General features: G+C 39.7%; 1 protein-coding gene across 1 annotated transcript; it reads right to left on the reverse strand.

Annotated features, from left to right (window-relative positions):
- Nucleotides 1-8,190: 8,190 nt before the first annotated feature.
- Nucleotides 8,191-32,872, reverse strand: oprd1a (opioid receptor, delta 1a). The gene is made up of 3 exons (XM_085148742.1): nucleotides 32,097-32,872; nucleotides 14,553-14,908; nucleotides 8,191-10,287 (listed from the first exon to the last, which is right to left on the reverse strand). Exons 1-3 carry the CDS (start codon nucleotides 32,345-32,347, stop codon nucleotides 9,758-9,760), a joined length of 1,137 nt encoding a protein of 378 aa, XP_085004868.1. The 5' UTR covers nucleotides 32,348-32,872; the 3' UTR covers nucleotides 8,191-9,757.
- Between the last annotated feature and the right edge of the window lie 39,217 nt (nucleotides 32,873-72,089).

Below are 72,089 nucleotides of genomic sequence, written 5' to 3' on the forward strand. Positions count from 1 at the left end.
TGGCCCATGCGATACACCCCATGGCAAAGGGGGACCAAGGATGAGACCGAACCCAACCTAACACAAAAGCTCCTGTTAGAGATATGATTTTATCCACAAAAGGCCAAGCCGGAAATTCCCACACAATGCTGTAGTCAAGAGATCCATGATCCACGCGTCAAATGCAGCAGTCAGATCCAACAAAACAAGCAATACATGTTTACCACAGTATGTCGCTAAAAAAATGTTGTTCATAACCTTTATGAGAGCTGTCTCTGTGCTTTAAAACAGCTTAAGCTGGACTAAACAGCTTCTGAAAATTGAAACTTAGATAGTCCATCAGCTGAGTGTGAACTATTTTCTTTCTCAGAACGCAGAATTTATGGTGTTATACAAAACACAAGGATTATGTGAATTAACAGCAATGAGTTGACTGTTCTTGGCAGTCTTTTGTGGCAGTGTTTGTGAAACATCCATCCATTTCTTTTGCTGTTCCTGTGTGTAAACCAATGCCAGCTGTATGCCACATCAAATCTTTTTCTATTTTATTGTATATTTTTTGTTGTTGTTTTTTCTTCTTCTACTGCATTGATTTTAATGTCTCTTACGGTAACATCTTGAATAAAAAAGTCCTTATCAAACATTTGTGTGCGTGTTTTTTTAAAGCATGCACCATCGAGCTGATGGGTGGTGTCTTGGGAAAATCTCAGCTTGTGATTTATGTTACAGAAACAGAGATATAAACAGAGACTAAGCATAAGGCTTAGATGTGATAATATAGATTTTTTCCCCCAAGGTCCTTAAACTTGTCAAACAGCCTAACATACTGGTAGATAAAGGCAACCATTATGTGAAAATGATAAATCTGCAGATGCAATATCTGGAAAACAGAAAGTTGAATATGTGAATAAAATTAACAAGGTAATGTAAAAAGACAGATAACTGATACACTGTCTATTTATTTCAGCTCTTTCAACTAGAAATAGTTGCAATAAAGTGTCCTTTCACTTTTCTGAGTGGCTTTGGTGTACTTATTAGATGACAATTGATAAATATACACTAATTATGTATAACTGTATAACCTGCAGTGGCCTTTTCTCTGAGAGTAAATAAACAGACTGGTTCCTATATAGCACTTATCTACTCTATCTCAGCATTCAAAGTGCTTTACACAACTTGCCTCATTCACACAAGCACTTTTTTTTCTATACTCTTTTATATATGGAGTGTATCTAACATTTACACACATTCATGCTCCGATCGATGCATCAGAGAGCAACTTGGGCTTAGTATCTTGCTACCACCAGCCTTCCAATCAGTAGGTGATCTGCTCCACCCGCCTACAACGAATTTTTAATACTGTTTGTACTTGTGTGTGTAGATTTAGCATTTTTGGTTTGGGAATAAATGTTACTGTTGATGTTACTATTTAATATGACTGTTAGGCACTTGGTCTTGGGCTGGATGTCCATAGTGCAGATTATTGACAGAAACAGTGTGGCCTCCCTGGGGGTGGGTCCCCTCTTCCACATTTCCTTTATAGTTCAGCACTCTGGGTTGTGAAGCTGATGTGTAATGTATTTTTTATTCCGCTTTGTTAGGGCCCTAAGATACTGTTAAGTCCATCCCAGCCTCTCTCACTTTTCATTTGTTGATATTGATTTCAAAACACCATTAGGTCACTGACAGCCTTGTTTTTTTTTAATTTCATTACTGTATTATTTCCATTAAAAGTATATTTCATCACTGAAACCACCCGTCTTGGTGTATTGGTATATTTTCAAACTTATGTAGCCTTTAATTTAGGCCTGTAGGTGGATCAAAGTGCGGGACTTGAGACAACGCTTAAACTTAACAGAAATCTCTTTAAAACATTTTAAGATAAGATAAGATAACTCTTTATTGTCATTGCACAGTCATACATAATACAGTAGTACAATGAAATTGGAAAACTGTCCTAACACGACACGATATGACACATCACAACGCAACACAAACAACACAACACAGTATAATAACTTAGTAATAAAAAAGAAGAATAAGTGTATTTGTATTGCACACTGTTATTATTGCAGTATATTATTATTTACTATGAAACCCAGGTAACTCTGGAGCCAGAAACTTACTAATGTATATGTCAAGGACATGCCACAAAACACACAGGGAACACAACTATGTGGGGATGTTTGACGACTACATGTCAAAGAACAAAGAAAATCCAGGATTGAAATACACACGAGTTAATAAGGATGAAGGGAGATACTTGGGAATACTGCTAAACTAATGACACAAGGCTAAACAAAACCGAACAGAATGCATAACAGACGATGACACTGCAGCAACAGATACAGAGACGGAGACTAGACAACACACAGGGAAGGCAGGGAAACACAAGGTTGGCTAAGAAAAATAACAAGAGAAAAAACCCAAATACCCCAACATGAACTGGAAATAGACATTTAATAAAACTCGAGGACTAGATTACCATTAAAAACCTACCAGCACATAACCAAAACATAATTACAACAACACTGAAAAATCTGTTAAAAAATCTTTTAAGCAAAACTTCATACCCAGGAACCATGACAGTTTAAATATGCCTTAGTATTCAATCAATATATTTCCTCTGGATGAGATTCACTACAGCAAAAAAAAAAAAAAAGACAAAAAAAAGACAAAAACAGAAAAGAAATAAGATACTCGGAGCGTCACATTTGAAAGACAGACCAGGAATTTGTTGATTTTGTAGTGAATGAAGAAAAATAAATAAAAGAAAAAATATAATGTGTTCTTCCAACATGAACCGGGGCGTGGCTCAGGGTCAGGTTAACGAGTCAGCACAGAGGGCTGACATCATGGGTGTCCCCTATAGCCATCAAGCTCTCCTGTATTTATAACTGGATACATTTTAAGATTGGTTTAAGAATGGAAAGAAAATATAATATATTGAATTTACATTTGCAAATCTGTTGCTCAAGCTACACTCCTGATACATTTGATCATCATGCACTAGGCCAGGCCATTTGGCTTCAACATTTGTGATTAAATCTGCTGCATCACAAACAAGTTTAGCAGTACAGACAATAAGATAAATTAGATGCACATTTAATTCAATTCAATTCAATTCAATTTTATTTATATAGCGTCAAATCACAACAAAAGTCACCTCAAGGCGCTTCATAGATACAGAGAAAAACCCAACAAACATATGACCCCCTATGAGCAAGCACTTTGGCGACAGTCTCTCACACTGTATGTTGCAAGTTAATTGTGCTTTTCACACCGACTGGCTTAAAAAGGATGGACACACCATGTCCAACCAGGCTCAACAGTCTGAGCACTCTGCCTTCTATTGTAGTTTTGGAAGCGCCATCAGGATAATAGGGTACTTTGAGGCCGCCTTTTTGAGATACAATGAGGATAGATCATTCAGGATTTTGGATGAGGACAGGGCTTTGAAATTAAATTCTGGGGGCCAATATAGAGTAGCCAATATATTAAAGTTGTGATCCTTTTTTTCCCTCACTCTCATCTCGTTATACCCCACCCATCAGTTTTACACTTTTTAGTGGAAAACTATGCATACTTCACATATCTTTAGTCTTGTCCCTTCATATTGTACCAATTTAAAACTCACCTTTACACTACAATGAGGGACAAGGTATGTGAGGTAGCGAATCTTCGATATCTCAAGTGAAAATTTCACAGTGTACACAGCCTTATATTAGCTTACAGAATTGCTACTACGCTGTTGACTTTGAGGTTTTATATTGATAAAATAAATATTACTGTTGGTAAAATGAGTCATTTATTACTCTTCCTAATTCAAAGGAAACTATTATAAATCTCTAAACATAACCATTACAAATATAAATGATGATCTAGTTGAGTTAGAGTGTATATTGTAGAGAAAAGATCCTTTATGTCCTCATGGACACACTTTTTAAAAAGGTCCCAGTTTATTAAAATGATTATTATTTAAATAATAATTACTTATTTTAGCTGCCTAATATATTTCTCTCCAAACACAGTTACAGTGGTAATCTTAAATAAACAGGATTGTTCATCAAGTTAAGGAGTCTTTATTCTGACAGTAGAATGGCAGAAGGCTATCCTTATGTCAGAATACTCTTGTTGAACTCTTTTGAATACTTGCGTCGGGGATTTGAGCCGTCCCCTTGCTTGTTAAAGTGGTCAGCCCTTGGCTAATCAGCAGGGAGGTGTCTCTGTTGTTGTGGGTAATTGATGAGTGGCTGCTACAGAAGGAAAAAGTCATCATTAAATTGAAACTCTTCAGCTCTTTCCCTAGAGTGTTCTTTGGCTGAGGTGACTGTCAGTCTCCATGGCAACTGCAAGGCGCTGACATGTATTTGCAAAGTTGGATGTTTAATTTCCTGCTGGCGGTGAGCAGCACACTCTTGGACTCAGAAGAGCCTTGGGTCATCTCTTGCGTGTTTATCCATGCACCCGTGGAAATGCACTTTGCCACGACTGACCAAAGAGAAGCACTCTTAGCTGTTAACCTCAATCATGTTCATGCAAGATGGATTGTTCCATTATGAAACAAATCAGTTTAAAGGAAATATTATGCCCTCTCTTTTCCTCATTACCAGGAAACCAAAACTAAAAAAACACAAAAGCTCACAAAGTTCACTGAAAGCTTTATTTTGTTTTCTTCACTTTTGCCTACAATTGAAGTTACGCTAGAAACACAGTAGCTGCAAGATAAATGTTTTAAACAACATTTGCACCAAAAAGCCAAGGAATATATTAACACTGCAAAAGAAGCAGTATAGTGTTAAATATGATTAGCCTTGCATTTGATATTGCAGTCAGTGGTTATCAACAGATTAGCATATAACACAGATCTACATCTATTAAATTCACAAAGGCTGCTTTAATATTCTGTTTACAGTGTTAAGCTGTAGTGTATCAATGTCAAAAGTGTCAAAGTAGCTAACAATACTGATACAATGTAAGTGACAGAAAATGTATAAAACCTGACAGATGAGTAAGAAATGAATCAGATGAACTTTTCTGAACAATAAATTAGTAATAGCATTTACTAATATTTCACATCTTACAAGGCTCCCTATTGATTATCTTCTGTATCAGGAGTGAACTGCTAATGCATTTAATTATGAGTTATTATTCATCTCTGGCTCTCTTCCACAGCGCATCTTTTATCCTGTCTTCCTCTCATCTCCCTCTCCCTCATCCTGCTTCTGCCAGAGGTTTCTTCCTGTTAAAAGGGAGTTTTTCTTTCCCACTGTTGCCAAATGCTTGCTCAAACGACGTTGTTTATTGTTTTTACAATATAAAGCGGCTTTAGGCTACTGTTGTTGTGATTTGGTGAATTGAATTGATCATTGCAATTTAACCAGTTAAGCTGGAATTATTAAATTGCTCATGATAAATTACTATGACAACATAGATCGTACTACCGAACGTCACAGAAATATCCGTGAAGCAGTGATCATCATCGTGTATTTATGTATATATGTCTGTATCTCCTTAACACGGTGCCAATCTGACCGAATCTTTGCATGGACTTTATCACACATACTGCGATCAATAACAGCAATATAATTTTACAAAAGATTGAAGATTAAATGGTGATTTAGATTGCATGTGTTATGTTAATTTCATATTCCAACAGTGAAAGCAAACTGTCACATTCTCAGTTTGCGTTAGTTTCATGTCACAACACTGTATGTAACTTAATGATTACTGAAATTTGTATTTGCAAGGGAATTTTGTTCAAGAATCAAACTTTTTTTTTTAAATGTTGGAGATGTGGAAATATCCACATGTAATGGGCATTTCCACGCAGTTTCCGTATAATACCAAAGTAAACCAATGGATCAAAGACACTGTTTTCTGTGGTTAAAGTTCTGAAAGTTGATTAATCAATGTAAAAATACTCTTAGTGTCGTCTTTTTTGCTGATTTTAATCAGTAGCCCAGCAGGTTATATGAGAATAACTTAGAGGCAGGGATCGTTTACCCTTTTGTCATCTTTGAAATTAAATCTTGCGTCTTATTTGGCCACACAGCTTTTCTGTATTCAAATTTACATTTGGGAATACCAAATTCCACATACCAAAGAAGCTGCGTACCCAACCCTATTTCATCTAACACAGGACACACTTCTGTGTAATTCCTCTCTGGAGAATTTAGTCTTCCTTTTGACTATTAACAGGATATTGTTTCAGTGCCTTCCATTAAAAAAAAAGACTCATAATATTCTGAAATCATAGCCCGGCACGACCTATCATGTTCAAATTTTGGAGTCCTGAGGCTCCAGGAGGCGTGGTTTAGGACAGAAATGTTTCTTTTTGTGCCAAAATAAGGATTTAATGTTTCTGACTTAATCTTCCAAAAATAAAAGTAGTATTTATTCTGAAAGGCAACAAATAATAAATATTGCTTTGCACCTAAAATAGACTAAGTTGATTGGTTTACAGGGCTAATGGCAAAGAGATTAATGGGTTAGCAAGCCGTGTGGAGCTTGAGGTCAGTGTTTTCTGTGTTACAATGTTCCTATTATTCACAGCATATATAGCTATACAATTCCAGCTGTAGCAATATGGTTTATATTTCTAACTTCTTGTATATATGCAGCTAAAACCCCTGAATGAAACCCTGCTGTTCCTCTTATTTTGCACATATTCTTCGTTTGTTATTTATTCCTGTTGCGTCACTACTTATATGTCCTGCGCAGTTGGTGTGGAGCACCCACAGTGTCATTGTACATGTACAATGACAATTCTATTCTATTCAAGATACAAACTGTGTCGTATTGTCAGTTGGTGATGCAAAAACTCTACAAAGGTTTTTATCCTTGGTTCTAATCTGCTACTGTTTGCAACTTGACTTATATTTGGACTTGGGTTGCATTGTGCTGTTATATTTTGTATACTAATTAAGGAGTTTTATCACCATTTTGTCATCATTATTTAATAATGTCTCTTACTGGAGTAAGTTGGGACTTTGTGCAGAAAAACAGTCACATGTTCTGTGATGGCCCCTTCACATAGAAAGTGGTATGCACTGCAGTGACTGCTGGTTGAGCGAATGACCCCAAATTTGCTCAGTAGACACAGGTCTCTGCGAATACCACGTCATTTTTTGCGACTGTGTATGCTTATGTGTACTATATGCTCCCAGTCTCTGTCATTCCACAATTCTACTGGTTTGCCCGTGACACGCCCCTTTTTATGAGAGTGTGCACAGAACCTGAAGGTTGGCTTATCGAAGAAAGTTGATAGCCGCTTTTGTGATAGCCGGTATTTTAAGCTTTTAAGGCTTTTTTTTCTTCAGGTCAGCTATGACAAAAAAAGCCTGGCTCTATGCCTTCATGGTTTATCAACGTGGTCAGATGTTCAGCTCAACTGCCTGAGCAACATCTCCCTGGTAAAGCTTGAAGCCTCCACATCCATTAAAGCAATATTAGATGACTAGAATGGAAAAATAAAGATGGTGGTAGTATATTACTTATTTTTCAGGTTTGGACTCACACAGAGAAAATAAAATTCCTTTTGTAGCTCTCTGTATCCAGCTATGGAAAGTATCTGAGTGTAAAAGAATGAGAAAGCCTCATAAGCAGGGCTAATCCTGGTTGTACAGTGTAAATCATGCACATACATTTTACTTATTCATACCCTGAATTCACGCTTTGCTTTTTGTAGTAATTGCTGATTTAGTCAAAACAGAAATTTACACACTCTTGTCATCCTTTGGGATAGCTACGTCTGTACATTCCAGCCAGATATAGTTTGACTTTGCAAAGATAACAGCAGCTCAGATGTATTCTGCACACCTGACAGATTTGGCACTTAGAGCTAAGCAGAGCAGGTATATACACCACATTACACTTTATATCACACATTATCACTGAAAGAAAACATACACTACAAAAAGTATCAATATCCTGCTGCAAACAGATTTTTTGTTTGTTTGTTTTTCTCTTCTGACCATATCTCTGTGGGGAAGTCCACAGCCAGTCCAATTGCTGAATCTGTAAACGGAACACAAACTCATATCCAAACAAACTGTAAACACTTATTTTGCTTCTCTTTCTTCTTTGCTTTTTTTTTCTTAAATATTTCTGAGCCACATAGATCAAAAGCAAGGTGATGAAACATCAAGAATTATCAAATGTCAATATAAGCAACACGTAAAGGAAAAATACAGAACCACAGACGTACCCTGTGGTCATTTTATCTGTGACTGAAGCCAAATGTGTTGTAATGTAAAAGCTAAACATTATATACAAATTTACATTTTTAATTCATTTTCTACCATCTTTTCATTCACAGTCTGCTCCGATGTGTTTTTACTGCTACATTAACCTCATTTAGTCAACTATGCATTTCAACACTCACCAACGTCACCGTGACTGTCTCGGAAATATTTCCACATGAGAGCAAATTCATACAAACTCTGGATTATTATCTCTAACACAACTCTTTGTGTATGCAAAGCTGAAATGATCATTGCCTTCACACTGACGGAGTTTGATTCATGTCGAGTCCCGTCATAGCACATAAATCACCACGAATGATTTAGCTCTGGCTAATGCCATCTTACTTGTCTTAAATGTGTTACAGATATTCAGTGTAACAGTTTTCTAATTTAAAAATGATCAATAATCTTAATAACCCTTGGAGCAGTTAGCTTGACATCAGGATGGAAGTCTAGAAAATGAGATAAAGCCAGTCTCAGTCTGAACAATAGACCAATACAATGAGTGAAGTGTTGTAGCTGCCGACAGTGTTCTTCCAGTGGCAGGTGTATCCACCTTTAGTGATTCTGCTCAGAGGCTTTCTGTGCGCTTGACACCACTACAGAAAGTCAAGTAGGTAAGCAGAAAAGAAGCCCATGGAAATCCAAACACAAGTGGTTTGATGCTATTCTGTCTTTTTCTAAGAACAAACCCCATAGAGTGGGCTCCATTCTGATTCTACATCTGTTATGACAGACCTTTTTCAAATCCACTGAGTCCAAAATTGTCTTTCAGCACAGGCAACGTGTTATACCCAAAGGGTGGTTGAATCACACGGAATACCAAACAAGAATTCCCTGCTTCTCCATGTAGAGAGTTGCTGCCATTGTGCAACAAACTACACTGTAATTCATCATCTAGCTGTCGGTGGGCAAAAGTTGTGTGATTCTCCTTTGTAAGGCTCACTTATTATGAGACGATGTTAAATGTACAAATGGAAAGAGTTAGTTTTTTAATCCACATCAGATGTCTCTGATGAAATAGCAAAGTCGGATTTGAAAAGGCCATCGTTTTAAACTTTTGGCTTTTTGTACTTCAGTCATTCTCTGCTCGATTATAGTACCAAGATAAATGCCATATGAATGACACTTTTTGAGACAGACTCCTTCAGGGATTTCTTTGCCCTTTTTGTGCCATCAGAAAGTTCAGCTTTCGATCCCTAAATTATGAACTGTTTCATTATCTTGATAAAACATTTTAGGCCATCAATATCATTCTACTCTCAGTGCCTCCGTAAGGCATCACTTTGAGGGGGGACAGTAAGAACTTTAATAGAAATATAAGATCAGAGTGAAACTTGTTTTCCATTACCTTTAATTATTCATTTGAATGTCTCGTTTGACAGCCAAATTAGAGAGAATAAGATATGACTGTGTCAACTCTTCCTTTGAAACTCTTAAAACTCTGTTGTGGAGATCTGGGTGACTTCTGATTGGAGATCTTGCTGGATCCTCCTTGAACGAGAGCAATGGGGGACCCGGTCCATGCCTAGTCATGCCGGCTTCTTTCCTGCTTCTGTTGGAGCACAGATGGACACTGGCTCCCTGGTGGTGTTGTGGCCTCTGGTCAGACTGTTTTGCTCCACACGGGTCCGACAGGGGAGGCAGAAATCCCTGAAGCATCGCTTGAAATTTTCATCCAGAAATGCATAGAGGACAGGATTGAGGCTGCTGTTGGTATACCCCAAAGCAATGCACAGATGCCAGCTAGCTATCACAAAGGGATTCCTGCTGTCAATTTCTATCATGGTCTTCACAATGATGAATATGTGAATGGGGGTCCAGCAGATGATAAAGGCCGCCACCACCACCAGGACCATGCGGGTAATGCGGCGCATGTTGCGGTCTTTCTCCTTGGAGCCTGAGAGCAGACGAACACTCCTCAGACGCAGGATCATCAGACCATAGCATATGGTGATGACCATCACAGGGACCACAAAAGCAAAGATGAAGACGCAGATCTTTGTCACCGTGTCCCAATACCAGTCAGGCTCAGGAAACTTTAACATGCAAGTGGTTTTACCTGAAAAAAAAAAAAGAACAGTTACATTTTGATGGCGAATAGACAAAATAGGGCTGATGTTAATTAACATCTGTGAAAGATCTGAGCAAAAACCACAGGATTCAAATCCAAAAAACTGCAGTGAAGGCTGTGGTACAAGATCAAGAACCTTTCGTGTGTAGTGCAGACTTTTAAATTCAGCACATTTTCAGACAGTTTGTCATGGAAGGTTTCATAATGTTGCACTCAGCTGTTCACACAATAAGAGATAAAAAGTCCCCTAAAGTGTTGAAGAAGAGAGAATAAAGCAAAAGCTAATAACTTTTCAAAAGTTATAGAAGCACATGTAGTGACATGTAATTTACGTGTAAAATAAATAGGCGAATAAACTGGGGGTATGTGGAGGTCTTTTCTATCCTTACTGGTCACCTATAGCATATTAGAATATGGGGCACATACTTATATATTCATACAATGCTTTATTTTGTGGTCCAGTGGCTGAGAATTTGAATATTTATTTCTTCAGACTTTACATGAAATAGTCTGATAAACTGAAATACTGGACTTCTGGTTTTCATTAGCTATAAGAGAATAATCAAAATTTAAATAGATAAAAAGCTTAATTTTATATTTTGATGATACTGTTTTTTAATTTAGTGTACAGTATCCATGCACACTCCTTAAAATATATTAGTTAACATGAACAATATTAACTTTTGATGTGAAAGTATCTGACCCTTCTTATATTATTATTATTTTGTTCATTGAATGTTTTGCTTGAAAAGTAATTGATTTGAATCTGTAAAATTTTATACTTTGCTACTAAAATTATTCATCAGAATATTTAATAAATTGATCCCGTAATTTTTTTTTAGCAGTGCGTTATAAATACATGCCTCATAAGGATCTAAAAAGACGAGCATTCACAGTAACGATGAACAAATACATGATCATAACCAGTGAACATGAATGATTTCAATTCATTTTCTATTATAACTTCTGTACCTGAGCGTACCTGGATTTTACTTGTGTGGGCAACTCAAACTTATCATCCCAGTACAGACCTGCATCACTGAATTTATACACACTTTTTTATGCATGTGCACCCAGTAATTTTTATAGTTTGTCTTTTCAGCCATCACATTGAATATACTACTGTACAATTCCTTCACTCTTTATATTTGAATTTTTTGAAAGATTAGTCACTACTTGCACATTTCACGTTTCCTTACTGTTAGGCTGATCACTGCACTTTTGCATCCCCGGAGAGGGAACAGGACTGAACATATCGATCGACTGACTGATTGAGCTGAACTCTCTGTTCTCTCAGCCTCATGTTCACATTCTGCAGCATCTTCCTCTTTTTTTTTCTTTTAACCCGTTTTTCTCTGAACAGAATAGAACATTGCACACACGAGGAAGACTGTGGCCAAACACTCCTTATGTTTCTGCTCCACTGTTCAACAGTGTTTCAGTTTCTCCCTGGAGCAGGATGGAAAATAATCTGAAAAGGAGTTTATTTGTAGTCTTGCAATCAGCGACCCTGCAAAGAGCCCCCATCTTTGAGAAATCTAATAGGTAATATCTGAAAACATTGACTGATAATAACATATTGTTTTTAGCTGTAAGAGGGTGGCAGACTTTTGCAATCTTTCAAAAGTTTTCTGGCATGGTAGTCTTCAGTTGATCTTTGTCAAGAGCGGTGTATAGAATAAGTTTTAAGTCAGGATCAACCAAATTTAAGCCTAGACTCAACTATTTCCAGTTTTATTCATTGGCATGCATGTGAATGGATATGGCTATGGCTGTTTGCTGCTATTAAGAACTGTTGTTTTTATTTTCATGTCTGATTTGTAGCAACACTGAATCAAAATAAAACAAAGGGGAATTTAAATTATATTAATTATGAAAATCAATAAAGCTGTACCGTCAACACCTTCACGGTCTAGCAGTCTAATTATGTAATAACAAAGTGAAAGCAAAGAAAGGCATTTCTTTGAAAATGAGAGCAAAGCTCACGTTGCTAGGTTTTTTGTGAAGATTCAACTACTTTTAAATGATCTCGCCTCTCGCGACGCTGACCATGGTAAACACAAACTGTACATCCAATGGCAGCGCTAGACATTTCCTCCTAATCAGAGACAAAATCTCCCAATCAACTCCTCACTGCTGTGTACGCTCAGCTGCTTGCAAAGCGTCTGCTCAATTTAAACCTTTTAAATGACACGAGACGCCGTCTTCAGCGTTAGAAGCTGTACAGGAATGTCCAAGTGAAAGGAAGGTTTAAGCTGAAATGGCTTTTTTGTTACAGCTGGTGCATTTGTTACAATGTTTGTCTTTGTGCCGCACTAATAGCTATGTGTTGACTGTCTGCTGTATGGTTTGAAGGATCAGCAGTGACTTTATATGACTTTAGCACACAACAAGGTGAGCCTTGAGCTGCTAACTCTGTAGCTACAGACAGCGAGAAACCCAATAACATATACAGGAGCCTAAATAAAATAAGATGTGGACCCAAGGATAAAGTTTGGATTTGCTGTAACTCTGTTTTACCCCTCTGAGTCTTTCACAGAAACATAAGCTAGGGTGCAGAGATACAGCAGTTTCTCCAAACTGTCTGATAAAAAGATTTGTTGTTTTTGCCTCATTATCACTCTATTGCACATCATAGTGGGACATGAGTGGGACCTCATAATGGCCAACAGCTATACTCTAACAATACAACTGATTAAGCTGTAATTTTATGTACTGATTTTCAGGCAGCTCGTTGCAAGACTGAGTGTTAGATGAGTGAGGAAGCTTCTCCTCCACCAACATTTTTTATTGACTTTATAGGGCTATAAAATGTGTTATGCTTCATCCCTGATTGTCCTTTTTGGAACTGAGGACAATCTTTGGCAAAGCAGAGACTGATCTTCAGAGAATTCACAGACATTATCCTATTGTCTCAGACATTTATCTCAGTTGTTCTCCCACCCTCACGTTAACATTTATCGAGTGGAAAAAAGTTAGCGTTGATCCTCCACCTTCACTGTTTATATTAAGCTAACATAGCTGTGTCGCTAGCGATCACGTAGCACATCGTTATATATCAGCTAGCCAAACTAAAGTAACCCTACAAAGTCACTGCTGTTTACTTTCCTGTCTTCATTTATGTCGGAAGTGATAGCAGAGCTGTACGTCTTAATTTGTTTTAGAAATTTCTCAGTCAGGCTATATTATATTTAGATGGAAACTAGTGACCTAACTCCTTGCTAACTTCTAACTCCGTTAAGTTTGATAAATTCTGTTTTCATGGATGCCTGGATGTTTAACTTAATTGTTACATCTGGTAGAGCAGCCACAATAATTATTTTATTACAGATGAAAGAATTTAAACAGTTTTTAACTCTCAGTGATGCCGCAGTGATCGTTTGGCTTATGGACCTGCAGCGGAGTTTGGGCCCAGACACGGCTAATGACGTCACACTTAAAACACCTTAAACTACCTTAAACTTATCACTTCAATGCATCCTGTCAGACACAACTTCTCAGCTGTCACTGCTAAATGATTGTTAGATGACTTTTTAAATTTTTAATTGCCTTGGGCAGCAGATATGTGATTTTTTGAAACACACTGTGAAGTCTCTAGTAGGATTACACAACTGAGGATCACACACTTTGCTAAATAAAGGGCACACTACCTCTTATACCGGCAACTATATTTCGGCAATAGTATTTCAGCGATACACAGTTGTTGTTTTTTCTACATTATGTTCCTTCAAAGATGTGCTAAAGGTTATCAGAGAAGGCTGTGACTTCATTACCAAATACATTTATTTGGAAAATTGAATAATCCTCATGCAATCTTAGACTTACTTTGTGGCACCAAACAAAAGAAGACATCTGGAAAAGCAGTTCACAAGGACCTACCCTCAACTACAGACTCTGTCTCCTGGAACATATTACCTTAGGTTTCATTAGACAGTTTTTGTATCAAGTAGTGTAGATGCTTCAGAGGCTCTTCTCCTTGCTCTTAGAATACACAATGAACAGTTCAGAGTATTGATTCAGAATCAGTTGCCGCTGTTGTTGCATTTCCTTGTGTACAGTTTCATTTCCGACTAAAGGACCACAAGGTTTGCCTGATAGATAAATTATTCAAATGAATGCAGAATTACCTTTGATCTCCACCACTTCGACCAGCACTCAGTAACCATACATATTCAGCCTTATTTTTGAAACAATATAAATTAATTCAGAAATCATCTTAAAATATTACCAAGAACATGCACTCGCAGTCTTACCATTGTCTGCCACTTTGGTCACAGCCATGATCATGACAGGCACACCAATTGCCGAGGACAGGACCCAGATGAGTATGTTGATCAACTTGGCCTTGACAGGCGTCCGAAACTCCAGCGCCCTGACTGGGTGGCACACGGCGATGTAGCGATCTACACTCATCATTGTGAGGGTGAAGATACTTGTGAACATGTTGTAGTAGTCGATGGCAATAATGAGCTTGCAGAGGACATCCCCAAATGGCCAGGTTTTCATGAGGTATTTGGCGCTCTGGAAGGGCAGCGTGCTGGTGGCCAAGGCATCGGCAAGAGCAAGATTGAAGATGTAGATATTTGTGGCAGTGTTCATCTTGGTGTATCTGGTTGTGGTCACAAAGTAGACAGAAGGTGTAGTAAAAGTTAAAAAGAAACTGATATTTTTTAATGATTTTTTTCCCCAGTCAAAAACAGGTTATTTCAGATCATCTCACAGTTGCCTCCCTGGTCCAGTCTACTTGCAGCTGCAGTTGAACTGAAAATCATATAGTTATTTGGGTATAATGTATTAGCTTATTGGAGAGAAAAATATGTAGAGAATAGATGACATAAAGGCCATGAATTGACATTTGAATAGAAAAGAAATTGTCATTTGTGTTACTGGTGCATTTTTGTCCTTTCTTAATAAAAATAAAAATAAAAATAATAATGTATACTTTATTCATCCTCGTGGGGAAATTACTTTCTCTGCATTTGACCCATTCACTCAGTGAAGCAGTGGGCAGCCACTAAGCAGGCGCCCGGGGAGCAGTGTGTAGGGACGGTACCTTGCTCAGGGGTACCTCAGGGTAGCCGTTCAGTGGATTTGAACACCCAAACTTCCGATCATGGGGCGACCATTCTACCAACTGAGCTTCATCAGGGAAAATGGATATTTCAATTATTCTCTTACCTACTTTAGATCCATTTTACCTCTAGTCATTTTCATATATTATAGAAATAATTAGATATAATTCCATGTTGGAATTGATTACAAACAAAGGCTTAGTTTCATTTATGACTGCACTGCCTTGCTAATTTCCAGATTACCAAATCCCAAAAATAAACTACAAGTTAATTGCTTTTATCCTCAGATCCAAAGTTACATTAAGAACTAAAACCAAGGATTCAAAGCCGACACTAGAACAGCAACTCATTCAAACTCCATAAACCCAAAACAGTCACTGCAACACAAACACAACAAGTAACAAGTGTCTGGAATATTAATGACATTTTATTCACACTGGCTTGCTCATAGTGCAAAAGAGATTCAAGTCACATGCTTCATTTGTAGCTCATTTCCAGCATATTTTCTTCGTAGTCTATAATTTTAACAAGAAAAAAAATGTTGCTTTTTTCCCCCATTTCTATCTTTAACTTTTTAACATTGGAGATATTGACATTTCATTTTATAGCAGAAAAAGATAACAATATTATTGTAAAGCCTAAACCATACTCAAGCAGAACATCAGCTAGTGGAAGCCAACCTCATTTGTACCTGTCCATGATTCTATAGTGGAATCACTGTGGCTTTTTATTTGTCTTGATATGTAAAAAATGTAAAAAAAAAAAAGTATGACAGGCTAAGTCATAAAAGGTTAACTAGAGACAATGCATCTCAGGACATGTTGGAGTCGTTTAAGTACTTTCTGCAGGGAGTAATTATTGTATTACTTTTTCAAAAGCTTATAGGTAATATGTAACAGATTACTTAATACATTACCGCAACACTGTTATTTCGGCATGAGGGGAAACCTCATGCAGAAATAATTGTGTAGGAAATGCAGATCAATAGTGCAAAATATACTGTAGATACATTTAATGTGGGTTTCGCTATTTGCACTATTTACAAGCTCCTACAGCTTGTAAATAGACTGCAAACTGCCCTTGTGAGCCACTGTAGAGCCAAAGGAGTAGATAAGTCATCATACTTTCAAATGTTTTGGTGAGTCTTTTTTCAAGCCACAACATGTAGTGAGATCTCAATAAATTATAGGGGTTTGTATCCAATAACTCAATCACAGTCGTTTATATTTTAAAATCTAATTCTAATGAGTTAATAGATCTTTTTTCTGTGTCATTTTAGATACACTAACAACCATGGCTGAATCACTTTGATACTGGAAAAACTGATCAGGAAGGCTGGGTCTGTGGTCGGCATGAAGCTGGACACTCTGGTGTCAGTGGCAGAGAAAAGGACACTAAAGAAACTGCTGGACATTATGGACAATGCTGGGCATCCTCTGCACACGGCCATAAACAACCAGAAGAGTCTGTTCAGTGACAGCTTGCTTCTCCCAAAGACAAGAACCAACAGACTTAAAAACTCCTTTGTCCCACACGCCATCAGACTGTTTAACTCCTCTCTGGAGGGGAGAGGGAGGGGAAACAGGAGGACAAAGGAGGGGGGAACAACTAAGCTGTAGTGCCTCTTCACTTCACTGTGCAATCACCTTTTGTGCAATACTTTTTGTTAATAATCAGCGGTGCAATAGACTCCATACTTGAAATGTGCAATTCACTTGTATTTTTATTTTTATTCCTATTTATTCTATTTATCCCCTTTGTATATTTTATCGATATATGTATACAGTGGGGCAAAAAAGTATTTAGTCAGCCACCGATTGTGCAAGTTCCCCCACTTAAAATGATGACAGAGGTCAGTAATTTGCACCAGAGGTACACTTCAACTGTGAGAGACAGAATGTGAAAAAAAACCCCATGAATTCACATGGTAGGATTTGTAAAGAATTTATTCGTAAATCAGGGTGGAAAATAAGTATTTGGTCACCTCAAACAAGGAAAATCCCTGGCTCTCACAGACCTGTAACGTCTTCTGTAAGAAGCTTTTCTGTCCCCCACTCGTTACCTGTATGAATGGCACCTGTTTGACCTCATCATCTGTATAAAAGACACCTGTCCACAGCCTCAACCAGTCAGACTCCAAACTCCGCCATGGCCAAGACCAAAGAGCTTTCGAAGGACACCAGGAAAAGAATTGTAGACCTGCACCAGACTGGGAAGAGTGAATCTACAATAGGCAAGCAGCTTGGTGTGAAAAAATCAACTGTGGGAGCAATCATCAGAAAATGGAAGACATACAAGACCACTGATAATCTCCCTCGATCTGGGGCTCCACGCAAGATCTCATCCCGTGGGGTCAAAATGATCATGAGAATGGTGAGCAAAGATCCCAGAACCACACGGGGGGACCTGGTGAATGACCTGCAGAGAGCTGGGACCAAAGTAACAAAGGTCACCATCAGTAACACACTACAACGGCAGGGAATCAAATCCCGCAGTGCCAGACGTGTTCCGCTGCTGAAGCCAGTGCATGTCCAGGCCCGTCTGAAGTTTGCCAGAGAGCACATGGATGATACAGCAGAGGATTGGGAGAATGTCATGTGGTCAGATGAAACCAAAGTAGAACTTTTTGGTATAAACTCAACTCGTCGTGTTTGGAGGAAGAAGAATACTGAGTTGCATCCCAAGAACACCATACCTAATGTGAAGCATGGGGGTGGAAACATCATGCTATGGGGCTGTTTTTCTGCCAAGGGGACAGGACGACTGATCCGTGTTAAGGACAGAATGAATGGGGCCAAGTATCGTGAGATTTTGAGCCAAAACCTCCTTCCATCAGTGAGAACTTTGAAGATGAAACGAGGCTGGGTCTTCCAACATGACAATGATCCAAAACACACCGCCCGGGCAACAAAGGAGTGGCTCCGTAAGAAGCATTTGAAAGTCCTGGAGTGGCCTAGCCAGTCTCCAGACCTCAACCCCATAGAAAATCTGTGGCGGGAGTTGAAAGTCCGTGTTGCTCGGCGACAGCCCCAAAACATCACTGCTCTTGAGAAGATCTGCATGGAGGAATGGGCCAAAATACCAGCTACTGTGTGTGCAAACCTGGTAAAGACCTATAGTAAACGTTTGACCTCTGTTATTGCCAACAAAGGTTATGTTACAAAGTATTGAGTTGTATTTTTGTTATTGACCAAATACTTATTTTCCACCCTGATTTACGAATAAATTCTTTACAAATCCTACCATGTGAATTCATGGATTTTTTTTCACATTCTGTCTCTCACCGTTGAAGTGTACCTCTGGTGCAAATTACTAACCTCTGTCATCATTTTAAGTGGGGGAACTTGCACAATCGGTGGCTGACTAAATACTTTTTTGCCCCACTGTATATATATATATATATACATATATATACATATACATATATATACATATACATATACATACATATACACATACACACACACATATATATACACTGTATGTGTATATATATGTGTGTGTGTGTGTGTATATGTATATATGTATATATGTATATATGTATACGTATACATATACATATATACGTATACATACATATACATACACATACATACATATACACACACATACATATACACACACATACATACACACACACACACACACACACACACACACACACACACACACACATACATACATACATACATACATATATATATATATATATATATATATATATATATATAATAAAGTTTTATCTTATCTTATCTCTTATCTTATACTAAAAAAAATCTACTTTAATTTCTTTTTTTTTTTCATTAACTGGATCTAGATTATAGATTATAGATTATGAGATAAATCATAATTAGGCTATGTCATTTTTTTCAAGTTGTAGAACAGTTGCAGCGTGTCATATTAGGTTAGGCCTTAAGAGTTAAATCATCTTTGGGAGTTTTTCCACTACAAGTATATTAATGAAAGAACTTTGTAGTCTGATAGAAAAGTTTTCTTAAAGTAATAAATTAGTCTAAAGCGAATGTCGGCTTAATCAGGAATTTATAATTACAACTGCTGTCAAAACGTCTCAACAGCTGCTCTATTATTATTCACTCTCAGCATCAGCTTTAGTCTCTAAATAACATCAACGTTTCATTTCAATCTGTGTTTCTTTTTTTCAGCTGAAGGTAAAACTGACACAGACCATTAACAAATTAGTAATTATTTATAAGAGCAACGGGCTTTATCATAATTCATAAAAGGAAAACTACTGGTGTAATTAATTAGAGGCTGCATTTAATTCTTGTGTTCCATGTCAAAGAACCTGCTAGTTTTTTCTTATCTTTTACACCTCTTACTAATTATGGAGGGAAAATTGCCATCAAATATGAAATGTTAATCATTCAGGAGGCTACGCAGAGACTGATTAACCAGCAGTAGCACACAGAAGATTTTGCAGAAATTACCTATTCAATTCAATTCAATTTTATTTATATAGTGCCAAATCACAACAAATGTCGCCTCAAGGCGCTTCATAGATACAGAGAAAAGCCCAACAATCATATGACCCCCTATGAGCAAGCACTTTGGCGACAGTGGGAAGGAAAAACTCCCTTTTAACAGGAAGAAACCTCCGGCAGAACCAGGCTCAGGGAGGGGCGGCCATCTGCTGCGACCGGTTGGGGTGAGAGAAGGAAGACAGGATAAAGACATGCTGTGGAAGAGAGACAGAGATTAATAACAGATACGATTCAATACAGAGAGGTCTGTTAACACATAGTGAGTGAGAAAGGTGACTGGAAAGGAAAAACTCAATGCATCATGGGAATCCCCCGGCAGCCTACATCTATTGCAGCATAACTAAGGGAGGATTCAGGGTCACCTGGTCCAGCCCTAACTATATGCTTTAGCAAAAAGGAAGGTTTTAAGCCTAATCTTAAAAGTAGAGATAGTGTCTGTCTCCTGAATCCAAACTGGAAGCTGGTTCCACAGAAGAGGGGCCTGAAAACTGAAGGCTCTCCCTCCCATTCTACTTTTAAATACTCTAGGAACAACAAGTAGGCCTGCAGAGCGGGAGCGAAGTGCTCTAATAGGGTGATATGGTACTACAAGGTCATTAAGATAAGATGGGGCCTGATTATTTAAGACCTTGTATGTGAGGAGCAGGATTTTGAATTCAATTCTGGATTTAACAGGAAGCCAATGAAGGGAAGCCAAAACAGGAGAAATATGCTCTCTCCTTCTAGTCCCTGTCAGTACTCTTGCTGCAGCATTTTGGATTAACTGAAGGCTTTTCAGTGAGTTTTTTGGACATCCTGATAATAATGAATTGCAGTAGTCTAGCCTGGAAGTAATAAATGCATGAACTAGTTTTTCAGCGTCACTCTGAGACAGGATATTTCTAATTTTAGAGATGTTGCGCAAATGGAAGAACGCAGTCTTACATATTTGTTTAATATGTGCGTTGAAGGACATATCCTGGTCAAAAATGACTCCAAGGTTCCTCACAGTGTTACTGGAGGCCAAGGTAATGCCATCCAGAGTAAGAATCTGGTTAGATACCATATTTCTAAGCTTTTCAGCGCCGAGTACAATGACCTCAGTTTTATCTGAGTTAAGAAGCAGAAAGTTAGTGGCCATCCAAGTCTTTATGTCTTTAAGACATTCCTGCAGTTTAACTAATTGGTGTGTGTTATCTGGCTTCATGGACAGATAGAGCTGGGTGTCATCTGCATAGCAGTGAAAATGTATGCTATGTCTTCTAATGATGCTGCCTAGGGGAAGCATGTATAATGTAAACAGAATTGGTCCTAGCACCGAACCCTGTGGAACTCCATAATTAACCTCAGTGTGTGAAGAGGACTCTCCATTTACATGCACAAATTGGAGTCTATTAGATAGATATGATACAAACCACTGCAGTGCAATACCTGTAATACCTACAGCATGTTCTAATCGCTCTAATAGAATATTATGGTCAACAGTATCAAATGCTGCACTAAGGTCAAGAAGGACAAGCACAGACATTACCTACAGTAATTCAGGGCAGCAACACAGAAAAGTCAAACTTATGATAGAGTTAGTTTTGAATTTCAAAAGGACAATGGTGGAATGGAAAGGCCAGAAATATAATGCATCCAAATGACTTTGCACACATCAGAGACATATTGAACACTGTCGGAGTGTCTGAAAAAACAGTTAGCCGTGAGGTACCATCAGTTAGAGCTATAGCATTCTTCTTCCCTGAATGTCTAATCATTCTGCAAACTTTCTAAAATGATATAACTGCACCTTGTCATCTATTTTTTTTCCTGCTGCACCAATTTAATTCTCCTTCCTCATTCCTGCTTCTATCATCCCTCTTTCTCTTTCTTTTTCTTTGCCCATGAACAGTCAACCAAACACTTATCCGTAGACTCTGCCAATTACTCTCAGAAGAACTGAAGAAGCTTCTCGGATGAGAAGTGAAACATCTTCAAGGAACCTTAAAGAAGTACAGACGCTTGTACTTGCACACCCACTTTGATATGACATGAGGAAATAGTGGAAATGACACGGTAGTAAGATTGTTCAAATTTGAGTATATAAATCAGCTTTTGGCTGTAGACTATTTCGCTGACATTTTAGTCCCTCAAACCATTTAATACAACAAGCCTCATTCACTCATTCATACAAGCAGCTCATCTATACTTAAGTGCTTTTTATCTAGCAGTCGCACACACATTCCTACTCCGATCGATGCGGTCAGAGAACAACTTGGGGTTAGTTGACCCAAGGATATTTGGCATGCAGACTAGAGCAACCAGGGATTGAAACACCAACCTTCTGATTAAGAGATGCCCTGCTCTAGCTCCTGAGGTACAGCCACTGCCAAGCTGTGTCAGATCCATGCTAGTATGCCCTAGCTTGGCTGGATTGTAAGAAAAAAAAAAGGTCACGAAGAAGGGAAAAGCGCCTGCATGGAAGGCTCTGTTTTAGTATTATTGCTTTGGTCTGGACTGCACAGTATGCATGCTCTCAGCAGGCAACAAGCAAAAGACACATTGACATACAACATTAATTTTACACCAGACACTGACAGGTTGTTATGCAGAAGTATTTTTCTGATAGGCACTAATTCAAGTGATCCTGAGGTTCAGTCACAGTCAGCTTTCAGCATATAAAGGTGACAGGCGGAAAATCTTGTTCCTGCAGTTTAATCACATTTTTGTTTGTTTTCTTGTTTTGGGTTAAAACCATGGGCATCATGCTAAGTGGCTGTCACAGCAATCCAATCATTTCCTGAAAAAAGAAGTCTCAGAGCAGTGGGCTGCAGCGGGGGTCCCTGACCTTCATTTCTAAGCAAACGATGATGCACACTGAGAGTGTCTTAGTAATGCTAGCCATCCTTTTTCCTGGGCTCTGATGGTAATTTCTGCTTGTGCACCTTGTCAGTGATCCCATACCATTAATCAAATACTGACAGCTCAGCAGCATATAAATCCCAACAAACCAGGAAGGATGTGGAAACACAACAGAGTCAGACACTGATATAAATTAAATATCTTTTTTTGGATCATGAAGAATCCATTGCACACAGCCTTATACTTTTAACCATTAAAGAAAGACATGTTATGAAGTAATTATCATGATTTCTTGGGCTTCTAATTTCTTTTTTTCCCACTTTTTTAAGATCTTTATACCATTTTTGCCTCAATATATCATTCTTTCCCTCATGCTTAGAAATGTATGATGATGACATCCCTACAATCATGTACCTGTACAGGTGCCTATACTATGACTCAGTTTCAACATACCCTGGATATATTTACCTAATCTGCCTTCATTTATCTTAATATCAGCAAACAGGCTAAGTGGCATATGAAGGTTGTAATTAATTTAAAAATCAACCCAGGAATTCCCAATCTGGGTACAAGCGTATTCATATGAAATTGGTGGGACTGGCAGCATCTGAACAGTCACAAGCATGGGTAGGTCTGCTTGCAGCAGAGCAAGCGATTTCAGCACGGTGTGTTGCTATTTGATTTCTTTTAGCCTATTTCACTTTCTCAGAACAGGTGCTGTTCAAGTAATTTTTTATTCAACAGCTTTGGCAATAATCAGGCCTTGGTGTGGGTAGTGAAATTGAGTTCAGCTTTAATAAAAAGATGTGGTTAGTCACATTTAATTCATGATTTAACAAGGTGGAAGGACAATTACTTTTTATTACTTTAGGGCCAAGTTGATTCGGATAGGTTTCTTTTTTAAAAATAAATAAAACCCTTAAAAACTTTGTGTTTACTTTGTATTTACTACTTGTTTCTGCACTGTATTGTGATGCGTAGAACACTAAAATTGTACAGTTGTGGCCAGCCAACAGAAAAATAAGAAAAAAAGAAAATCAAGGAGTACAGTACAATTTTCTATATTCCTTACTGATGTACATCAGGGGATGACAAAGACTTGCTAGCCAGTAAAAAACTGTGGAGCCTTGTACTATCTGTGCACTGATATCCTGGCAATCTTCCAGGGATGTTGACACTATTTTGTGGAGGACTGGTTGTTCAGTACATCCCATACCTCTTTAATTTGGAACAGAACCTGCTCCAGTGCTCCTTAGGCCTGCAGCGTAAGTCACCATGGCAGTGCACCTTGGTACGATGTGAACCACCTTCACATCGTACCAAGGTACAACCTAAATCATATGAATGATGTCAACTGAAAGCACAACAGAACTAAGAAATTATAGTACCATTAATTAAATTACAAAAAATGCTTAGAAAATTCTTAAAGGAAAACACAAGATTGTTTATTACCATTTGCGTTACAGCACACTGTTGTCACCGTTTGTGTTCTACCACAGGGTAAAAGTAAATATTCCGCATACACCTACTTTTTTATTTAGTATTGAGGATGCCCACTTCTTGAGCCCCTCTGGTTTGCATTGTTCAGCAGTGCAGCAGTGCACTCAGGGAAAGCTTTTTTGTATTAGGCCAACTAGTGGGCTGCCTAAGGAGTCACCAGCTCAAGGGTTACCACAGGGATAGAATAAATATTAAGCAATTAATTTTATCTGCTCTTCAAAGTCTGCTGCTTGTGTTCACTGCACACTGTTATAAAAACTCTCATTTCCAGTGCGCTCCATTGCCAGATGGAAGCAGTGCACAACCGGTATGTGGGCTACTCTTGCCGGTCCATCAGCCAGTCGCAGAGAAGAGCAAAGTCAGAGCACTTTCAGAGGTGTTTTTTTTTTTTACACTTCTCTCATTCCTGGTGCTCTCAGCCTTTATTCTGACCCACTTGTCAACCAGTCAACATTAACACTGACACTTGTCATTTGGTTCTGGTGACACACAGTCAGGATATTTAAAGACTGTGTGGGAGCCCATATGGGACGGGTGAAAACCCCTCTACCCCCTCTGTCCACAACACAAATCATGTACATGGAGACACATCTGTGTGATGATAAATTAAGAATTTGAGAATCACATATGAGTAAGCAGACTAATGAAAATATTAGAAGATTAGGATAACGTTACCTATGCTGCTATAAAATAATGATGCAGATAATACTGAAAGCCTGGGAGGATGAACAAGAATTGCGAAAAAGTAAAGATCATATTACTGATGTTCTGAGGAGCACATCCATTTTTGATACTGACAGCTTATGATCTAGAAATGTAGATATTTCCCCTAAAGTAAATGCAAAAGGCACAGTTTATGTTCTTAAATTGCTGGAGGAGAAAAGAGCTGTGGAGGAGGTTAATAAAAAAAATTTGTCATTCCAGGAAATTATGTTTGCTGTCTACTGAGTTCTACTCACTTTCCTGTGAGATTATTTTAAAAAAAACTAAAGGTTTATTTTAAATTTACCTACAGCTGAGTCTGTGAGATTTCTTAAAGCAAGTAAATTGCAACCCACAGATGTGGTGTTCATTATTTCTGAGCGACAAGACCTATCAGAACCAAACCTTAACTCTCTGTCTGCACTTTTCTTCACCTCAGACAGGTGAGGATACCGTGAGAGTTTTATAGTGAAAGGATCTGATACTCAGTAGCTGTCCAAAAGTTGAGATTTGAGCTCCATCACAGCTCAGACCTCAAACTTGGGACTAGTGCTGTCAGTGTTAATCTCGTTAAAATGACGAAACGCCATAACCGCATTAACGCGGCAAATCTTTGTTAGCGAGTTAGCGTGCGTGAGACTGGATGGCGCTAACGTGTTAACGAGCTAACCGCGCTAACGAGCTAACCGAGCCAACCGCGCTAACGCGTTGACCCCGTGCAGGCCCGCGCACGCCAACTCGCGAAACGGAGATTTGTGTTAATGCAGTTATGTCACTTTAACGAGATTAACACTGGTAGCACTACTTGGGACATTTTTATTTTATTGTTATTAAAGCTTTAATTATTCATCTATATATTATTTTATCGTCATTTTGTCCAAGTACATTAGCAAAAACTGAAATATGGCACCCAGTTGTATAGTAACAATCAAACCATCTCAGTTGCTGAGAAGATTATAATTAAAACACCAAGGGTTAAACATTATTTTATGAACAACACAAACTCTGGATTTGGGCTCATAATTATTAAAGAAGTAATAAAATGATTATGCTTGTATGTTCCTCATTAGGCACCCATTCATGTGAGAGTGAATGAATAGTGGCATTGTAAAGCGCTTTGGGTGCCTTGAAAAGTGCTATATAAATCCAATCCATTATTATTATTATTCAATCTTATGGCCCAAAATAACTCCTCGTGTATTTATGCTTGGATAGATACAAATAATGAGTAATTGGTAATCCATTTATCTGACATAGTTAAGTTTATTATGATGCGAGAAAATATGGTCTATTATAGCTAAACATCTCTGCTTCTGTCTCATCTTTAAGGTTTTTAAAATTTTGTCCTTAAAGATAAATCTCGGAATTAAAAGCTTACTTTTTTCACATAATTTCTATATGTAAAAGGGAAAAGGGACCATGTGTTTAAGAGTTTTTAGTCTTTCAAAACAATTGTGAAAATACAGTATTTTAGCTAGCTAATTCTTGATCTTTTAGAATAACCGGAATGAATTGCAATGCCATTATGGGCAAAAGTGTATTGTAATGTACCACATTAATATAGTGCTTTTTCTAGTCTTGCTGACTACTCGAAGCACTTTTACATAAAGGTCACATCAACTGTTTTCAGTTAGCTGCCACATAGCTCCCTCATTTGTTCTTGACATACATGAGTATGACAGCATTGTGCAATTGCTGCAGATGCAAATGATAATGCAAATCTCCCAGTGAGATGATTTGAGCTTTGTGACGCTGGAGGCAGCCATTACAAGACTGGTACACTGTTCTTTCAATGATCCTGGGTTTTTCCTCAGGATTTTCTCTTTGGGACCTTTCATTTCTGTCTGCTCTGTTTCACATTTTAAGTTTGATCTAATACTATGCTTTGCCTTGGTTGCGCTCTCTTTCATATTTAGTATTTCAAGTTTTATCTGGCAGTGATAATGTGTGCTTTGTTCGCTGTTCTTACTATCATGATTACCTGGTTTATTTTCTTGACTATTGTTGGTTTGTATTAGTTCCCTTATTTCAGTTATCAGCCCTTCCCTGTGTTCCCTGTTCCTTGTCAAGTCGTCATTGTCCCTGTTTGCGATTCCATCATTTGGCATAGTTTGGTACTTCCTGTTTTATTTTATCTTCATCCTGTGTTTGCTTCTCGTGTCTAGTCTCCCTTAATTGTTGTCAGCTGTTTTCCCACCTGCTGCCCATCCTCTCGTTATCCTGTGCATGTGTATATTGTTTCTGTCTCCCACTGTGCTTTGTTGAGTCATACTGTTTGCTCCTGCTGTGTATTCTCTTTTGGTTTGCTTTCAGTTTCTGTCATCTGGATTTGCTGGCTCACCTGAATAAGGATTCATTTATTCCAATCTGTTTTTCTAGTCTGCATTTTGGCTCCAAACTCTACACACATCATGACAATTATTAGCACAGGCTGGTGCGGCAATGCTGTGCTGATCCTCAGCTACTACCAATGGACCTAAAGTGTGCAAAGAAAATCTCCTCCACACTACTACATGACCATCAGCAGTTTGAAGTGCTTCTTGATACACTGAGCTACAGATATTTAAGATTTGCATTTGGATAAGTCCTTATCTTTCATCTCAGTGCAGCTTAAAGTTACAATACATTTTGTGACTACATCAGTCCTTTCAGTTTTGACACAAAAGTCAGCTTCGACTCTCCTCTGAAGGCTACACATGGACACAAACACAAGCACACACTGACATCAATCCCTGCTGTGTGAGATGCAAGACAAGCCATGGGATGCAGTCGCCATGTTGACTCAGCCCAGGAAATGAACAGACTGACTGCCATCTCTCAGACACACACAGTCATGTTCCTACTGGCAACGAGCTACAATATTTCCAAGCAAATTTCAAACCCCAGTAATTAACTTTAAATTTTGTCATTACACAATATTCCCATTACAGAACGTCCAAAACATAAATTGTAAATGTTTTCAAAACCTACTGTCTCAGTAGACATTGAACAATAATCCACAAGAAGAAGCTCAGTAAGAGTCTATTTTCACACAAACTGAGCCCAGCTTCCATTACCTGCATATTGATCTGATTTCAAATTTAGCCCACTTGACAGTATTTTGCATGAGCACTGAACTGGTTCTTATCTAAACAGTGCAGCAGCAAGAAGGTGGAAAACCAGTGGAAGATAAAAGGATCCTGCCCCGTGTAACTGAATGGACTATCGCTTGAAGTGGAGGCACAAATTCAAAATTCATTATATTAAAAAAAATATAGATGGATGCTTTCAAATGGGCTTTTGGTTTATTATTATCAAAGCTGACATGTGACCATTGGCAGTAAATAAACTAGTTCTAGTTATTGATTTATTCAGCCATGCATGCAGGTCACCCCTTGGCAAAACACCCCCAGTACTGTTTGCCATTCTGTTCAGCCTGCATCGATCTCACCCCATGTATGGCAGAAAATTCTCACATATTTCATTGCAATACTGCTACAGAAGGAACAGAGGCTACTGTTTACTTATTCATAAGAGGTTCTCACAGCCCTTGACACAACTCCAAAGGAGATTGTGTCTCTTCCTAGTCTGGGACCAGGGACTTTCAGGTATTATCCTGAGACACTTTGCTGTAGTAACACTGTACTGCACCACCGAGTCACTTTAACAGTGATGACAATATAACTGTTGAACTTGGCTGTAACTTTCTGCATGGATCATGAAAACAATGCATTCCTCAGAAACAGTCACTGTGCCCATCTTCAATTATCACAGCAATGAGTGTAATGGACACACTGGTCCACCATGTGGATCTCACCCCTTGCATCTTCTTAACCGTGAAATAGACACGCATGCTTAAGTTGCATTACCAGTAGATTAGATTAGATTAGATTAGATAAAACTTTATTAATCCCTCGGGTGGGTTCCTCTGGGAAATTTGTTAAAGGTAGGGGGAGATAATGTAATTAAAGCCAACACTTGGCTAGTGACCAAGGAAGTTATAAAGTACATTGCAGACTCCTTCTATGCCAGAAACAATGAAGCTTCTTGGCTAATATGTCTTTACATGTAAATGTGTTCGGAATGTCTCTTTAACCATATTCATGTTGTCTTGAAATAAAATATCGCCCCCTGCTGGTACTGCAACTTAAACCAGCATGTCTATTAAACACTGCTGTGATATTTGGTTGTTCCATCAGAGTTCATCACTATTAAATAAATAAATATCAATTAAGCTCTTTTTCATTGATCTGAGATGGCAAAAAGAAAATCATTATACAGTATTATAAATTAAAAGTGGAATTCTGAATTTATAGCTGGTATTATTAGCATTTTGAGGCGAAAATTTAGAATTTTTGAAAAAAGACAATAAAGTGACATTAACATTAACATGACATTAAAAACCTTTCATATAATCGAACTGCCCTACAACAAATTGGCGACCTGTCCAGGAAGTATCATACTGCTCACTCTGTGGTAGCTGGGATAGGCTCCAGCCCCCTGCAACCCTCAATTGGATAATCGGAAGAGGATGGATGGATGTTATCAAATTAGAGTTCCTCAAATTTTTACTTCAATTCTGCATTGTCCTGATTCCTGGGTCCACACCTTTGCAATTTTGAATATAAAAATACACAGTTTTCAGCTATATAAACGCACTGGCCCTACATTTGTAAAATACAGCAAAATATATACAACACAAAATCTACTCCAATACACCTTCGATAATAATAAAACAGTACTGTCAGTTATAAAAGTTTTTACTCTCTAAATTGCTCCATTACTGTTGTTCTATAAAACAGATGGGATTCAAGCCTAACATTATGGAGAAATCCTACTTTTTCTAAATTTTTGGATGCTTTGGAATTTTTTAGGAAAATTCACCTGTGGCTTAACATCCAGTTATTATTTGTAGTACAGGTGGCATTAAGGCAGTTTGTGCAGTTATTCTTAACACAGTCAGCAGTCTTAAATCAGTCAGCTAGCAGGATGCTAGCCTCTTACGAACAGAATTCCTGAAAGAAAAATTAAAGGACATAACTGCCATATTATTAATGCTGTATTTTTTTTTATTAAAATTTTGGTTGAATTGCAGCCAATTTATGTAAAATGGAAATTATACAAAATGTATTTGTTCCACAAAACAATGAGGAAAAGCACGCAGTGATTGTCTATCAAATAGAAGTGCACAAAGATGATATTCTGACCAGGGACGATCAGGCAGCAATCTGCCCTCCAGTGCATGGACTTACACAAGGTCCCTTTACTGTTTTCTTCAAGATTGTTTAACCGTATTTTGTGGGTCTTTGTTTGGGTTTTTTTTTTTTTTGAAAATGTAAGAAGAGTGAGATAAATTTAGAAGTCGTGGGTTCTTTACTGGAACATCATGTGGATAAAAACAGTGCTTTAAAATGCAGCTTTAAAAAAGAAAAAAGGAAAATGTAATCTGTCAAATATTATAGTTCTGGAGACTCCCCTGCTTTTTTGCTATTCACGCCTCCAGTTTTTACAAACACGAAGGCACTACAAAACAAATTCCCCTAAAGCATTTTGTTATTTTGTGTATTAATGAGCTCATAAATCCATAGTACAGCTATTAGAGAATGCCAAACTTTTCATTTGAAGGCAACTCTAAGATTTTGTTAATAAGATCATTACTTTCAAAGCTTACAGATGTTCCACAGGAGATGATACATTCTCACTGGGTTACTGTGCTCGAGCTTCCCGTCTCATGGAGGTGTGGGTGCTGTCTAAAAGATGTGACGTCGTTGTAAAGTCAATCGCTTCGCAGTGTGACTCACTGACTTTGCTGACTCCTCAGACATCCCCTTTTTGTCTCCCTCCTTCCTCCCTTGCTTTGTGTTTAGGTGGCTTATTTTTCCCAATCTTTTCACATCAACACCTGAATGGAAATACCTCAGAGCTCTGAATATGGATCAGTTTTGATTGCCACAGCATACATTCCAGATTTTCTGTTATTTCTCTGTTTGGATTCCCCCTGCTGCTGTCTTCTATTGTTCCCTCTATAGGCTGAAATATGACCAGCAGCTAGGATATAGCTAGGATAAAGATAGATATATAACTGCATTATTTTTTGCCGATCTTGTCACATTTTTACAGTTGCTTTACCCCAAAGCTGGTGCCTCCTAAATCAATTTTACCTGCTTCTTCAATTTTCCAGCCAAGAGTCGTGATTAATACTTTGGCTGATATTGGGGATAAAGAGAATATCTGAGATTAGGAGATATAAATGAGGATAAGAAGCAAGCAATATAAGCCATTTTTTCTTGTCTATTTATTTGTTTATATTTTTTCCTCATGCAGGTTAGGGCTGGGAGGCTTTTCTGGGAAATAAGTGTGTACAGGGTTTATTTCTTTTCATTTAGAGTCAGACCTTGGACTGACAATAAAGCTGTCAACACCCACTAATGGAATAATAATAATAATTATTATAATTATTATTATTATTATAACAACAATAATAATCTTAAAACTAGGGCATATAACCTGCAGTTTTATAAAGAGACCAAATGCTGTCTCCGTCGGTCCTTCTAGCTACAGGATTTCCATTTCTACTCTGCTTCATCACACTCAGTGAAGAGGAGCGTGCAGCTGAAGGTCCATAGATCAGTTTGAGCTCATGAAGACTATTTGAGTAGTCCTCTCTCACTGAGGCACGGCTGAGTCAGTCATAACAACCATCTTTAGTATGAAACTGGTGCATGTTGTTGCTTCATGCAGAAATAATAAAAGACCAATCTCATGGTTTATGCAGGGAATCTTAAATCACTTGTTTGGCATGCGCATATTTCACCTACAAATGCGGGGGCAGTGCAAGCACACACTTGTAGCTCAACACACACACAGACACTAAAAAAGTGCAGGAAAGGAGCAATCGATGGGTAATTAGCAAGCAACTTTCTGGTATTTACACCATGTGTATCCTACAAGGGTCTGGTTGGGATTTTTTGTTAATTCGTGTGCTTTACCTCAGAAAACATAAATTTAATTTGTATTTAGAAAAGCTCTTGAGATAACTGAAGAAAACTTAAAGCAACACATTTGAATTGAATTTGATTTGATTTGAAATCAGCGCGTATTTAGGGCCTGAAACCCCCAAATGAAGCTTTGCATTTCGCATAAAGTGGGTTTTATTGCTCTCATCAACAGCCACCAACTAATTAAAGTGACTGTGCTAATAAAGCATGATAGTGTTTACCTGACCACTCCGTACATGACAAGGACGTTGCCGAGAAGTCCCACCACGCAAATAACGGAGTAGAGCGCCGTGATGGATATGGCTATGATTATACCCCCGGCGCTCCTCACCGGATTCTGCTGCTCGGTGTAGTTCTGCAGCCTGTCGCCCATTAAGTCGCTCTCATCATCCGGGAGGGTGACATTGAAGGGGATGAAGGAGTAAAGGTCGGACAGGGAGAGCTGAGCTCCGGGGACCGTGTAAGGCTCCATGCTGCAGTGCTGCCCACTCTGTCCTCGGTGATGAAAACTTAACCGCGCAACAGTGAAAAGAAAGGCAAAGATTTAAACTGACACAGGAGGAAAAAAAACTAGTCAGACTGGAGAGAAGAAGTGGAAAAGGCGAGCAGGAGAGTTTCCAAAAAACGTGCAGATTAGAGCCTCTGAGTAAGAGTTTTCTATCCAAACGAACGAAGAGTAAGTGCCCCCCCGGAAGCGGGCAGCTGCATCTGTGCGCTCTAGCTGTGTGTACACCTCTTATACTCTCGGAGACCCCCACCTCACAGCCCGGCAGCTCTCTAATACCCGTGCGTCGACGTCAAACCTGCTCATTTATATGAAGTCACACTAGAATAAACGGGAATGCAAGGTTTGGGGTTTCAGTCTTTTAAACAGAAATAAAACTTTAAAGTTGCGCAGAAAGAGAAACAGATTCAATCAAATTCCACTTATCTCGTGTAAACTGCGAACAGGGCACGTTAATGATACTGAAACTGCCTTTTAACCGCACTTTCAGTGAAGCCATTATAGAAGACATAAACATACGCTAAAGTTAGCAAGGTTGATGTATCCGCCTACAGGTATGGCGTTATTTTGGTGCCACTATTCTGAGCGCACGTAAAAAAAAATTGAGCGCACGTAAAAAAAACAAAAATAATGCCATAAAAGCCAGGGTGGGAACTGTCCTTGTCCTGATGTTTGCTGCTCTGCTGAGGCAGCGGGAGGAATAAATTATGCCTTCGGAAACATGGTACAGATCAAAATTAGAGATCAACTTTCAAATTCCCTGCTTTTTACATTGTAAAATTATACTAAAATTAAAAAGAGGCATCCATCCATTCACTGGGCTAACCAAGTGACTCAAACCCATCATGAAGGTCCTGGGTTTGAATCCCTGTGCCTGTGTGAGTTCTCTTTGGCCAATCTGACTTCTACTTACAGTCCAGAGAGATGCGCGGGTTACATTAGTTGGTGATTCTAAATTGACTGCAGGTGTGAAAGGTTGCCTGCCTGCCTTCTTATTGGCCAGTGGCGGTCCTAGCCCATTTGGCGCCCTGGGCGAACACTCCCTCTGCCCCCCCCCCCACACACACACACACACACACAGACAAAACATATTAAGGATTGTACATTAACATAAAGCTGTTGTACACACACACATATGAAGAGAGAGAGAGTATGCATTGTATGCAAACGGCTACCAAACAGCCATCATAATTCATCATACAATGAGAACAGGATAAATCAACAATTGACAATGACTAATTAATATTAAAATCTGTAACATAATGTATTGTTTGGAGTTTAGTCTGTTACTGTTACTATTTTTACCATTTCTTCTTGGAGCAACTGTAACACACATAATTTCCTTAGGGATTAATAAAGTATTCTGATTCTGATTGTTTCAGGATGACCTGCCATTATCCAATGACACATCTGCTTACCTGTATCTTTTGCTCGTTTCTCCTCCTCTTCTTTTCTCTTTTTTCTAAGCTGAGCACCTGATGGCTTTGAACTTTTCTTGCCCATCTTCCATTGGTTTTAATTTTGCACTCCAGTATGAACACCCATCCCTCAACTCGAGGATCACCACAACATGATCTAACAGACCTACACCTTAGTTCACAGATTCACTTTGTCTAAGGTGCATTTCTGAGATTTCACACAACCCAGGATTCAAATCATGAATACACAATGGGCTTGGATTTACAACATTATAAATGAAATGTGCTCTATTTGGAAGCAGCAGGCCCCCCCTCCCCTTTCGACGGCTTGTGTGTGAGACTTTAAATCATCAAACTGTAAATTTTTAATTGTTATTGATCCCTTTACCCCTGGTCCTAACGTGTATATTTATTTTCTTACTCTTCTTATATTTATTGTTTGTTTACTTGCACTGCTGTAACTGGAGCCTCGTCGTCTCGTCTCTCTATATACTGGACTGTATGTAGTGGAGATGACAATAAAGTTTACTTTGACTTCAGCAGCGAGCAGGCGCACCGAGGGCTCGCGCTCACTTTTCGTGTATAGAATTTTGAAAAAACATCGGTAGTCTGTATTATAATGTCTGGTGTTTTCATGTTTGTTGGTTTGTTTTTATTATGTTTTATTTTGCGAGTTGGTTATTAGATGCTGCTCCAGCCGCCCTCTCCTCTCTGCGCCGCAAGCAGCAGGCGCACCTCGCAAACGGAGGGCGCCCTTACTCCCAGGAAATGGGTGACAGAAAACCGATCGGTGCCTGTGACATTCCCAATATGCGCTGGCTGACGTCGGGGCAGCATGAGTACCAGCATTTTTTTTTTTTTTTTTGCCGATGCCCGTGATGCCGCCCCCCACCACGATGGCAACCGCCCGTATCTAAAACCGCTACTGGTATTGGCCTTGTGATAGATGCGTGACCTGCCCTGGTGTACCCTGCCTATTGCTCTATGACAGCTGTGATTGGCTCTCGCCCTCCCACAAGGTTTTTTCTTAAACCTTGATTTATCCAGAACAACTCTTGAAATTGTCTGTAAGTACACTAGTTGTATTTATGCATACCAGTTTAAGACCATTTAAAATAGGCTTGAATTTACTATGCAGTCGATTATGGTGGTGGTTATAGGTTTATTTTGTCATACTGTTTTAAATGTAAATTTACTGGGTTTCTTACTATACGTCTTCATTTATAACCTCTGTTTAGCTGACATATTTTTGTCAGTTGAAATGACAGTATGAATGTACGCCCATCTGTCATAGCTTATTTCTTTCATGAAACACCAAAGTAAAGAGGGCCAAATGCCCCACTGTCAGAGTTGGTTGCCTGTCCAGTCCTTATGCACTGGCGCTGACCCTAGTTTGGCCACTGCAGAGTGGATTTTCAGTCCAAATTCTTCCAGGTGGTGAGATACTTTATGCCAAGAAAAAGATTTGCCCCGTTCAAGAGAGAACTGGCAAGAAATTCAAACTACAGTGTTCTCAATTACATGACATGTAATGTCTTAGATACTCTAACAATTATCCTCCTACAACTACTTCTCATATTTTCAGATTCTAAAAAATTTAAATGCATCCCTCTGACTGAATCATTTTAAAAGGGAATAAGTAGTGACTTTAATATTTAGAATTTTTTTTTTCTAATTTTGATCTTGAGTGTGTCTGGTTGGCAAACTGGAACCAAATGCAGAACCAAGAGACACTAAGAGATTATGAGAGATTTTTTGATTATGTTGCTATGGAGCAAAGGTAAACACTGGGAATGTCAGGAGAAAGCCCAGAAAAGGCAGGAAAAATAGGCAGGAAATACACGCGACAAAGAGAAGAGTTTTTGAGCCAGTACAAAGAGCTTTTGGTGACAGAGATTAGTGTGGAGGTATGGATGTGCAGAGCTTACTTGCATTTCTATGAATGGTCCTCAGAGGGGTGAAGTAACAGCAGGGCTGCCTGTAACTCCTGATTTAGTGTTTCCGTCTGGCCGTTGGACTGAGGGTGGTATCCTGAGCTGAAGCTTGCCTTGGTCTCCCAAAGCCATACAGAAAGTTTTCCAAACTTGTAAGACCACAATATCTACAGCTGGGATGTCAGACTCACTTTACATCGCAGGCCACACACAATCCATTTAGCCTCTTTTCCACTAGTACCTGCTCAACTTGGCTCAGCTTTTTAGGGTTTTCCATAGAGATAGACCGATCCGATATTACGTATCGGTATCGGTCCGATACTGACTTAAATTACTGGATCGGATATCGGAGAGAAATAAAAAATGTAATCCAATCCAAAGTATCACAAAATCACCTCACAAAACGCGCTACTTGGCGAAACCCAGCTCGGCGCATCAGAGCAGTATGTGTCACGTGATAGAGCGGCTGTTGTCTGCGAGACCTGTTGGAGCATCTGAAGCCTTGCCACATGCTTCCTAACCGCGGCATTTCATCTCGGCGAAAACTATCCCAGAGAAGTAAAGCAAGTGTGTAAGTTCATCCCTGAATGTTTGCTTAGTATTTCTACGTTAAGCTTAACAACTGATGTATTGAGCCACAGCTGGACTGGCCATCAGAGTTCCATATTGAGGTGAAAAGGAAGCGATTTGTACAGAATTAAAAAATAGACACAAAGCTGGCATTATTCTGTCTTTCCTGCACAGTTACATCTACTTCACTCATTCACTCCCCCTCCCTCTCCTGTTATTACTTCAAACATGAAACTGATCAATGATCAGCTGATTGGCTCTCTGCTGCAAGTCCCGTCTTTCTTGTTTGTTCATTGCCCACTTTGCGCTAGAAAGAGAGATAGACCAGCGGATAAACAACAGCAGCACGTTTAAGCGTGATAAGCTGTTGTTAGAATGTACTTTCTAGTATCAGCTGAGGTTTGCTGGAGGCAGAGCTGTAAAAGCTGCTGGTCATGATATCCGTTTGGATATGTAGTGAGAGGGAAACATGAAGATGAAACCAGGAGATGTCCTTACTAAATGTCCTTACTAGAGCTGAGCAGGTGATGGAGAAACAGGTTTACCTTTTAGGTGACATGAATGAGTTGAAGGGAAGTTATGAACTGTTTCTGAGAGACAAATAACACCAGGATCCTTTTCTAAGTAGCTGACGGCTGGTAACTGTGCAGGGGCGGGTCTAGCAAAGCTTTGTCGGGGGCCAGGTAGGCCATTAACAGGGAGAGGGGGGCACAAATAAATATTTTCTTTGTTATGTCATTTAAAAACTTTGAATAAGTAATTATCTGAATCTTACAACAAAAGTGGTCATCTGACTAAATGTATAGAAATCCATTATTGTATATAGTAACTAATAAGTCTAATATACACCCTAGTAAGCTATAGTACTTTTTCCTTTGTTAAGGTACCATCTGTGCAGTCTGCAATTTTGTTGAAGAAAGATGTTGAATCTATTTAATTAGTGTAGAAAAATAATTGATTTCTGTGCATTTGTTTTACATTTGCATTAAATTAAAGTTGATTACATCGATTAAGGGCGGGGGGTGGTTCTCTAATATTTTTGCTGGGAGTTTTCAACCCTATTAGTTAGGTAGGTAAGTACTCTTTAAAATACCAGAATAGGGAGGATGGTGTAGTTTTAAATTTATTAGATTGATCAGTGTTGCTGAACTATAAAATGTTTTGGGTGGAGTGTATTTTTTGCATACAGGTATAACAAAATAGCTTCAGTCTCTTGTTTTTTAAAAACTTGAGTATAAACCTATACAAAATGCAGCAAGATATTTCTAAAAAAACGTTTTATTGATTACAAAATACGCTATATCGGATTCATATCGGTATCGGCAGATATCCAAATTTATGATATTGGAATCGGTATCGGACATTAAAAAGTGGTATCATGCCATCTGTAGTTTTCCATTTAGTAGTAGTACCTGGTATTTAGTAGATTTTGTAGCTCCTGTTTGGCCAGGGTTCTCATGACTCATCGAGTGAGTCATGAAATCAACTCATTCACAAAAATCACAACCAACATTTTTGAAACCCGGCAATGGGGGAAATGACTACTCACAAACCAACGTCATGGTCCTTGATTCTGACAAAAAGCCCTAGACTGAGCAGCAGGTACACCATTGCCATGACGTACTCCATTGTTGTGTTATTTTTGTGTCACATGCAAATGATGTCACAGACTTTCAGATGCATTGCTATAAAGATCCCATCGACACTGAGGTGGTATCTGAATTGTAATGGAAAACGATTGAAACCGAGTAGAGCAGAGTTGAGCCAAATAGGTACAAGTGGAAAAGAGACATTTGATCTTTTGTGGCCCGGACCAAGAAAACTCCCTTTTCTGTGTCTTTTCTTTGTCTGTGCAGAAAATTAACTGGACATTTAATCAATAAAATATCTTAATATAAGAAAAAAATATCACAATTTCAATAGTGTGTCTCAGTTTTGCTACGTCATACAGAAATGAATGTCTAGTAAATATAATCTGTCAGCATGACTGAAGACGCTAACAAGTTTCTTACAACATAGTGCCTGAAACGAAGCAGACGTATTGGTTATGGTGAAGGGCATGACTAGATATTCGAAGTCTTCCAGAGGCATGTAAAACACAGTTCCATTCGTTATCCTTATGGATGTGGATGAGGGGAAATGCATTACATTATGGAGGTCTATTTTAAAGAAAGAGTCTTTGATATATTTTTCCATGTCCACCCTCTCAGGACAAGAGAAGTTAAATATTTTTTTGGTGGGTAGTGGAGCACCTAGGAGAAGGATAATGGTCAATTGTATGAACAGTGTCTTGGGAATGAGAGGGGTTTGCCTTTATTGAAAACTTGTTGTATACCTGTATTGTTGTATTCCTGGGAAAATTAATGTGAGACCAGGAATGTAGGAGTTTGTAGGCTCAGAGCTATCTGGGGAGGTAGGCTTTGTGGATTTGAAACAGTTCGACAAACAGATTGGTATCTTGGGCACAATTAAAGGGCTGTGAAAGGTTTTCTTTAATTCCTCAATAAGCAAATCATAAGAGCAGGTGGAGATTGGAGTACACTGGAAAAAGGTGTCTGCCTAAGCTAGGGCCTTAAGTCATAGATAACCTACCACATAGGAAAGTTTAGCTGCTTCAGTAAAACGGAGGTTTTTGAAGGTGGAGCAGGTGCTTATGTACCTGCAGGAGCCTCAGTGGGGGGGGGATGGATTGGAACCAGGGAACCTGAGGAGGAAGTGGAAAATACCTCAGCATGAATTGCTTCAATCAATTCAATAAGCCAACCAAAGCGCTGGTTAGTGATTACATGTTAAGCTCTCCGGAAATGTGTAGCCACAGACTGATCTTAAATTATGGCCGCTTGTTTAGAGATGGAAATCTTAATTGGATGCATGCTTAGAATGCAAATACATCCTTGGCCAGATACATAGATCTGGAAAGAAAAGTGGGGAGAAAGAGAAGGGCAAAGACACGCAGCAGGTCAGAGGGACGCTGGTCAGACTTGAACTTGAACCATGCCTCTGCATTCCAGCCATCTGACATATGGCTGCCTGCTCACCCACTGAGCTCAATTGGAGCCCGCCATTTACTTCTTTTATACATGCACATCTTTTACAACTTTGTACCATACTAAATTTAAACACTAAGACTAAAAGCTTTATTTGTGGGAAATTGTCATTGAGTATTTTAGTTTTTGACTAGGCTTAATCAGTGAGTAGGATGGACGTTAAATGTACACTGATCATTGGGTGATCATGTTCATCTACCACTAAAAGTTTCTGTTTTATGGTAAAATGGAAGTTTTGAAGTTTGGAAATTCTTCACACTCTTTGTCCTGGCTGCCTAGATCTCTAATGCACACATTTATAAGATCGATCAGCTAGAAGTTCAGAAACACAGCAATTGCAGTGTGATCTTCTAGGAGAACTGGGGTTCATTGATCATGGATAGTTTCCAGTTGCTCATCTGATTGCTCTGTTACCCCCACTGGGAAGAGAAATGCTTAGATCCTACCTGTTCTGGAATACACAGTAGATAGGTCATTAGATGCTTCAGATCAAGCTTTCATCTTAACCCCTGTATCCTGTCACTTTCCCAATCTATTTCTACTATAACCACAGAGATCATGAGTTAGCCTCCTTTGACAGCCTTTTCAGAACAGCATACATGTATAATGGTCATCACTTTCTCCTTCTCTGCAGACAGCCCCTGCTTTACCAAAGATTGAAACTGTCTATTTCTCCAGTAAGCCTTTGTATCATTAACTAGTATTGAGTTTTGCTATCTGTAGTACACTTTCCATTTGCTGGACAGAGCACAGCCCTTTGCAGTGACACCGTCTCAATTTTTAATTACCTTCAACAGAAAATAACTTTCCAACACAGATCCATTATCTTCTGTGCGCATGCATTTCTTCTTCATGTCAGAAAATCTGTCTTCACCCCGTCGAAATAATTAAGCAGACACTGTGACACAGAATATCAGAATTTTTATCTCCACTTTTTCGTAATATCATACAGTCTCTGAACTGAACAGTCATTTGCTAAAACACCCAGACTGGATTGTTACCCCACTCTATTCACTCCATTTGGAACTGACCTACGGACTCTGGATGGATCCTAAAACAATAAGCTTAAAGCTCAATTTCACATTTAGACCAACATTATTATGTTGATGCAGAAACAGCACCAACACAGGGGCATCAAAAGAAAACTCTACAAACAGCTAAGCAACAATCACAGCTTCAGCTCCTGTTAATGATTTGTCGCTTACAATTTTACATGTTTAGCAATTATCTTCATAGTTGTCTTGAGTGCTATTACATCCAGTTTTTGATGAGCAAGAAAGTGAAGGCCAGTATCAACACAATTTACAACATTCTTCAAGCAGAAAGTTTAAAAGATAGATGAAGCTCACAGGTCTAAAAAGCGAAGGCGACATAGAAGGACCTTAAACCATTTCTTTTTTAAATTGCCCTCAGTGCCTTTGACCCGAGAAGTTAGTAATCAGTTTCCTCCAGCGTGTGTTTGCTCCACATCAGTCATCTTCTAACTGAAGTCATCTTCATTGTTATTATGCTAATCCAGTTGATGGATGCTGGTCTTCCAGGTGTTGTTCAATAAATTAGATTCATACAACAGAGTGATGTTGCAGTTCAGCTAACACCTTTGGGTGTTGCCAATAACAGTATTTTTCTGAGGTTACGCAGAACTTTTGCAACTTTATACTTAGGGGAACATGCAGATATTTAAATATTAAAAAAACAATATTTAAAAGAAAGAACAAGTGCAGCAGGCACTTTGAGTCCATGTCAGAGCTCAGTATATCACTTTCCCTTTTGCTCTCGAAAGAGAGAGACATTGTGTTATACAGACTAAACAGCCTGCAGGCAGGTTCACTAAAAAAAAAGACAAACATTTCAAGTTACACCTTCATGCCAGGATAGCTCACATGCCTTGTGGCATTTAGTATTTTTTGTTCTTTCGTTTTTTCATTTCCTTTTTAACTTCTAAATTCTTGCCAGGTTGAGTTTGAGAGAAAACAGCTGAAGTATCCGTTACAGGCTGGTCTCAAATTTAGGACTGAGAGCAATATTTTTGGATGTGATTTTATAAAATCATGTTGCCAATAAATATATGCATATAACCACTTGCAAAACTGAAAACAACTCAAATGTAACAGAGTCAAAACAAATGGGAGAAAAAGGGGGTGGGTGGTGGTTAAGGAGGTAGAGCAGATCATCTACTAACTGAAAGTTGGTGTTTTGATCCCTGGCTGCTCCAGTCTATAAAGTATCCACGAGCAAGATACTTCACGCCGAGATAAGTACTGTTCAGACTTAAGCATAGAGAAAAAGTGCTTGTGTGAATGGGTGTGCGAGCCATGTTGTTAGATTTGTATTGTTGATTGTCATTTATGCTTAGAAATATTTACTCAAATATGCTTAGAGTTTTATAATCAATGTCATGTTGGTAGAGGTTTGATCCTTAGTAGTCTCTGGAGACTCTGTGTGTCTCCCAGAGCATACACAACTTAAGGTCAGAGAAGAGGTTATATCTGCTCTTACTGATTTATGTTATAGGAGGACACCTACTCTGTATCTGGTTAAGTATAAGAGCCTTTTGTTTAGATGGACTGCTAGACTCCTGGCACCAGCTTTGGGGGGTCTTCACAGGTTCACCTTCTGACACACACACACACACACTTACACAACGCACAGGCAAGGTACTCTTTGTTTGTATGTAGACGTCATATGTTAATGAACCTATGTATATTCATGTAACCTCAATAAAAGATCAGTGTTACGGGGGAGCGGACGAGAGCGACTGGGGTCAAGCGAAGGAACGGCGCTTGTCGTGGTTCTCTCCCTCATATATGAGTAACACAAAGAACTTTGCCTACTTGGTGTTCAATGCTTTTGCTGTGTAGTTGAATTGTCTTGAACGTTCCAGCGAATAGATTTAAGCTACAAACCTATCACATGTTATACTCAGAGTAGAAAAGCAGTATGTAATAAGTGGTCCATACACCATTTAGTTATGGAAGTCACGTTGCCAGGAAACGGGACGTGAAATTGCTGTCAGAAGAGCATGAAAGTGCTCAGACAGCAGCTACCTACTTTCGTAAGATGATTGGCTACTGATCACTGAGTAGTTAAAGCAGAGCAGAACTTGCAAGACTTGAACACAACATACAGAAAAACACTGAATATGATACACTACCTTGATGCAGTATCAATTTTGCTGCTGCTGTTCATAACTGCAGAACTCAGAGTGCAAAGTTTAGATCAATTTTACAAGGAAAAAGTGTGGCATATACCATGTCTATTACCTATAGTTTCCTTCCTTTAGAAGGCATAAATGAAACTGGATTCACAAATTCATTTTGCTGGAGTATTTCAAAATATCTTAACTTCTTGCCTGGAGACATCAGTAACACAACTATAATTGCATGATGTAGATCATTTGGATTTGTTATTCAATTTACCAGCTCACTTACTGCCAGATACAAGAATAAAGATGTAAACAGACTTGTACACATACCTACAGTACTGTATTCTACCTTTGCATGTTAGCATGATGAAACATAGCTCAATCAGATCTAATGGGTTTATGCCAGCATTCATCAAGACTGAAGGAGGTCGATACACAACATAGTTTAACAGCAGAAATAATTGCACATTTTCAGACTATCTCTCCAGGATACATCGATCTTGGTTTGACAAAAGGTCAAAAAAACAGTGTTTTTGGTGGGTAATGCTGAATGTAAGTGGAACATGAGTACCCAACAGGGAAGCTTTTAATTCCAAGTTAAACTAGCATTTTCAGTTTAGTTCTGATTTAATCCTAGATCAATCTAATACAATCAGTCATTTATTTTTGAATCAATAACTATACTTCTGTGCATCCAGCATGGTTTTTTTTAATGAACATCAAAAAGGATCAATATTTCCCACTGCACATTTTGGCTGTTGCACAGTTGTATTGGGAGTTCTACTCACTTTTATGTGCCATGTAATAAAAAATGTATAAAAAGAAAAAAAATGTGACTTACACTGACAAATAGCTAGAGATCTGTTTTCAGACTCGGGCTCAATGACAAATGGGAACTTTCAGGTTACATTTGGAGCGCTAGGTGACCACTTGTCAGGGTTCCTGGGTCATCGACCCAGTGCTTTCAGTTTTGTTCATGTTCAGTTTATTTTGCCACTGCCTGTTTCACTTCCTGTTTGTTCCCCGTGTCAGCTTGTGTCATTAGTCGGATTATGTTCAGCCCTGTACTCACTTTTCTTTGTCGTGTCATTGATGTTATGTTGTCGTCTCCGCCTTCGTTCAGTCAGCCAGCCATTCAGTCTTTCAGTCAGTCATTCGTCCAGCCAGCCAGCCATTTCCTTCCTCTGTTCTGTTTGATCACTGAATCGACAATAAACACCCACCTTCACCTACCTACCTGTGAATCCAGCGTTTGGGTCCTCCTTCTCTCATCCACTCAGCAACCCCTGACACCACTACCTTTTAATTCTCAAAACAAATAATACACATTAGCCTACTCGACACTGTGCCTAACAAAATGGGGGTGTAGGATTTAGAATTAGGATTGAGATTTTGAGTTCCCTCTTATTATTTACTAAAACATATTTTGCAGTAGAAACTTTAACCTTTCGTGATGAGTGTTACAGTTCATGTTAGTTTTGGGTGTTATTAAAGTTAAATTAAGCTTTCAGTTTCATTTGTCTCTGTTGGTAAATTGGAAAAAACGAATAAGGGGCCGCACTGCTAGTTTTGCTTTTTCTCATTTAATAGGTGACGAATGTGCCATTTTGAAAAAGCCACTAGAAATAATTTCATATTTCTCCTCAGTATCTCTGAGTATTCCCTTCAAATAAATATGACTTTTTATGAGGAAAACATTTTAAAGGAAAGCTGTGCTGATTGTTCTACACCATATGAAAAACAGTAGTTTCTATTATTGGGATGTTTGGGACAAAGACTAAAGTGATCTTAGAAGAAGTGCCTGAAGGAATTTAACCGAACTCTGTGGGTGAGTTTTACAAACAGTTCAGGGAGTGACATCTTTTTTGGCCTGGGCCTCATCTCTTCAGCAGGTTTAAGGTTAGAGACTAGATTAGCAGCTAGTAGAATAAAAACACCAGAATCACGAGCTGATCATTTTGTGGTTGAGTTGCATTGCTGCAAATATAATTACGAGATTTGAATAGAAAGAGGAATGCTATCCGGCCCACTGTAATTTTCCCTTCTCTCTCTTCCATTAAGGCCGGTCCATTTAATGTATATTCTTATTTCCTCTTCAAACTCTGCTGAGGGTTATTGTGCTTCTCTGAGGAATTTTAAATGCACAGCATGGACTTATTAGTGCAGTCTCACATTATGGAACCAATTCCTAGCTTTTCTATAACTTTGTTATAAATATATAGAGAAAACTGTCTTGAAGGTGGAACCTTTTCACATAGCTTTAAAAAATGAATTCTGGCTCAGTGTTGATTCAGAGGTGCTACTTAGATTGAAGTGCAGTTGTCTGACAGAGTAAAGAAGGTGACAAAGTATTTGAAGTTCCTGGTATGGTTTAATATGGTCAGTTTAAAGAAATATATTTAGTTAGCAGTTGGTTATCTAAAATTAGTACATGGGTTGTTTATGAACAAAAATTGTTGCTACAGGAAAACAAGGAACAGAGCAGCAGTCATTTGGAAGTTAGCCATTTACATACACACAAATAAAGAACCAAAAAAAACAATTGTAAAGGAAACTTTTGTAGACAAATTTCTAAATGATTGACGGGAACGGCTCATAAGCCAAAGCGCCACCTCATCTGTCAGAAGCAGTGGTGCTTCTATTATGGCTTGAGCTGCCAGAAAGCTGGCCCTTTGTTGATAGTTTCACTACTGATGAAAGTAACAGAAGTAGCAGTAGTAAACTCAAATTCAGCCAAATGCATTAAAGCACACCAGACAGCAATTTATCATTCAGCAGGACAGCAATCCTATTGCCAAAGCAACCAAAGAACATTTCAGGTTAAGAAGAAGTGAAACTATCGACCTGCTGAATCAAAGACAAAAGGAGCCTGCTAGAGCTGATGCTGTTTGTAGTTCAGTACTATTTCAGTTCAGTTCAACTCAATAAAACTTTATTGATCCTGAAGGTTAACCCCGAAGGTAAATTGGGTATTTGCACCAGGTGATATTTAATAGGCTGGAAAGTTAAAGATTAAATGTCCTAATTTCTGTTGGGGTCACATTTGATCCTTTGATAAACTTATCTGGCTGTTTCATTTTTTTATTTGTTTATCAACGAGTGGACAGTTTTGTGTTATTCAGAAATAATGTGAGAATACTGAACAGTAAGTCCAAGGTAAAGTAGTTTTCAGTACATTTGTACAGTTTACAGAATGAACTTTGTAGGATTGGTGCAGGGCAGGTCTAAGATCTCTTGGTCAATGGTTGGTTTGTGAAGCAGTTATTAAAGTGAAATTAAGGTAATAATGCTCTTTAACACCATCTAACATGCTTTATAGTAGGAGCAGGCTTGGTAGTTCATATAACATCTGCTTATATATCCTAGAGTGTATCCAGATTCAGCAGTAAAAAAGTCAACTGTTTACGCAAAGAAAAAACCCCAATTGATCTCACAGTACAAACTAAGCTATTTCTTATCTTATTATATAAGTTTTTTTTTTTTAAAATATATCAGGTTCTACCTTTTAGAATACAACTCTTGAACTTTGAATGGTATATTTTAAAGCAGAAATTTAATATGAAAAATGAGTTCAAAACTCAACTCCACAATACTGTAGTGCTTAAAATCATCAAAGACTTGCCATCCATCTTCATCCGCTTTATCCGAGGCAGGGTCGCGGGGGCAGCAGCCTAAGCAGAGAGGCCCAGACCTCCCTCTCCCCAGCCACCTCCTCCAGCTTATCCAGGGGAACACCAAGGTGTTCCCAGGCCAGCCGAGAGATAATCTCTCCAGTGTGTCCTGGGTCTGCCCCGGGGCCTCCTCCCGGTGGGACATGCCCGGAACACCTCACCTAGGAGGCGCCCAGGGGGCATCCTTGTCAGATGCCCGAACCACCTCAGCTGGCTCCTTTTGATGTGGAGCAGCAGCGGCTCTACTCTGAGCCCCTCCCGGATGGCCGAACTTCTCACCCTATCTCTAAGGGAGAGGCCAGCCACCCTTCGGAGGAAGCTCATTTCTGAGCCCATCACCCACCGGGGACGAGTCCGACTTATTGCCGGCAATGCGAACCAAGCCCTTGTAATGGTTGTATAGGGATCGAATGGCCCGTAGCAATGGGCCAGACACCCCATACTCCGCAACACCTCCCACAGGACACCCCGAGGGACACGGTCGAATGCCTTCTCCAAGTCCACAAAACACATGTAGACTGGTTGGGCAAACTCCCATGCACCCTCAAGTATTCTCGAGAGGATAAAGAGCTGGCCCATTGTTCCGCGACCAGGACGAAAACCGCATTGTTCCTCCTGTATCCGAGGTTCGACTAGCGGACGAACTCTCCTTTCCAGCACGCTGGCATAGACTTTCCCGGGGAGGCTGAGGAGTGTGATCCCCCTGTAGTTGGAACACACCCTCCGGTCTCCCTTCTTAAAGATGGGGACCACCACCCCGGTCTGCCAGTCCAGGGGTACTGCCCCTGACCTCTACGCACAGAGATTGGCACTGTAGTGTTGGATACATGTACATTTATTTCAAACTCAAGTGCAGAAGAATGGAAAATCCAGACGTGTGCAACTTTTTTTTTCATGAAGCGGTGAATTTTCTGTGAATAAATCAATTGGGATCAATTTGTTCTGTTTTCTTGTCTCTGTAGAAAGTACATGGAGTTTTTTAAGACCCTGATCTTTGATGCTCTTACTGCTGTCAAACTTACATCCATGTTGTAAATGGTGATGTGTTGCGCCTTGTAATCCACAGTGCCATCCAACATAGAGCTGGGAGCTTTTCTGGAAGCCTCTTAATCAGTGGCACAGCAGATGGAGTGGTGGGGAGGAAAATGTCGAGATGCATTAGCTTCAGCCTTCTTTCCCTTCACACTCCTGAAAAATAGACGTTAGCGAGGTGGATCTGTTATGGAGCTGGGTTTTGGCCATAACATATGGTCAGTGCTTCTGGTCTCACATTTTTAACCTAGGGCTTTTCAATTGGGCAGTTATGGTTTGATGTAAATACAATTGTGGAAACTGAGTAGTTACAACTCAGCAATATTTTTCAGCATTTTACAAAATCAGTGGCAATGTTTTTAGTTTGGTCAGGAAACTTGACTCTACAGAGAAACTACTGTCTTCCTTTTGCTTCATTGCTCTGCTTCTCTGGGGTTCAGAGGGGTCAACGTCTATTTTGTTGTTGTTACTTTACTTTAGTCTGGCTGTATAGGACTTTTTGCAGGATGCATCTCTTCCTTTGCATTCACAGTTTGTTCCTCTGTGCTATTTCTGGGTCAGTCATTACATTTACATTACTTAATGTAAAAGGCTAATCAGAGGCTAGATGGCCATTAGAGTAACACTGGAGGTGTTAAAAGTGGCAGAGGAAATCACATCATCTACTTGCAACATCATTAAGCTACATATTTCAGCAGACTGCAGCTGGCACGATGGCTGTCCCGCTGATCTTAGTTTTAATGTCAAAGCATTGTGCTGGTTGTGCTTGCTTGGTTAGACGGACACATGGTCATTTGGCAGCACCACTTTACTGATGATTGTGGTGTCAAGACAGCATCTGCTCTCAAAACTGTTTGGCTTCAAAAGTGACAGACATAATAAAGGCCTGTTGTTAGTTTTTTACTATGCCTCCATGGGCGGTCATAGACCTGAAATGGTGAAAATAGAGTGAATTAGAGTGGTGGTTTTACTTATCCTTTAGAAATCCAAGAGAATTTTTTTTAAGTTTAGTTGTTTAGCTCAAGGAAACATATAAATAGAAATTACTAGCAGCTTCATATTAGGGGTGGGCGATATAAACGATATACGATAGAAACTATGTAAATTTGGCATACGATAGAGATTTTGACTATATCGCTCTATCGCGATAGCGCATGTTGATGATGTCATCAAGCTGCGCCTGTTTTGGTCAAAAGCATCGCAGCGGCTAAAACCATTATCATCTGCAAATTATGGCGAGCTACAGTCATAGCAAAGAGATGAAGCACTTTTGAAATATGGGGAAAGCCAAAAACTGTGCTTCCTCCACTTCCATAACATTGATTCATTAATGTTGAATTCTCTCGCAGCTAGGGTTGCCAACCGTCCCTTAAAAAACGGAATGTCCAGTATTTAGAAACAAAAGTCCCGTATTGAGCTGAAAAGGGACGCACTTTGTCCCGTAATACAGTGAGAATCAAAAGTAGTCTATAAGTTTTAATGTAATTAACGCTTTGTTTGAAAACATAATTCCCAGCCCTGCTCCTGCTTTGTGACCAATGAGCTGACAGCACACTTATGACAATTCGAGTATGACAATTCAGATTACCGCTCATCTCATTGGTTGAGGAAAGGTCGCTTGCGGAGAAAATAACGGAAGACAACAGATAGGGATGGGTATCGAAACCCGGTTCTTGTTGAGAACCGGTTCCCACTGTTTCAATTCCTTGGAATTGTTTGCCATTTTTGCAAACGATTCCCTTATCGATTCCAATCGCCCCGAATGATGTCACCACGTTGCGGAGCGTCATTTACCTGGCAGGAAACACGGCGCCTAAGCGGCTCAAACACTCAAAAGTTTGGTTATACTTTACGAGAACGGATGACAACAGGGCAACTTGCAATACTTGCAAAGTAGATATTTCATTTAAGGAAGGGAACACTACGAATATGCAAAAGCATTTGCTCACAAAACACGCGATAACCTTTTTAATTTTTGTTGTTTTTAATTCCGCTCTGGACTCGTGAATCTCAACGCAGCAGCGGTAACGTTTGCACGTCCTCTCCCGTTAATGCGGCAGGTAAATAATCAACTAACAGTGTGTATTATGTTAGCGCGATCTGCCTTATTACAAAACCTGCCATTACTGTGTATTTAGGTGACCATGATGAGAGAGACAGACAGAGTCTGGCTCAGATGCTGGCAGTTCTTGCTGCAGTCTACCGGTAGCGTCTCCTTTCAGTGACTAAGTTTGTGGTAAAAGGCTTGCACCCATTTGCCACAGCAGATGCCCCCTATTGTTGGTAAGTGAATGTGTTTAATTGTAGGCAGGGACATTACTGGATATTCTTGTGTAATTGCTACGGAATAATTTATGTTATACTTTGTAATTGCTACAGAAGAATATTTATTTTATTATTTTACATTTACAATTTTTTTTTCCTGGGGACCCTGTGACACCCCATTGAAAAGCCGTAGGCTGTGGATCTCTTAAGATGTCACTGTTGGGTTTGTAAGGCCATGTTACTCCTAAATTTCTATCTTGTTCAAAGAGAAGATATAAAACAAAGTTCTAAGCTAATCGATCTTAGTGTTCTCCTTTTTTAAAAAGAATCGATAAGAGAATCGATAAAGAATTGAATTGTTAAACAGAATCGAAAATGGAATCGGAATCGTGAAAATCTTATCAATACCCATCCCTAACAACAGATGACCACAACAAAAAGCATGGCCAACAGGGAAACAAACGCCGACACTGCGGTGCAAGTCTCAGACGACAGTACACCTGAAGCTGGGCAAACACTGCGATTTTCAAACTGCACGATTGGCTCGCATGGGTTATAAGTTCGTAGGTCACGATGCAGGTCTCACACTATTCCACCCGATGCTCTGATGCGACCTGAGTGCTCACACTGTGCCTCCATAAAATGAAGGTTATAACAGAAAATCTGTCGCTCGCTCTCCCTCTCTGTCTTTCACTCACACAGACACACACCACCATCAACTTTGCTAAATTGCTAATGAAAAACACTGATCAGGCAGCTGTGATTGAGCAGCAATGTCCATCCAACTATTTTCACGGTTGTTGTGGTCGTGATAATTTGGTGAGGCCACATCGAAAAGGCTCGGATGAGCTTTCCAAAGTTCTACAAGTTGTGCCTCCATCGCTTGTGTCCAGATCACACGCTGCACAGCCGCGCTGCTCTGTCTTTTTCACCGACGTTTACGTGTTTGCGTGTGAGCAGTGTGAGCGGCTGCGGTGACACCCTCACGAGCGATTGATGATCGGGAGCTGGTCGTGAGGTGTTAATCGCTTCTCGTTACCCCACGTATACTACACGATGCACGATGAAGACCAAAATCGGGCCGATCACCAAATTGGTCGCACGACTCAAAAATCGGCTCAAAATGGTCCACAAATTGCACAGTGTAAGCCCAGCATTAGACCAGCAATGTTTGTTCCTCTCAGAGAAAGAAAAAAAGGCTGCAAAAGTACAGGGAAGAATGGGAAAAGGAAAACACCTGGCTGGAAAAGTGCACGATAACACCTATAAAGCGCACTGCACTGTGTGCCGGCGCACTTTTTCCATAGGCATGCTTCTAATGGTGGGCACATGAAGAACATGAGGGGCGTGAAAGCTCGGGGAACCCTTAACCAATTTTTGTCCACCAGGCCACGGCAGAAGCAGATATGTATGTAAACACTGGTTTGTTTGTTTTTAAACCCTCTGGTTAAGGTTAAAATGGGCATGTGCAGTGAATATCAGCGCTATGTGGCCAGAAGGGTGATAATATAATTTATTTTGCGTAATAAACAACTGCAAGGATAGATGATTACAACAAATAGATGAGTAATACATAAAAGTAATACATAGATGAATAATGATGATGAGTTATGATGCGTAATCATGGGAACAAGTGGGTTTACAAATGGGAGCAAAAGCTGAAATAATGCCTCTACTGAAGCCAATTGCACTAAATGCACTAAATGTGCACTGTTATGAGAATATTTTTATTTCTATTGTTTTCTATTAATTTATATAATTTTAAGTTAAGCAGGACAGAGTTCTTTTAAAGAAAGATTTACTTTTACTCTCAAAAGTTAAGCATGACAGGCTTCTGTTTAAGAAAGAGACCTGTTTTATTGTGTTAATGTTGTCATTTTGAGCTAAAAATAAATGGCTAAATGATTTTTGTTTCCCATGTGTTGATATCACAAAGAATACGCATCTACTTAAATCAAATTCAAGTCAAATGGTTAAAAAAAATAATTTCACACACAAAAACAGAGCTAAAAAAATTCACCACACTGGGAAGGGTGAAGACAACTGGGTCGCCCGGCCCTGGCCACGAGGTGTCCCTTATTTATTTCTCAGGGAGTTGGCAACCCTACTCGCAGCTGTTCTATTCCCATGTTGTTGCTGTATATTAATAACTAACTTCATATTGTGGATGAATAATCTCAGTTGTTCTCCTGACTGAAGTTTGCTCCATGTATAGCATCCTGCTATGCGATTGCATTTGTCCCTAACCACCAGAATCCCTCACGTTAACTTTTATCGAGTGGAAGAAAGGTTGGCGTTCATCCTCCAGCTTCACTGTGCTAATGTTATGCTAACATAGCTGTGTTGCTAGAAATCACGTAGCACAACATTATATACCAGGTAGTCCAACTTCAGTAACCCTGCAAACGCCACTGCTGTTTAGTTTTCTGTCTTCATTTATGTTGGAAGTGATACCAGAGCTGTACGTTTTAATTGTTTCAAAAATCTCTCAGTCAGAACATGGTATGAAATGTTTAGGTGTAAACTAGCGAGCTAACTTCCTGTTAACTTCTAACTCTGTTAAATTTAATAAATTCTGTTATCATGGATGCATGGATTTAAAACTTAATTGTTACACCCGATAAAGCAGCAACGCTGATGATTTAATTAAAGATGAAAGAATTTAGACCGTTTTTAACTCTGTGGACGGAGTTTTGGACCCAGATTATTCCACGAAGCTCCTCACTACAGCAGCCGTAATGCTCTGACAATCCATCAAGCAGTGCGGCTTACCAAAGTTGCACTAAAACATTTTTTAACAGATTTCTGCACGCCAAAATCGGTTCGAGGTCAGTAAGCACAGCCAGAATTCATACATAAGGCACACTCTCGCTTTTTGAGAAAATTAAAGGATTTTAAGTGTGCCTTATAGTGTGGAAAATACGTTATACAGAAGAAAATAATATATCGTGATATATATATCGTTACCGCACATGCTTCAAATTATATCGCGATATGAATTTTAGGCCATATTGCCCAGCCCTACTTCATATACAATTTTATCTTCATTAAAATCATTCATTCATTCTGGTGATTTGCTGTTGGATGACCACCTTTGTGATGTTGATCGGTTCTTATTATTCGAGGTTGCTGTGGCCTCCTAGAATGGTTAACACGAGACACAACAATCCTGATCATGAAAGATTCATAATGGTGGCAAAGAGCAGGAAGGTGATTTGAAATGAAGATGTGGAAGCCAGAATAGCAGACCTAGAGGACAGCTACAATTACCTATCTCACAGGCCAATATCTTCATGGTGAAAACCTTAGAAAGCCAGCTAGAGCCAATTACCTCTGAAGACTGATGCTTTAAAGAAATCAATGATTTAAAAAGGTAATACTCCTTACTTCCCAGTGTATTTCTTCACATTGCTAGACATACTGTAGATGCTGTTCATATATCATAATATCATACATTTTCCCTCAGAACTCTGTTGATTGATCATATGTGAATTTTGAAATCTAACAATTTTACATACTCTACCTTTTTAGAATATTTAAAGCAAGGCCGTAGATTTGGTTTTGACATTGATGGGGATGGATGATTCAACCACCGAACCCTGCCCTGTTTCTTTTTTTTTCTTTTTTGTCTTTGCTTCTTAAAAAAAAGTAGAAATATACTTGCCTACATATGCTATTCTACATTCTTTTAAAACATTTAAAATTACAATTCATAGTTTTATATGTGAATTATATAATGTTAAATTACTATTAAACAAATGACTGAATAAGTATTTTAGACTTTAGTTTACTTCAGCCATATTCCATATAAATCAGGTATCATACAAAACTAAAAATAGCTTCAAATACAGTCATGACAATAAAAGAATATGACTTTAAGGACTTACTGTCACGGCGGGGTGCGCCGGTGTGAAGAAGAGGTAGACCCAGATGCAGACACGGTGGAGACAGAACTAGGTTTCCAAAAATAAAGCGAGCCTTTATTGTGGCTGATGGCATGACAAAAACACTAGAGAACACTGAAACTGGGAAAACTAAGAACACTGTAACCTAAAAAGACTATGACACTCTGTGAAAGAACTATGAAGAAACTATGAACACAGAGTAACTAGGCAGGCTTTGAAACAGTGACACAATAACGGAAACTATGAAAAGATGAGGTGAGGATAACAGACGATCTGACCCCGACTGAGCAGAAACACACGGATTAATAATAATGGATTGGATTTATATAGCGCTTTTCAAGGCAGCCAAAGCGCTTTACAATTCCATTATTCATTCACTCGCCAACACCAGTAGGCGGTAGGGTAAAGTGTCTTGCCCAAGGACACAACGACCAGGACAGAGAACCCGGGGATCGAACCAGCGACCTTCCGGTTACAGATACGCTTCCCAACCCCCTGACCCACGGTCGCCCACAAGATTAAGTACACATAAGGAATGATCAGAGGGAAGCGGAATCACATGGGGAAAACAGCTGACAACAATTAACATAATGACAGGACAGGGGACGTGAAGCTAAATACAATAAACAAAAAACACAAGGATCCTTCAAAATAAAACGGGAAACATAACGAGACCCAGACATGACTCGAACTAGACAAACAAAGAAAACTTGGACATGAAACATGACAGATAAACACACGAAGACTTAACACAGAAAACTTCACACGGGATGAGACAAATGGGGAGCTCGATAAATCATGAATTAAAACTGTAACCTAGGCATGACAGAATGTAACTAGATAAACTGAAATGAAACTAGACTGAAAGGAATAACAAAAACATCAAGAAACTCAGAATACTGGGTTACATGACCCAGGACCATGACACTTAACAACATTACTTCAGTTATATCGTCTTGATGCATGCTCAATCATCCAGGTAATTAATTGTCTTCCACCCCTAGGCTGTATCCCAATTCAGGGTCTGCAGCCTTAAAGGCCGCATTTTAAGTCCGATTACGTCACCGCGACTCGACGAAGGCTGTCCCAATTCGAAGGCTGCTCGAAATGCGGCCGTCAAATGTGTCCTTCATTTCCCTGAATTTTAAGGATGTGGCGGTGTAGACTTCGTGGCCCAACATATCCCAGAATGCATAGCGCGGCGGTGGGTGTGGATAATTTTGCCAAAAAAAAAACAGCGGATGAGGGGCGCCAGAAGAGTAAACTTAAGTAAGTACTGAATATTATGTCACTTATTTATGTGCAAATGTTTAATAACGAAGAACATTAAAACATTCCTGTTGGCCACATGTCGGCAAAGTTATGTGACATAAGTGACGTTTGTACAAACTTGGTTTTAAAGCCTTTACTTTAAAATATACGCCGTTCAATAGCTGAGCTTAATGAGAATGATCAAAGCTCATGTAGAAACAAACAAACAAATGAACAAAATATGTTCTCCTTCCTTTCTGTCAAACAAAGCTGTATGAAACGTTTCCAGCTGTTAGTATCATGGTTGCTAGGCAACCTGGGCAGCGCGACGGAGGCTAGACCGTCCCATTTCACAAGCCTCGCACTTCCGGCCTTAGCGGTCTTTAAGTACGCGGCCCTTGAGGATCGTTGAGGCTGCGTACTTTAAGGCTGCAGACCCTGAATTGGGATACAGCCATTGTGTGTGTGCTTATGCTAACTGGCCTATGTCTAAAAATAAGTGATGAGATGGGGCAGCTTTCAAACAGAAGAGAAGTCAAAGAATAATGTTGTTCTTTTCCAATCATCTGTCTCCTCTTTTCCAGTGGCAAAGTTCCCAATTGTGTGTTAACTAGGTAAATTGAAGGACAGAACAGCAATCTATAACTAAAACTCTCAAGTATGCTGTGCACTGTTTATGTTTTAGTTCAATCAACATTCTATCAGCAGTAGAGATAGGTGTGATCGATGGTGTGGCTTTAAGAGAGGTATGATGGCTTGCAGCTCTAAGTGTAGCTGGAGCCTTAATTGTTGTTTATTATTCTTTATCATTTTGGACTGGTATTTCCACCATACTCACTTGTACTTTGAATTTATCCATAAGGAAAGGTTGGAAAATAATAAAACAATGCTTTTCATCCTTTTTCAACCTTGTGTCAAATAGATTTTAGATTTTTTGATCCTTGAATGGCAACTCTTGCCTTTCTGCCCATGTTAACTGGAGAGAAGAATCTCTACTCACCAAATTTCTGAGTTAACAGAAGCGAATGGTATTTCATTCTGTTTTATTGCTCTGTGCCTGTCCAACTACTCCAATGAAATAATCAGTCAGCAGCAACACCAAAATATTTGTGTGATATAATTGTGGGTAACCGGGGTCGCTGCGAGGCTTGTTTTTTATTGCGAACGCAAGAAAACATTTCTGTTGTTGATGCACCTAAAGGCATTATAAAGCTTTGATTTATGTGTGGTAACATATTACCCAGTTGGTAGAAGAGATGGAGGAAAAACACAAAGCCCTGCGAGAAAGCTTTTGTGTGGGATGAGAATTGATTGAGAAAAAGCATCAATGATATGCAGGTCTAAGCTTTGTTGGTTCGGTTTATGAGATTAAGCATAATCAAAGCTGATAACTTTTCTTAAAAAGCCCCTTCAACATTCACAAGAGGAATTATAGTCTTTAAATCCCTTTGTTTTCGCATTTGTTTTCTTTAAAATTGAGAGAGGGAAGGAGAAAAAAAAAAGGAAAACTGAGGGAGAGGCTGAAGTCCACTGTGGTTATATCAATAGCTGTATATTTATCTATTTTGAAATTTTTAGTCCCTGAAGGAAATCTGGTCGAACACAGATGCTTCGACCAGATGCCAGCTGGAGAAATGTGCACCGTTGAGTTCTCCTATTAGATTGCTATCTATTTAAAAAAAAGCAACACCTTTCAAAGGAAGCCAGCTGTTACTCGTGCATGCAAATAAAAAATAAAGGACGCCTCCTGTGCTCTACCCTGCAAGGATTCAGCAACAGAGTTTTGGACTCTAGTGTGGGATTTCAGCCACTGTTAGTTCCACTACTCAAGTAGTCTGATGTTTTGTACATGATCAGGGTGAAGCATTCTTTCATTGTAGTCCAAAGCAAACACCAAATCAAATTGACCAGGGGGTAGGAGTGTGTCAAAAAGTGAAAAGATTTGTATGCTGCTCCCATTCAGTAGACGTGAGCATCAAGCTGTGGACTTAATATTTGCAAAATATTTTAACCTTCCACTCACACAAAATTAATCCAGTTCTATTATACATATGTGTGTGTAGTTTGTAGAAAAAACATGCTGCCTCTGTCATGAGCTACTCTGTTCTGTCTTGGTAGCCACATGCAAGTTTCTCATTTCTTTGAAATGTAGTTTACAAAGGAAAAAAGACTAAAAGTGAGGGTATTTTTTTTTGCTGATTGTGGTCTCTGTATGCTCCTCTTTTCTATTTTCTGTTAAACCACAACCTTGAACTGGTCGAGGCAGATGGATGACTTTGCCTGCGAACTGCCTTTCATTTCTTCCAGAGAGGAAAATGGAGTTCTTACCTAAAATAAAGACAAAGTATTTCTGAAACTCTACCTTTTTTTGCCATTCTCCATCACTCTCTACTGCGCCAAGGAACAAAGCAAACACACATGTAACAACCTGAGAGCTGCCTGCAATTCCTCAATATTTTCTTTCAGTTTAAAGAAAAACAAAATCTCCCGTAAAATGCTTAAATGTCCTTAAAGTGCCACAGTGTCTCTGTGGTAGTTTGTTTCAACTTCTCTCTCTTGCTTGGTGTTTCATTCTTATAAATTGGAAATCCAGCTCCACTTCTTACTGAAACCATTATGTGTTTAAGTGTACGGGAACAAAGGGTCATCCAAGCTTTGGCAGTGTGCTCTACCCTCAAGCCACTGATTTGGCTTGCCTGGATGCAGTCTGTCTCATCCCCCACCTATGGGACAGCAGAAGACACAGAGACATTCTTGGAACAGACTTCAAGCGCTGCAGGTGGTGGGGTAACCCAGGGCAAATCTTGCCTGTCTAGCTGGCATCTGTCTCGACAAACGCATTATTCGCCTGCTGGCTGCTCAATCCAGAACCACTGTGAAGTGAGGCAAAAAAATTAACTACTGAAGAGTTTGTAACCAGGGCAACAACAGAAAGTCAAAATCATTCACCAAAACAGAAAAAACCCACAAAGTGATGATCGACTTTGCTCGACTTAGCTTCCCCAACAGCAATAAAGTTGTGCTCATTTTTTTACAGAGAACAGCTTCTTTAAGTCCCCTGTCAGGTTTAATTGTATAATTAAGTCAATTGGCTGGTGAGCATGGTCCCTATGAGTGTGATTTAAAGATATGATTAAAGTTTGTTGAATAGAAAAAAAGAAAATATTTCCCACCTCTTAAAAACTGTTTTCTTTCGCTTCACATTTGTGATCAAAAAATGTATCTTTGGGCAACATAGCTCACTTATTAACTCTCACAAGTTAATAGTTGTGGAAAGCCTCATCAAATTCAAATTCAAATTCAAATTTTATTTGTCACATACACAGTCATACACAGTCATACACAGTCATACACAGTACGGTATGCAGTGAAATGCTTACACAACTGCTCGTGACCTAAAATAAAAGACTATGAATAGGATAGGAAATAAATATGAAAATTAAAATAAAGGGTACATTTAACTAGGAAAGAATAAAATAAAATGTAAAAATTAAAGTTAAAAATAAAATAACTGTACAACAAAATACACAATATAGAAAATATATAAGAATATATGAAGAAATATAGAACAATAAGAGCAGCTGTACGAGTAATAAATGGTAATGAAAGAAATTTAATGTCCAGGGCTGTGCAATCCATTTAAGTGCAGTGCAAATATGCTTAAAAGTGATTTATTTAAGTGACTTGTGATAGAGTGATTTCATTTGATGACCACGCAGTGTAGTTGTGCAGTGGCCACTAGTGTAAACAAATGTCCAGAATGTCCAGTGTGTGTGTAAAAACCATATGTGTGGGTCAGTACTATGTGGTGGTGTGATTGAGAGACCTCAACAGAGAGAAAAGTCTGTTGTTGGGATGGCTGACGTCCTTCACGATCTTCCTGGCCTTGGTCCAGCACCACCTGCTGTAGATTGAGTGCAGGTCAGGGAGCTCGAGCGGATGGTGCACTCAGCTGATTACACAACCCTCTGTAGAGCTCGTCTGTCCTGCATGGTGCTGTTCCCGAACCAGGTTGAGATGTTTCCCGTCAGGATGCTCTCTATGGTGCACAAGTAAAAGTTGCAGTCGGAAGTCTCTCAAGCGTCTGTGTCACGGCTGGCGGGGTGAGCCGTGTGGTGTAGGAGGAAAAGGACCCAAAATGCAGGCAGTTGACTGGTGATGAGAGTGATGTTTTATTTACAGAAGTGGAGCGACAGAACAGGCAGTGAGGAATGACGAATGACTGACAAAACCTAGACTGGGAAAGTCAAAGGAGCTTGCAAAGAAAAGCGTCTGGACTTCTTTAAGTTACTTGAAGACGTTTTGAAGACTTGAAGACGCCTTAACGCCCACTCACACCCTGGGCCATCTGACCTCAGGAATTCGCATGATAAGGTGGGGCCAGGTTTCACAATGAACTCACCCGAAACGCTGGCTGATTGGGACCCACACCCAGTTCCACACCTTGGCTCAGGCGATTAGAGGATCATCAGGGGGTCCTTTTGTCCCTCTGTGGGGGGATACTCCCACTAGGTTTATATCTGGGACTCTCCACCATTTGACCTTAGAACTGAAGAAGCTTCTCGGATGAGAGGTGAAACATCTTCAAGTAACTTAAAGAAGTCCAGACGCTTTTCTTTGCAAGCTCCTTTGACTACGATGACCTGGATGACTGAGAACCTTCACAGACACTAGACTGGGAAAACTAAATGACAAATCTAAGCATGAGACGGAGAGCGGAGAATGCAGAGAGACGTAGTTACACCGAGAAACACAGACGAGCCGACAACGAACACAGACCGACACCCACTAAATATACACACACAAGGTAATCGGGTAATCACACACAGGAGGGAAGAACAGCTGATCTGGATACACATGATGACTGGAGGACACAAACTGAACACAATGACAACAGACAGAGACCTTCAGAATAAAACAGGAAATCTAGAACCCGAACCGGACACAAGGGGGGAGGACACAGAATAACTAGAACAGAGGAAAATAATCATAAAACACGAAACACTGGGTCAACGACCCATCACCATGACAGTCTGAGGTGGTAGAGACGCTGTCAGGCCTTTTTCACCACGGTGTTGATGTGACAGGACCATGACAGGTCCTGTGTGATGTGAACCCCGAGGTATTTGAAGCTGTCCACTCTCTCCACTGGGCACTCGTTGATGACGGGGGTCTTGTAGTTCCTCTCCTGCTTAGTGCTGAAGTCCACTATCAACTCCATTGTCTTACTGACATTTAGAAGGAGGTTGTTCCTCTGGCACCAGTTCTCCAGATTCCTAATCTCCTTCAGGTAGGCCGTCTCGTTGTTGTCAGAGATCAGGCCCACCACGACGGTGTCGTCAGCAAACTTAATGATGGTGGTGGAGCTGGTAGTGGCCACACAGTCATATGTGTACAAAGAGTACAGCAGGGGGCTCAGAACACACCCCTGGGGGGCTCCAGTGCTGAGAGTGATGCAGGCTGAGACATGTCCGCCCATCCTTACTGCCTGTGGTCTGCCAGTTAGGAAGTTGGAGATCCACTGGCACATAGATGAGCTGAGTCCCAGGTGCTCCAGTTTGGTGGTGAATGTGGAGGGAATTATGGTATTAAATGCAGAGCTGTAGTCGATGAAGAGCATTTTAACATAATTCCCCCTTTTAGTGTCCAAGTGAGTAAGTGATGTGTGGAGGAGATGAGAGATGGCATCGTCTGTGGAACGATTTGGACAGTAAGCGAACTGTAGTGGGTCCAGTGTGTCTGGTAGTGAAGAAATGATGAAGTCTCTGACCAGGCGTTCAAAGCACTTCATCACTACTGAGGTGAGGGCTACAGGGCGATAGTCATTGAGAGAAGCAGGGTGGGGTTTCTTCGGGACAGGAACAATGATGGACTCTTTGAAGCATGTGGGGATCACCGACTGAGATAGAGATGTTGAATATCTCAGTGAACACAGGTGCTAGCTGGTATGCACAGACTCTGAGGATCACTGGATTTTGACATCTGAGTGACATCCAGAGTACTGCACAAGAAAAACAATCATAGAAACTGCTGCAATAAATTAAATCAATTAAAAAAGAAAATAATTCTAACTCCAGGCACTAGGTAATAATTCTTATCTAGTGCCTGGAGTTATGAAACTATCTGAAACAATTAAGAAAAAGTAATCAAAACAATAATGAAAAATAAAGCAATTTAGCCCACATTGTATACTGTGGGTATAAGGAAGTCTACAAAAGACACACTAGTAATTTAACTGAAAAGCTAATGAGAAGTTTGTTTTCAGCTCATGTCAAAAAACTTTTAGTAAAGCTGATGCTTATCTGCAAGCGGGAGAAATGCTTTGGAGTTGCATCTTAGAAAGTCTGGTTGGCTTTGAAATCTAGTCTGGAACTTGGAACTATTAGAATCTGCTGGTAAACTGACCAATCGGCAAGCACTGCTGGACATTAAGTAAACAGAGGTCTCCTACACAGATGATCGTCCAAGGAAAACTTTCTAGGAAAATAAAAAACAGTTAGTGAAACAAGTACAAACATAAATGGAAATATAGTTTATAAGGCATAAACAGAGATTGCATAGTCACATTTATTCTTTAACACAGTCTGAACTCTCTTAGTCAACCTTTCTTATAGTTTGTTTGCTCACCCCCTGTGCCTTTTGCTTGCATTTTTTGTGGACTCTTAGTTTGTAATTGGTTACTTCTTAGGTCTTCTACTTTTTGAGTATTTTCAGTGTGTTTTGATCTACCTTGTTGCTAAAGGCATATTTTCTTTGCTCTACTCACCTGGCTCCTATGTGCTGAATGTAGATTTCATTACCTGAGAATCTGGAAAAAGTGAAAACATTCAATACATTTTGAGGTTGATCATATTAGTCACTGAATTTCCCATACATGTGGATATCTGACATTTTTATTAGCTGTGTTGCTCCTAGTTAAAGGTTTTTCACAGAACTTGTTATTTTCTATCCTGAGGCCTCTTGACTAAGATTTTGCTGGGATATAAATAAAAACAGATTTTCAAATTGAAGCTTTCCACATGTGCCCAGCCATCTGTGGCTCCATATTCTGATTTTTAATTTTACTTCTATCCCGTTTGTGCCTATCAATGTGCAATATTAAGCAGGGTTTCTGTACTTGATTTATTTTTAGTTTGTGAATATATATTCCTTCAGAATATTTCCCTTCATTATAAATTTGAAAGGGTGGATGTGATGGTATGGCTGTCTTTTTAAGTTGAGGAAATAAAATGTGTATGTTTTATGTAAGTTGTAAGCACAGAAAAAAATGGGTGAGGTGTGCATTGTGTGACATATGTATGAAGAGGAAAAACCTGAGTCTGACAATGATGTGTCTAATAATGTGCATGTTATTAATGTTATTTAAAAGAATACTAATATTCTTGCTGTGGTTATATATTTAAGTTATGAACTTTAGCTGACGTTAGTTATTATTCTAGAGTTATCGTGAAAGCAGTACAGTAACAAATACTTCAAGGTTTCAGAGTATATAGGACCACTTTGGTTCATGAATTATTTTCAGTGGGTCATAAATCACACTGTCTGGCTAGATAAACAAATGTATGTGGATATCATCTGCATGGCAACAGAAGGCCATGAGCATTTTCTAATAATACTGCTAAAGGAAGCACACATAATATAAAAAGTATAAGACATGGCACAGAATCCTATGGAACTGCCTGACTTTAAGACTCAAACTGGAATTTATGAGATAGATACGATTCAAAGCAGTGCTAGGTATTTTATTAAATACCTAAGGTGTATTCTAGGCTCAGGTTAAATATTGTTATCAACTGTAATGAATGCTGCAGTAAGATCTAGAAGAACAAGCATAGAGACAAGTCTTCCACCTGAGGCTATAAAAATATTAATAAGGTTAATTCAGCTGAAGGAATGTGGCTGTATCCGCCTCAAAAAACCCCAAACATCTGATTTATTTACATAAAGGCAAAAACCAGATCAATTAAAGAGTGAAGTGGTATTTTTTAGACGTCTCCTCTTTGCATTTGAATTTCAAATCATTCCATGCAGATGAATCATACTGTCAGCAATTCACTTTGTAATATGTTCCAATAAAAATGTGTACCCTGCAGTAGTCTTTTTTTCATTAGTCTTTGCATTTACTCTAAAAATCTGATTGTTGTTAAATATTGAATGCATGAGCATATAGGCTGTCCTCCCAGTGGCCAATCAGCCCACCTTAGGGTGCAATGTGTTTTGGGTGGCAAGGACGAGGACATGGGATGTCAATTCTCTGGTGGAGAAGGAGCCTGAACTAGTGCATGAGGTTGAGGGATTTCTAGTAGATATTGTTTATAGTTTGGTGCCTGGAACCAGTTTCCCTGAGAGGAGCTGGACACTGTTTCACTATGGACTTGCCCTTGATCAGTGTTGGGAAGGTTACTTTTAAAATGTATTCCACTACAGATTACAGAATGCATACCCTAAAATGTATTTTGTAACGTATTCCGTTACATTACTCAATGAGAGTAACGTATTCTGAATACTTTGGATTACTTAATATGTTATCAAGCTTTTTACCACAACATGAATGCACTATTGCTGTGTGATTTATTACTATTACTGAAGGATACTCGCCATACCAACTCAGTCTCCCTAAGAAGATCTATGCCAAGGTACTGGTGAGGAGAGTCGAGTCAGAGGAAAAAAACAGTTTTCCTGGTTGTGAAATCCTGGAATCTCTTTATCTTCTTGAGGATATTTGAATTTGTGTGCCAGTTTGCCCAATCAGTGTATACATGTTTTCGTAGATTTAGAAAAGGCATTCAACCACATGCTTTGGAGCATCCTGCAGACTGTGCTTTAGGAGTATGGGGTATGTGGCTTGTTGTTATAAAGCATTTAGTCCCTATGCTAGAGTATGGTTAGCATTGCTAGTAATAAGTTGGACTCGTTCCCAGTGGATGTTGGTTTCTGACAGGGCTGCCTTGTGTCACTGATTCTTTTCATATTTTTTATGGACAGAATTTTTGGGCTGAGCCAAGTGACAGGAGGCTTCCTCAGAATCTCCTCTCTGTTTTTTATAGATGATGTGGTTCTGTTGGCGTCATCAGGTTGAACTACAGCTTGCACTGAAGCGCCTCACACCTGAGTGTGAAGTGGTGGGAATGAAAATTAGCATCTCCAATTCTGAAGCCATGATTATCAGAAGGAAAGGAGTGTTGTGTCCACTTCAGGTCAGGAACAAGCAGTTGTACCGAGTGGAAGGGTTCAGTTTTGTTGGGGTATGGTTCATGAGTGAGGGGGCTGGAGATCAATACACTGTACTGTTGTTTACTGTTCTGGTAAAGAAAAAGCTGACAAATCAATTTACTGGTCAATTTATGTCCTTACCTTATCAATACTCAAGCTCTTGGTAGTGAACAAAAGAATAAGGGTGTGGATACAAGTGGCTCTACAGAGTGGCTGGCCTCTCCCTTAGAGATGCTGTAGGGTGAAGAGTTCAGTCATTAGAGAGGTTCTCAGACTAGAGCTGCTACTCCACCACATTGAAAGGAGTCACCTGAGTTGGTTCTGACATCTGACTATGATATCTGTTCGGTGTAGTGGGCATTTCCCATTGTTAGGGTAGTCCCAGGTCACCCTGGAGAGACAGAGGTGACTGGAGAGAGGGAGGTTTGGACCTAGTTGGTGCTTAGTTGGATCTAGTTAGATAGCAGCAAAAATTGAATGGACGGATGTTTTATAGCATCACATATGTTACTATGTGTATGGAACTCTCCCTGCAATTGGATCATAGCTCTGTCTTTGATACTGCAGCCCCGTGGGCTTTTTTTTTTCTTTGCCTGTCCCATTTGGTTCTTTAGCCGTCAGAATTGTTGTCTGAAGGCCAACAAGGATACCCGATGGATTTACTTACTTTACCAAGTGGATCATCACGGCCTTTACGTATTGGTCCATTTGATTGACCTTTGTTGTTATTATTTATTTTATTTTATTTTCTGTTGTTACAGACGGGACAGACATGACTAGGGATAGGAAAGGGAGAAAGAAAGATGAAGGAAAAGAAAAACAGAGGGGAAGAGGGACAGTGAGAAAGGGCAGTTAAAAAGAGAAAGAGAGACTGGAAAAAACTGCTGGATCACCTATTGAGAGAAAAAGAAGAGAAAAGAAGCAAAAAAAGAGAGCAACATAATAAACACAACACAATCTCATTAATCTAGCTAAGTGTAAACAGCAGTAAATACTAAATATTGAATGTTGTGGTGCAGCACGCAGGACTGACAGCGCACAATGTGCTTTGAGATAGCAGCCAAGAAAGGTGTAGTTTATGTCTATGGACAGTGAACACCCGTACGCCCCGGAAGAGGCCTGACTGAGCAACAGGCGCCAGGCCCTGCCAAGTAGCCACCAGGAGTGAGCTGATACATACCTGAGCCCCCAGCCCCGGACACCAAGAACCACAGACGCACCGACCCCTGAGGGCATCAGCCACCAGCAGGGAGTGTGGTGAGGGGAGATAGGCCTCCATACTTTGGAGGGCCTGGGCGTTCCCAGAGAGGTGGAGTCTAAGACCCGACCTGACATATAGACACAGACAAACAGGCACACACAGACACAAACATACATTCCCACCCTCATGCACACATATACAAATACTCAGCAGTCACCCAACGTAAAGATAGACACAAATGGACATTGTACACACAATCACACTCTCCAAACAAACTCTAAACCCTGGGTCCAGGTACCCTTGCCCCCAGAGGGGGAAACGGCACCTAGACCCAGGAGATGTTACCCTTTCCCCCGGGGTGGAGGCAAGCAGACCGCCCCGGCTCTGCAGCAGCAGGGAGGCCCCGCATCCCAGATCCCAATCGGACGGCCAACACCTCCTCCCAGCACCCCCGCCCCAACAGGCAACAGAGAACGGGTGCGTGTGAAGACTCCAAACCTCCCTCCGCCTGCTCATGTGTAGTGTTGCTGCGTGTTGTTCTAAAGTGCATTTAAAACACAGGAGGGCATGGTGCTGCTGCCAGAGAACAGCCCTGTGGGCTTGCACAGATACCAGATTTCTAATAATGGTATGTCACACAGGCAGCACGGTGGCACGGTGGTTGGCACGGTGGTTAGCACTGTTGCCGCACAGCAAGAAGGTCCTGAGTTCAATTCCAACATCAGGCTGGGGTCTTTCTGTGTGGAGTTTGCATGTTCTCCCCGTGATTGCGTGGGTTCCCTCCGGGTACTCCGGCTTCCTCCCACAATCCAAAGACATGCAGCTTGTGGGGATAGATTAATTGGAAAATCCAAATTGCCATTAGGTGTGAATGTGTGAGTGAATGTGAGCGCGAATGGTTGTCTGTCCCTGTGTGTTGGCCCTGCGACAGACTGGCGACCTGTCCAGGGTGTACCCCGCCTCTCGCCCTATGACAGCTGGGATAGGCTCCAGCGTCCCCCGTGACCCTGAAAAGGAGAAGCGGAAGCGAATGAATGGATGGATGGTATGTCACACATATTCTGCTAATGAGACATCACTGTTTACCTGTTATATCTTCTTTTTATGAAAATGCCAAAATGTGAAAAAAATATGTGTTTTAAGTACAGAAACTGCTCCACCAATTGGACATCAATTTGCTTTCCTAAGATTTCCTTTCAATGCCAGACTTCAACCTTAAACGTGAGATCTCTGTTTTGCATGTAAAAAGTAGAAATATATTTAGCCAGGAAATTTGAGTGCAGAATTTCTCTGTGCATTTTCTAAAGAACTAGATATGACATGTGATAATTGAATGAGACTATGTAGTACAATAACCAGCCAGCTCTCATTGTTAAATTCCCTAGGAGTCATTGTTAATTAATTTGTTTACCACTGCTAAGGTTTCCATTTCGGGAGATGCTGAACTTGATGGCGAATGGATATTCAATGTGACATAAATTTTTTGCCAGTATTTACTGAGTATATACACTATATTTCAGTGCTAGAATAAATAGTAATTATTTATTATTTAGTATTTATTTAGTAGTACTCTGGGTCACAGCCCAGAGTACAAAAAGGAATAATGTTATTGTTATCGTTTGTGTGACATCCCTGTGGGACACACACACACCTAGTGCCTGGCGTATCAGTCACCTGTAACAGTCACCTGTACGGTGGCAGTCTATGTCACCTGTGGCCCAAAGACTGATGCTTGTAGACCACATAACATATCTCAGCAACTCATAAAACGCATGTCTGCTTTTCTTTTTCAGTGGTTACAGCACCAAGCTATGGTTTTAAAAAAATATGCACACAGGAGTTTTCAGATCTCATAAGCTCTCTTTTCTCCAGCCTGCTCAAAATTTTCATTGTCCAGTTCATCAGCTTCATCAGCTTCTTCACTATACCATTCAGTAAACATTGTGAGTCTCCAAGAAATTGTGCAGTACACAGCAGGCATTGAAATTAGCAGCTGACAAGGGTAATATGTGCCTCATTTTGTTTAAGGAGGTACCTCCATCATCCTTTGAGGCATCCAAAGCTAATTCTACAGTTATCCAAGCCCAACTCAGCCACTGATTAAAGTTGAGCTGTGTAACTGTTACTCTTCTGGATTCTGGAAATGGCTTCATAAGGCAGGGGTGTTATGGGTAGTCTGAGTCAACCAGAATGACCAGTGTCACATCTATTCAAATTTTTCTTTCATGGGGTTAGCATTGGGGTTAACATATTGTTATCTGGCCTCATTATAACTGCAAAATGTATGAAGATGCACTTTGCCTAGTTGGCTAACATTTATTTCCCAAAACTTCATATAATTGTCTACTACACCTTTCGAATGTAATAGTGTGCTTCTGCCTTAATGTTAATGTGTGTACCATCAATAGCACCAGTGGCTGGGATCAAGGATATATCTTCCATGCTGTCGAGTAAGTCAGCACACAGCACCTTTTTCCAATATTTAACCTTTACACTCACACACTAGACGGGACCAATAAGCAGCCTGAATGTTCTCCCATGGTTTATAGTGGCACATTTTGGTTTGCTTGGAGGTTGCTACAAGTTAACAAAGTCATTCACTGATTTGTACTTAAATGAACAAACGACAGGTGTGAAAACGTATCTAACTCTTGGAATAGTTTGCCAGCTATTATATACTTTATTCTCTGACCAGCCTTTTCTAACTACTGGTAGGTTTCTTTTTGTCCAACCAGAGATAATAGATCCAACGCATGGGCTTGTTCTTCCACAATAATTCCTCTTGTCCCTCTTCTTCTTTAATTGTTTGAAGTATTCTCATAGCAGTTCATCACAGGGAGCCATTTTTCTGATGTATAAACTGATGCTCGGTCATCCTAGTTCACATCTCTAAGACTCCCCTTTTTCCCTCTTCTTATAACTTCTAAACTATCAGGGGGTTGGACTATAGTTGAAACACAAGATGCATTAAGATGAGTTTTCATGTCTGGACCTCAGTGGGATCAATCTGTGGCCACATTACTATTCCAGCTGAGCATCTGATGAATGGTATAGCATACATGTTGATGCCTGGGGTATTATTCTTCTCACTGAGTTGGCTTCTGCCATCTCAGCACCTGTCATACTATTTGGAGGGATTTGGCTATAGCTAACTTCCTTACATCCTGGTTCCCACTGGTCCACAGGTACTTGTACCATTCTACCTTTAGGTAACTTAATCTATTTAGTCCTGTTAACTTTTTTTGTGCTTTACCACCATGTGGCCATATTTATCCAGTCCAGATGAAATTGCAGTGTCCTCATTATAAATCCTGGTTAAGTGGATTAGTTAGTTGTGGTATAGAGATTCAAGGTGGCCAGTTTGTGATCTTGTATTCAATTCAATTCAATTTTGAATTGAATACATGCCTCACTTGAGGCAACTGCTGTTGTGATATAGTGCCAAATCACAACAGCAGTTGCCTCAAGGCGCTTTATATTGTACAGTAGAGGCTACAATAATAGATACAGAGAAAAACCCAACAATCAAATGACCCCCTATGAGCAAGCACTTTGGCGACAGTGGGAAGGAAAAACTCCCTTTTAACAGGAAGAAACGTCCAGCAGAACCAGGCTCAGGGAGGGGCGGGGCCATCTGCTGCAACTGGTTGGGGTGAGAGAAGGAAGACAGGATAAAGACATGCTGTGGAAGAGAGACAGAGGTTAATAACAAGTATGATTCAATGCAGAGAGGTCTATTAACACATAGTGAGTGAGAAAGGTGACTGGAAAGGAAAAACTCAATTCATCATGGAAATCCTCGGCAGCCTACGTTTATTGCAGCATAACTAAGGGAGGATTCAGGGTCACTTGGTCCAGCCCTAACTATATGCTTTAGCAAAAAGGAAAGTTTTAAGCCTAATCTTAAAAGTAGAGATAGTGTCTGTCTCCCGAATCCAAACTGGAAGCTGGTTCCACAGAAGAGGGGCCTGAAAACTGAACCGTTCTACTTTTAAGTACTTCTGTAATTATTAAATAAATACATGTTTTGGTTATTGGTGCTTTTCAAAATATTTATCTTTGTTTTATATCTTTGTGTTCTCAAAATTCTCAAAATCTTGTCATATTTCCTCAAACAGAAGTGTGACGTATTTTTCCTCACACCTATCAGTGCAGTAGTAGTGTAGTAAGGTTCAGACCTTTTCGATATAATTTTGATGTCTTTTGGTGCTTGAAAAGGATTTGTTGATGTCCCATTTTGAAAAAAACAGAAATAAAACGTAATTGAAAGCAATATGTTAAAACAATACTGATATAACACATTACTGAAAACACACTGATTGTTTATCAACACTACTGTGAAAAAAACCCCACAAAAATCAATTTCCAAAGCCAGTGTCACAGGGTATTCATTTCACTAAAAACAGTCAGTAGTGTGTGTGGAGACTACTGAACATATCTCTGTAAACTAGATTCAAAGTAAAGTGATTTCATGGAATAATCATTGTCACTGAATCAGTAGCCTTGAGCTGTGGGAAACCTAACTTGGGACAGAGAGTACCAGTGTCAGCTCAGCTGTGATTCACACACATGTTCCATCCTCATTAAAAGCTGGCCCTGGGTCATATCTTCAAAGCTGGATTTATTTTATTTTAATTATTTGTTTATTTTTGGACTACTTTAGAGTGACAGAAATGAAATTTTAGCATCACGAGCCAAGGGAACTGGTAGTAGTTGTGTGCAATACTGCAGATTTTGCAGATTTTGGTATTGCTCTGATACCAAATACATATAAAACCATTATTGCCGATACCAATACCAGTACTGCTACTTTTAACCTATAAAGGGGAGAGCAGTTTATCATGATTTATGACATGAATTATCGTAAGTTTGCAAATTTTGAACACATTTTAAAGACCACTAAATTACTGTGTTTCTACAATGAGTTTAAGGAGTTAATGAATACAAACAATAAAAACACACCTTTCAGTCTCCGTTCCTGTCTCTAAAGCACAACTTATATTTTTTATTTATTTATTGTTTATAAGATTGGGGAAACCTGCAGTCAGCTGAGACTGAAGAAGGCACTTGGATGAGTGACGAAACGTTTCACCCAGAAAACGCTACGTCCAGATGAACAGAATCAACTTTTGGAGACACAACTTATATTGTTTAAATAAAATTTATGTTTCTATCCATATATTATCACAATGGTTGTTTAAAGGAAATTTTGTCATTTGACAAAAAAAGGTTGTTTCACCTAATCCAGTGGGCTACATACTGAACATAGAGAAAGTATCGATCCTATCACACTAGTAACGATCCAATAACAATATCAGCGTTGTTACTGATACTATCAAAATTTGGATTGATCTGGTAGATGGAAACAATCTATCAGCCAATATTTGTTTTTTTCTATTTTTCCCCACACAAATAAATAATTTTAACTGCACATACTTTTTTCAGTACATTCCCCTGAGCAAAATCTCAAAAGTCAACTGATATATTGATCAACAACTAATAAATAAAGCACCATGCTCTCCCTTGTTTTAAACACACTTTAGAGCAACACGCAGCAACACTACACTTGAGCGGGAGGAGGGGGGTATGGGGTCTTAACACACCCCCGTTCTCTGCTAGCCATCGGGGCGGGGGGGCTGGGAAGAGATGCTGGCTGTCCGATTGGCCTCCCTGCTGCTGCGGAGCCTGGGGCGGTCTGCTGGCCTCCACCACGGAGGGAAGGGTAACATCTCTTGGGTCTGGGTGCCGTTTCCCCCTCTGGGGGCGAGGATACCTGGACCCGGGGTATAGACTATGTTTGGGGAGTGTGATTGTGTGTACATGTCCATTTACGTTTATTCCTACGTTGGGTGAGTGCTGAGTGTTTGTATATGTGTGCATGAGGGTGGGAATGCATGTCTGTGTCTGTGTGTGCCTGTTTGTCTGTGTCTATATGTCAGGTCGGGTCTTAGACTCCACCTCTCTGGGAACTCCCAGGCCCTCCAAGTGTGGAGGCCTATCTCCCCTCACCACACTCCCTGCCGGTGACTGATGCCCTCAGGGGTCGGTGCATTGTTGGTTCTTGGTGTCCGGGGCTGGGCGCTCAGGTCATGCGCCAGCTCACTCCCGGTGGCTACTTGGCGGGGCCTGGCGCCTGCTGCTCAGTCGGGCCTCTTCCGGGGCGCGGAGGGCCCTCGGGCCTCCGGCCTCTGTGCCTGCGGCTCGGTTCACTCTGGCACAGCTGGCTGCCGGCGGAGCCGGCGGGCACGCCGGTGCAGCCCCCTCTAGTTTCTGCCCGGTGGCTACTGGGTGACCCCTCGCCTGGGTATCCTCAGCCCTTCCCATGAAGGTGGCACGGATGCCCCTCCGGTGGTCCTCCTTGGGCTCTTGCACTCTGGGACCTCTGGATGTCTGGGGCCTGGATCTCCTCCATGCCTGCTTCATGCCCTGGGGGACAGGGCTATGGCTCTCTACATCCTCTTGCAGACCATTACATGGGGAAACCATTTGAATACAAGCGCGCCGATCCACACAGGTGTGCACACAGGTGTTCACTGTTTGTAGACTTAAATCACACCTTTCTTGGCTGCTACTTCAAAGCACATTGTGCGCTGTCTGTCCTGCGTGCTGCACAACAACATTCAATATTTAGTATTTACTGCTGTTTACACTTAGCTAGATTAATGCGATGGTGTTGTGTATAGTATGTTGCTTTGTTTTGTTTTTTTGCTTGTTTTCTATTCTTTTTCTCTCAACAGGTGATCCCGGAGATATTTTTTTCCCCCCTTTCTCACTGTCCCTCTCCCCTTCTGTTTTTCTTTTCCTTCCTCTTTCTTTCTCCCTTTCCTATCCCTCACTCATGTCTGTCCCGTCTGTAACAACTGAAAATAAAATAAAATAAATAATAAAAACAAAGGTCGATCAAATGGACCAATACGGCAATGCCATGATGATCCATTTGGCAAAATAAATCCATTGGGTATCCTTGTTGGTCTTCAGACAACAATTCTGACGGCTAAAGAACCAAATGGGACAGGCAAAAAAAACAAAAAAAACAAAAACAAAAACAAAAAAAAAA

Source organism: Neolamprologus multifasciatus, chromosome 22 (assembly GCF_963576455.1).
Source record: "Neolamprologus multifasciatus chromosome 22, fNeoMul1.2, whole genome shotgun sequence".
NCBI lineage: Eukaryota > Metazoa > Chordata > Actinopteri > Cichliformes > Cichlidae > Neolamprologus > Neolamprologus multifasciatus.

Bases quoted from the DNA above. Each gene is read 5' to 3' on its own strand.
- oprd1a (XM_085148742.1), bottom strand. From the start codon at position 32,347: ATGGAGCCTTACACGGTCCCCGGAGCTCAGCTCTCCCTGTCCGACCTT. The intron at 14,909-32,096 runs GTAAACACTATC...GACCACAACCAG, and splicing joins GTCATGTACGGAGTGGTCAG to ATACACCAAGATGAACACTG. The intron at 10,288-14,552 runs GTAAGACTGCGA...TTTTTTTTTCAG, and splicing joins GACCAAAGTGGCAGACAATG to GTAAAACCACTTGCATGTTA.